Source organism: Dendropsophus ebraccatus, chromosome 7, assembly GCF_027789765.1.
Source record: "Dendropsophus ebraccatus isolate aDenEbr1 chromosome 7, aDenEbr1.pat, whole genome shotgun sequence".
Classification (NCBI taxonomy): domain Eukaryota; kingdom Metazoa; phylum Chordata; class Amphibia; order Anura; family Hylidae; genus Dendropsophus; species Dendropsophus ebraccatus.
In genome coordinates, this window is record NC_091460.1 from 108,478,463 (window position 1) to 108,550,551 (window position 72,089).

At 43.9% G+C, this 72,089-nt stretch overlaps 1 protein-coding gene across 1 annotated transcript; it reads right to left on the reverse strand.

The window, feature by feature from the left end:
* Positions 1-14,248: 14,248 nt before the first annotated feature.
* Positions 14,249-53,521, reverse strand: LOC138796589 (zinc finger MYM-type protein 1-like). The gene is made up of 3 exons (XM_069976198.1): positions 53,443-53,521; positions 21,761-21,903; positions 14,249-17,170 (listed from the first exon to the last, which is right to left on the reverse strand). The coding sequence occupies exons 1-3, from the start codon at positions 53,519-53,521 to the stop codon at positions 14,249-14,251; spliced, it is 3,144 nt and encodes a 1,047-aa protein (XP_069832299.1).
* Positions 53,522-72,089: the final 18,568 nt, after the last annotated feature.

The window sequence follows — 72,089 nt, forward strand, 5'->3', positions numbered from 1 at the left end:
GGCTGTCATTATTATAAAATAACAGATGTTATTGGGCCAGAAACAAACATTAGGGAACATAACTTTAACCTGCAATTATTTTTTAGTATTTGTATGTGACCAATAAGAGCAGTAATGGAATGTACAGTCACACGCTCAATGTACAGAGATATCATGGCCAATTTTCTGTTGGAGGAACCGAAGCAGAGGCCAGGCGTGAGAAGAGGGTTTTTTCATTTGTCACCAAATTCCCTGCCCCTGTGCATTTTTCTTTTCACGAGTACAAATACCCTGATCTTGCAAAAAAAAAACGGATGAAAAACTGATGGAAAAAAAGATGCATTTGTCTGCATCCATTTTGATCCATTTTTCCATTTAATTCTATTATAAAAAAAAGGGATCAAAAAGGATCAGATTTTTTTTTACGTAAACAAAATTGACCTAATTTTTGTGTCCGTTAAAAAAACTGATGTTTTGATCCGTTTTTTTTATAATTGAATTCAATGGAAAAACGGATCCACACACATGCAGGATTGCAAAAGTTGGCCTTAGTTTGCACATACACAGTTTTAGTAAATCTGGGCCACTGTCGTAATAAAGGTTGAGGTTCCAGGAACAAGGTAGTCCCCTCTACAAAGTTTATTCAGGCATGAAGAACATAGTCCACTACATCATATACACTAGGGGGGAAATTTATCAAAGGGTGTAAAATTTAGACTGGTGCAAACTGCCCACAGCAACCAATCACAGCTCAGCTTCCAGCTCTGGTGAAAGGAAAGAGGAGCTGTCATTGGCTGCTGTGGTCAGTTTGAACCAGTCCAAATTTTACACCCTTTGATAAATCTCCCCCTAGGTCTCCTGACCATTCTTAGTCCTTTTCTCTCCTTCAGGAGTTTGATACTTGGTACACAGAGAAAACAGCCATATGTTCAGAAATAGACTACCTGTCTTACATTAGTGCAACCATCTACACTCTTGCTAGGTTTGGCATGTTCATATAAAGAGGACACCTTCCCTTGGGGAAAAAAATGTACTAGTCCCGCCAGGCCAGGGGTTCTATTGGCTAGGCTGGGTAATGTTCAGTGATTAACTCTCCCAGCACCAGTGGCGTAGGTTACCAAAGAGGCAGGGTAGACAGCGGCTATGGGGCCCGTGCCGGAGGGGGGCCCAGGGGGAGAAGGTAAGAGCACGTGTTCTTCTGCTTAACCCCTTATGTACTGCAGTGTGTACATTTCCCAATGTTTACTTACATGCTGCAACATACATAAAAGGGTTAACAATCACAAGACAGAGATCTCTGATTCACTGCACAGATAACCTCTGACCTCTGGCAATAAAGTAGGAAAGGAAAATGTGCAGAGGTCACGGGTTCAGTGCACGAGCAGTAAAGTGAATATCTCATTGTCTTCTGAGCTTTGGGTCACTTACACACTGCAGTGCATAAGGGGTTAAGCAGAAGGTAGTCTGCTCCAGCACCTATGTATTTAACCATTAGGGTTCCTAATGGGCTCTTATAGGTAAAAACAGTAAACTGTCATAGCAAGCAGCCATTGGCTCTCTGTTCTGCCAGTCATTCTTGCGGCGGCAGCCAGGACTCTGCCACAATAGATTTGTTAGGAATATGACTTTGCGCTCCTCGGTCCGTGCCGGGCGGTCGAGGAAGCGCTGAGTTTGTCTGTGTTTTTTTTTTACTCTGTCTGCATTGTGTTGTATTTGCCAGCCACACCCGCTTTTCCTGGCAGACTCCTGGCAGTGCAGGGGTTACTGCTCTGCTTGATCTTCTGAACTTGCTGCTGGGATCAGGGCTGGTCCAATCATCTGCTGGACCCAGTCTCTGATCCAAGATAAAAAGCAGCAAGTTTCTCCCTTCCCTGCTGACTATTAGAGTTCACTCGCCTGCTCAGCTCCCTGTTTAGTTCCTCTGATCTCTGTATTCTGACCTTCTGCATCTGACCTCGACTATTCTCCTGTTTGCTGTTTTTGTACTTCGCCGCTCGACTGTTGCTGACCTGGTTTGTCTGACACCTCTTATTGTGTTTTGTTCGTCTGTCCGTGCTTTGTGTGTCGCACCTATTCAGTGTAGGGACCGACTCCGTGGTTGTCCTGGCCATTTAGGGCCGTCCGTGGCAATTAGGCAGGGTCAATGGGTGGGGTCAGCTCAGGGCTCACTGTCCGTGTCTTGTCAGACTGCCTTTGCCATACTGACCATAACAAGATTTTATTTTTTTGGCCACATCACAGAGCATACAATATATATATATATATATATATATATATATATATATATATATACATAACAAAACGAAGAAAAGGCGGCACTCCAGACTTAGTGAATAAAGTGATTTCGTTTATTCACCCCATGTGCGACGTTTCAATCTACTCAATGAGATCTTTTTCAAGCAATACAATGAACAGGAAGGGGCTGATATTTAACAAAACATGTAGACAGCCCATCAATTAGTGACGTCATCATATATCAAATTATAAACATATAGAGAAATAACATAATGGTGCAATATACAAGTGAAAATGTGGTGCATATGTGCAAATCATCATAATACAATGTGGTAGTTCCCGCCGATCGTTCCATATAATCATCAAACCTTGAAGATAGATATAATATAAAAAAGTCCAGTAATCTATTGGTTAATGGAGGAGGTCGTATCTCACCAGGATATGTATCAAGCAGCTGCTCCGCCACACCGCGCGCTGATCACTTCATCGTTTGTAAACAGAGACAACGCGCATGTGCACGGAGCGCACCAATGAAGGGATCGTAAGAGAGTGTCATGACCGCTGGTCCATCGAAGGAGAGTGCGCAGGCGTGTTATCATATTGGAGCGCGGTGGCGCCATCTTGGAATCTGGACAGGAAGCCCAATCTCCGAATACATCAGATTTCATAGCAGACTCTGTCACGGTTCTCGGCGCACGCGCAGTCTGATGTGCAGATCACGCCATATTAGAAATGGGAAAGTTGCCCAAGTGTATTCAATCTCATATTTCAGGTACCCGGAATGTAGTCAAAGCCACAGATAGGTTATCCAAAATCCCAGGAAGCACCACATGGTGTCCATCTGAAAGATGTTAGACTGGTCGATCCTTTGGCGGTCCGATCCGCCTTATAACAGGGTCTTCCGATGCATATTAACTGTGGCCAAAGACTCCGGAATATCAAGTCCACTGGAAGTGTATTACCTGGAACAATTAGAAATTTACCTGGATCAGCCGTAATGACACTCCAACGTCCACTTTAAAAAATTGAAGGATAAACTATGTAGTGGTGAGAAAACACGACCAGACCCCATTAGCCTGAAAAGAACAAAAAAGAGAAATGGTTAAGATGTGATTGATTCCACATACAGATCGACTGCCACATTGTAACATGTATGAAAAATGATCAATAAAATTATAATAAAAAATATATACAATACATACAAACATCAAATTCCGATACCAATTCAGAAGCCCCACCAGACACTGAGTGGGATTAGGCATGGTCTACATAAAAGCCTTCAGTGAAAAATCAATATTTAATCCTGTAGGTTGTAAAGAATTTAGTCTGGCTATCCACATTGCTTCTCTTCTTTTCAATAATTTCTGTCTGTCACCTCCTCGTCTAGGGGGTCACACTCTGTCCAGGATACAAAATTTCAGCTGGTTCACAGTGTGTCCACAATCCTTAAAATGTCGGTGTACAGGGAATTCAAGTTTTTCTGTGCGAATTGAGGATTTATGGTTGTTTAGTCGAATCCGACATTCTGTGGTTGTTTCACCTACATAAATCAGGGGGCAGGGGCATTGAAGAACATAAACAACAAAATCAGACTTACAGTTTACGTGATATTTGAGTTTATAATGCTTTTGTGTGTTTGGGTGAATATAAGTGTCACCTTTCAACATCAGGGGACAGTTCTCACATTCTAGACAGGGAAAGCTACCAGGTTTAAGTGTAGAAGGTATCTAGTGTTTCTTGATAGGTATCTGCATGGACCAATTTGTCACGGAGGCTGGGGGCTCGTCTGTATGAAAAGAGGGGGGGAGACTGAAAAAGAGAGACATTTGAATGATAATCAGCAATGATCTTCCAATGTTTCCTGATAATGTAAGCGAGACGGGGGCTATGTGCATTAAACGTAGATACAAAGGGGATTCTATCACCAGAACCTACCCTCCTGTTGTCAACACCCTGTGAAGGACATTTAACTTCTGTTATACTTCTCTTAATCAGTTTAGTGGGGTACCCTCTATTCTGAAATTTTTGCCCCATTTCGTCTAACCTCCTATCAAGTGTGTTGGGATCCTCAACTATCCTCTTCACACGTAGGAGCTGACTGCGTGGCAGAGATTCAACCATTTTCCTGGGGTGTAAACTGTCAAACCTCAAGAGATTGTTTCTATCTGTAGGTTTTAAATAAATATCTGTGCACAACCTTCGCCCCTTTCTGAATACCCAGGTGTCAAGAAATTGCACCCCTTCGCTCAAGTAATTCATAGTAAATTTAATGTCTGGATCAGCTTCATTCAGAGAGCAAAAAAATTCCTATATTATATCTATATATATATATATATATCATATTATATCTATCTTCAAGGTTTGATGATTATATGGAACGATCGGCGGGAACTACCACATTGTATTATGATGATTTGCACATATGCACCACATTTTCACTTGTATATTGCACCATTATGTTATTTCTCTATATGTTTATAATTTGATATATGATGACGTCACTAATTGATGGGCTGTCTACATGTTTTGTTAAATATCAGCCCCTATATGTTAGTGGAATAGTAGAACTGTTCCATAGCTGTGCCTGGAATTGTGGGTGTGGGAACATAGCCTTAGCCTTAAAGAGTCACTGTCGTAAAAAATTTTTTTTGCAGAAATCAATAGTCCAGACGATTTTAATAAACTTTGTAATTGGGTTTATTAGGCAAATATGCCATTATCTGCATTTAAAAAGCCTTTTCCCAGGTCCCTCCTCCTCTCCTTCCTGTCATCCACTCCTCAGAATCAGGAAATCGCGACTGTTTTTTTTTATCAGTCGGATCCTGTCTGTTCTATGAAGAGGGGAGGGGGGAGGAGGAAGGAGCGAGATTAGCGGGCAGCTGAGAGTGGAGAACAAAGGATTACACAGCAGGGGAGCTATTCAGAGCCCTAATTAGAGGTCAGAAAGGTCCATGGTTCCTGTCAGAGGAGAGAGCCCGAGATGTGAATGTAAATTAACTCTTTGTTGTCCTGTTCTGGTGCCTCTACTTTCTCTCTCCATAGGAGAACAATGAAGACAGGGGGAGAGCTTCAAACTGCTTTTTCATAATAAAAATTCATTTTTTGGCTAATAAACCCAATTACAAAGTTTCTTAAAATCGCCTGTACTATTGATTTCTGCAAAAAAATTTTTTTTTACGACATTGACACTTGTCTTTTTTGGGCCGTCAAGTCCAAATAACGGCTGCTTTTTCATTATAACTGCTGTTATTGTACAACTGACGGATGTTTTTTGGACTTGAACGGCCAAAAAGAGATGTTGTGGCAACATAGCCCAAGACTGTCTAGTGTAGGTTTGTACCATCTATTAGTTGGCTTAGGCTAGGCTCACAACTATCCGAAGTAAATTTCTGTGGTATACATCAGCTACCTTGGAGAATGGCATGGCAGTGTATACCATAGCATATCCCCAGCAGACACACTAATTGGTATGGGCCAAACGTCAAAAAGTGACTACGTATGGCATATAGGCAAATTAACTTAAATCTAAGTGATTCTGAGATCACTTTTGTGAAACTTATTTTACATTAGTGGTAAATGTGGGGGAAAATTTTCAGCGATTATTTGTGAGAATTCTCTGCTTGTAAAATATCTACTTTATGTTGGCACAATTTGGGGGGAGGGGGGCTTAGAAGTTTAGCAGCAATTTTACATTAAAATTTCCAACAAATTTATTTTTTAAGGGACCATCTAATTTCTACACCCTACTGCACCCATCAGGAATCTATCTAGCAGAGCTGTAATCTTGTTCACCCCAAGGGTATTCTATCAATTTTTTTTCAAGTTAAGACAACAAAAAACAATTTTTTTTTTAAATAATATGTAATTTTTTCTTTCAGAAGGAACAAAGGAGAATAAGCACCCCAAAATTTGATATGCAATTTCTCCTCAGTACTACAGTGCTGAATAAAAGGTCCATAAACTACTGTTTGGGCATACTGCATGGCTGAGAAGGAAAAGAGCACAATATTCTATACAGATTATGCTGGAACAATTTTTGGGCAACAAGTGCATTTTCAATAACCGGGACCAATAGTAGTTCATAAAATTTTAAATAACTGAAGATTATAAGTACAACTCAAAATACTAATTTATAAAGGTTTGTGGAGTATGGTCCAATTATTCTATTCCGATTTCCACCCACTTTTAAATTTTAGCTGAAGATGAGATTTTTAGCTCTTAAAGTGTTACTATAATTTAGATTTTTTAGAACTTTTATTCTAGCTGACTGAAAGTGGGCATGCAAATAGCAAAAAACCAGGACACATGAATATTTTTAGAATAACTCTTTGTTTGTAGGTATTTTCTCTTGCAATGAAACTTCACAAAAATAATGAAAATAACAGATATCACCACAGTGCTCAGGAGTTAGGAGAATCCGATGATTACGCCGTAGCGCTGGTAAGCTCCATTCCTGTCTCTCACTCTTCACAGGACGTAAGATGACGACCACACGTCTTGCTACGTTTCGGGGGTCCGCCCCCTTTTTCAAGCATAATGGAAGTGCACGCTTCACCATATTTATAGCAGTTGCTCATTTGCATATCAAATCACTATAAAAACAATTAAATATAGGTTACAGATCTATAATAATAGAGATGGTTACTATAACATACTTCTATTTTCTCATTTTAGAATACTGTAAACCACCAATATTATCAACGTCATCTTAATAAGATAATTGTAACGCCTGGAGTAGTGGATCCACTGGACCGTCACCAGCGATGGCACTAACCTCACCAGGGAGCGGAGTCTAAGGGGCCGCTGGTTATCACCAGAGCCCGCCGCAAGGCGGGATGGACTTGCTGCGGCAGGCGACCCCCAGGTCGCTACCCCTGGCTTGGTTGCTAGTGACGGCAGGCGAGGCGTGGCAGGAGCAGTAGGCAGGAGATGGTGCTGGCAGAGGTCTGTAGGCGTAACCGCAGGTGACAGGCTGAACACAGGAGCAATGGAGTGACAGCGGAGCAGGAACCAGGAACAAGGACTAGGGACCAGGTAGCGGATAGGTATCAGGAACAAGGACTTGGGACCAGGTAGCGGATAGGAAACAGGAACAACAGGGGGCTGGGCCAAACGCTATGGGAAGCATGTAGAGGCTCCAACACCTGTAGTGGGGCAGGGCTGGAACTTATAGGGGAGTGATTGACATGTGGACCAATTAGGAGCTCACTGCCCCTTTAAATCTGAGACAGCCGGCGCGCGCGCGCCCTAGGAGGCGGGGACGCGCGCGCCGGCTGGCACAGACAGAGACAGGAGCGGAGGAGAGGTGAGGCGCCCCCAGGGGCCGAACTAGCAGCAGCGCCGGGTCCCTGCACAAGGACCCCGGCGGCTGCATGGGGCAGGAGGAGGTCGCGGCGGCGGCCCGGAACACGGGACGCCGCCACGGCCGTGACAATAATGAAAAGATGGTAATGCTAATCTACCCTTATAAGAATACTGCAAAGTTACAGATTTTATTTAACCCTTTCGGGTACAGACTTTCTAGCTGATATATCCAAAATGTTTCTTTTTGTAACAATTTCCTCTTTATGTCACTACTGCTTGCTCCATAGATTTCCTCTAATACAAGCCACCTCAGGTCACACACTTTGTGACCAAACTCATGGAAGTAACGTGCAACAGAGGTTTCACCGTACTTTTTATTTTCTTTCTCAAGACTTTCCTGTGTCTCTTTCTTCAAGATTTTTTGTGCGTAAGTTCTTATAGCAGATTTATGTTCATTGATCCTCACCCTGATCTCACGTGTAGTTTGTCCCACATAAACCCGCCTGCATGGACATCTTAGCATGTAAACTACATTACTCGTCCTACATGTATACATCCCCTTTAGCATGATTCTGTGTCCCTTTAGGGGGTGATATATGCTCTCCCCTTTGATGATTACAATTACAATTCTGACAAGAGAGACATGCAAATGTCCCTTTACGACACGTTCTAAGTTTCATCTGTCTAGATTTTACTGGAGTTTTTATATCAGATTTAACCACCATATTTGCGACGGATCACAGTTAGGTGATGAATTGGTATACATGAAATTGTCCAAAGATCCCACGAATTAATTTGCAAATGAACTGTGTAAAATTGTAACTGAAGCATACGATGGGGGAATCATAGACAAGGAGTTGTGCTCTATATTGGTTAAACAAAATCCCAGAATTCCAGTTCTTTATCTTTTACCGAAGATCCATAAACGCCTTTATCATCCGCCTGGACATCCTATAGTTTCTGGCACTTACTCCTTGTTCTATGCTCCCTCATCGTATGTGGATCAATATCTACAAGAAGTGGTTTCCAAGTTACCTAGATGTCTTAAAGACACTACTGATCTATTGGTACGGTTGGAAGCTCTTGATGTCAGAGACGTGACTTTTGTCGGTTCTCTTGACCTCAAGAGCTTATATACTAACATACCATGTCAAGAAGCTTTAGAAGTGGTACGGGATAGGTTGTGTGAGAACGCTACTCTGAATAATCCCACAATTAGGTTTTTACTGTCTCTCCTTGAGCTAGTACTTACTAAGAATTACTTTCGATTTGGGGAAGATTTTTTTTTCTCCAGACGCAAGGCGTCTCGATGGGGTCTCCGGTAGCCCCCAGCATTGCCAATATTTTTATGGCCACACTGGAAGACAATTGTCTATCAACTCATGAACATAGTGCTCATTTGCATACTTGGCTTAGATTTGTGGACGACGTCCTATTATTTTGGACTGGCACTAAAGAAGAGTTAGAGTCCTTTATTGAGCACCTCAATAATGTTCAAGAGTTGATAGAATTTACAGCAGAGATCCATCCCACTACTGTACGATATTTAGATGTAGAGATCACAGTAAAAGACGGTCAGATTGACACTAAATTGTACAGTAAGGAGATGGATAGGAACAATCTACTGCATAGGACTAGTCATCATGCCCCCATGACCTTTAGGGGGATCCCGAAAGGACAATTAATGCGAGTTAAACGTATTTGTAAAAATGATAAAATTTGTGAGGCACAATGTGCAAAGATGATGGATAAATTCTGTGCTAGAGGATACAAGAAAGAGGAGGTACATAGAGCATGGGAGGATGTGAAAAAAATACCAAAGAGAACTTAATAAAAAGACGAGAGAAAGACAAAAAAGAAAGTCAGATAACATTTCAATCTAAATTTGACAAACATTCCAATATTATTAGAAAGACAATCCTGAGACATTGGGACATGCTAAAGCATGATGAAAAATATGGTAAATTATTCAGTGAGCCCCCAAGGTTTGTATACAGGAAGGGCCAATCCGTCGCAAATATGGTGGTTAAATCTGATATAAAAACTCCAGTAAAATCTAGACAGATGAAACTTAGAACGTGTCGTAAAGGGACATTTGCATGTCTCTCTTGTCAGAATTGTAATGGGATCATCAAAGGGGAGAGCATATATCACCCCCTTAAGGGACACAGAATCATGCTAAAGGGGATGTATACATGTAGGACGAGTAATGTAGTTTACATGCTAAGATGTCCATGCGGGCGGGTTTATGTGGGACAAACTACACGTGAGATCAGGGTGAGGATCAATGAACATAAATCTGCTATAAGAACTTACGCACAAAAAAATCTTGAAGAAAGAGACACAGGAAAGTCTTGAGAAAGAAAATAAAAAGTACGGTGAAACCTCTGTTGCACGTTACTTCCACGAGTTTGGTCACAAAGTGTGTGACCTGAGGTGGCTTGTATTAGAGGAAATCTATGGAGCAAGCAGTAGTGATATAAAGAGGAAATTGTTACAAAAAGAAACATTTTGGATATATCAGCTAGAAAGTCTGTACCCGAAAGGGTTAAATAAAATCTGTAACTTTGCAGTATTCTTATAAGGGTAGATTAGCATTACCATCTTTTCATTATCTTATTAAGATGACGTTGATAATGTTGGTGGTTTACAGTATTCTAAAATGAGAAAATAGAAGTATGTTATAGTAACCATCTCTATTATTATAGATCTGTAACCTATATTTAATTGTTTTTATAGTGATTTGATATGTAAATGAGCAACTGCTATAAATATGGTGAAGCGTGCACTTCCATTATGCTTGAAAAAGGGGGCGGACCCCCGAAACGTAGCAAGACGTGTGGTCGTCATCTTACGTCCTATGAAGAGTGAGAGACAGGAATGGAGCTTACCAGCGCTACGGCGTAATCATCGGATTCTCCTAACTCCTGAGCACTGTGGTGATATCTGTTATTTTCATTATTTTTGAGAAGTTTCATTGCAAGAGAAAATACCTACAAACAAAGAGTTATTCTAAAAATATTCATGCGTCCTGGTTTTTTGCTATTTGGATATCAAGGTGACCCAGTGAGGCGGCTGGGTTCGGGACTGTTCACACACAGTGTTAGGCACATTTGCATTTATTTTTGAAAGTGGGCGTGGCCTCCTCTCTTCTCCCTCTCCCTCCTTATCTCCTCCCTCCACTGAACATACACACTACAACTAACTGAACTGAGATGGGTGATGAGAGGGAGAGGGATGATGAGAGTAATGATGAGAGGGAGAGGGGAGAGGGAGAGGGATGATGAGAGGAAGAGGGATGATGAGAGGAAGAGGGGTGATGAGAGGGAGAGGGATGATGAGAGTAATGATGAGAGGGAGAGGGGAGAGGGAGAGGGATGATGAGAGGAAGAGGGATGATGAGAGGGAGAGGGATGATGAGAGGGGATGATGAGAGTGATGATGAGAGGGAGGGGGATGAAGAGAGGGGATGATGAGAGTGATGATGAGAGAGAGGGGGATGATGAGAGGAAGAGGGATGATGAGAGGGGATGATGAGAAGGAAAGGGGTGATGAGAGGGAGAGGGGATGATGAGAGTGATGATGTGAGGGAGAGGTGATGATAAGAGTGCTGATGAGAGGGAGGGGGATGAAGAGAGGGGATGATGAGAGTGATGATGAGAGAGAGGGGGATGATGAGAGTGATGATGAGAGGGAGGGGGATGAAGAGAGGGGATGATAAGAGTGATGATGAGAGGGAGAGGGATGATGAGAGGGAGGGGGGATTAAGAGAGAGGGGCAGACACATGGGGAGTCAGCATCTGCAATCCGAGGGGGGTGGGGGCGGACAGCAGCCTTTGTGGGGGGGGGGTGGAGGGGATGGGGAAACAGCATCCAGGGGAGGCATGTGGGGGGGCCGGTATCAGCGATCCAAGGCGGGGTGGGGGTGGAGCGGGAGCAACAGCGATTCAGGGCATAATCATGTGGAGCCTGCGGCAGCGATGCGGGGTCACGTAGTTTGGCACCAACTCTGGTGAAGAGATGGCGGCGATCCAAGGGGGGGGCCACAGTACTGAGGGGCAGCGATGACCACACTACCGAGGGGCAGCGAGGAGGACAGCAGTGTCCACCAGAGAGGAGAGTTTTACTGTGCTCCTGTGATTGTTGCTGTCTTGTAAAGGGGGAGGGCTAAAGGGAGCAGGCGGGACTGGGGCGGAGCTATCTGAAAATCCATACAAAACTGCCGCTTAGGCAGAGTACGGATTTCCAGAAAGGTGGAACAGACTTGAACAAGCAACACTCAGGCAAACACAGCTCAGACGGGACATTCAGCTACATGTAATTCACAAATGGTTCATTTTAGCTTATTCATATAAATTGGTAATATTCAAATCATGGCCTAAGCTAACTAAATGTAAATGGGAAAAATATTTTATGTTTATGTAATTCAGTGACTCATTATTTGATTGTATTCTATTATACTAATGTGAAAACATAATTGCGATCAAAAGGTATAATGCTTTTTTCAGCATCTTGGGCTATGATACCTGAGCAGACCATCTTTTCCCTTCATTGTTTCCACCACCTTACCAAATGACTAACAGCAAACAGCAGTGGATGGGCAAATGTCTAAAATTTTTTGTCCCCTCATATATTTACTTTCCATATTTGACATTGGATATCTTTATTACCACTCCTGTTGTGAAATATATTAAAGTGTACCTGTCGTTATAACTTTCAAAATCTAAATCAACAGTAAATGTAATATAAAGCATATTTGCAATTTACTTTCATTATTTTTTTCTCTTAGTTAGCATGGAGAACACGGCACTTCCTGTGTTCTGATTCTTTTTTTTCCCCCAAAGAGGCTAAACACAGGAAGTCCTTTGTTTCCCAGGCCATCTGAGTGCTCACAGAGAAGGCAGTCTGTGATTGATTGACTGTAAGGATTTAGGGACCGGTGAGCCCTGACGCTGGCACCCGCCCCGCTGCCCCTGCCTACTTGCCTCAGAAGCCCTATTCAAGTGCAACACATAACAAAACAAGACAAATACACCTCAGAGATCCAGGTCAATAACGAACGAACAGCGCAGTACAATACGAAATCCAAGGGGGTAGTCAAAAAGTCAAGAGCCAGAAGTCAAATAACCAGAAATACAATGCAGGATATAACGCTAGGTCAAGATACACTAGTAAAATAGTGTGAACTATTGCAGGCAATGAGAATCAGGCAGACAGAAGCTTTAAGGGAGCTGAAACCCTGACCCCCGGTCCTGATTGGGGAAGGGACTTCCAGCTTCCCACTTACTCAAAAGCTGACTGGCAGTGGCCTCTGCCAGTCAGCCATTACCAGAACAGCAAACAGTTGAGACTCTCAGCCGGGAAGTAGTTTGGCCCCAGTGTTCATCACTAGTGACCAGGGCGGCCGTGCGATGCTGCAGTGCAGGGAGCGGCGCAAGGCAGAGCCCTGACATGGACACATTGAGCCATGACCCTCTGTACTAGCCAGGACTTCCTGTGTTTAGTCTCTTTTCAACCAGCACAATACTGAAAATCTGCCTTTGTTTTACAGCATGATTAAAAAAACCTGGAATGTAAATTACAAAATTGATTTATTTCACATGTGCTGTTGATCAGGGGCTGGCTGGCAAGTTTTAGCCTGGGGGGCAGGCGAACAGCAGTGGCCCACGGGTAGCCAGCTAGCGGCCCATTATTCAAGAACTACTCTGGCCCTTACCTATAATTACCCTCCCCGCATCAGTGCATGGAAGGTAGATGGCAACCCGGACCTATACTTCTTCCAGCAGCAATGTTCTGCCAGTTTGATAATGTCTCCAGCCCTTCCAGCCATTTGTTCATAGGGAATTCCCTGGTCACAAATGACAGAAAGGACTGGACATTATCTGAACTGTTGGAAAAGTGCGGCTCGTAGAAGTATGGGAGTGGATGTAGAGGATCTACAGTATCTTCCCCACACTGATGTGGGGAGGGTAATAATAGATAGTTGAAGGACATATAGGTAAAAGCCCTTTACACAAACCAACATGCAGCAGCAAACAAGCACAGTTCACATATTTACAAAAAAAAAAGAAAGTCATTGTTAATCTTACTTAACCCAATTGTTACATATTTTTATTATCAACGATAATTGCAATTTTATTAAATAAATGTAACAAGAAAACAAAGATTGTCTAGGAACATAGTATGAAATAAATTAGTGACCAAAAAAATTCTATCATTTAAGCAAAAGGTAAAATCTTAACATAAAACCTATTCTGGTATTTTAACACTTCTTGCTTACCAACTTATTCCATATGTGTTTCTTTATAGTTTTTAGGTCTTTTGGGCCCATGCACACCTCCGGGAATTCACTCCGTGATCAAGATCCATGCATACAACCTCTGATCAAGGCTCCTATCTCTTGCATTGCATGCTGCAATCACAGCCAGAAATAGGACAGGTCTTATCTGTGGCCATGATCGCACCATGCAATGGAAGAGATAGGAGCCGCGATCAGAGATTGTATGCACGGACCTTGATCACGGAGTGAATTCACAGATGTGTGGATGGGGCCTTAATGTAAATCTATGTTGAGGAAAAAAAAACAAGAAAAACCATGAAATGTCCAAACTTTTGACAAGTACTGAACAACATATTTAAACCTTACTGTATCTTATCAAGGCAGAAAGCATTAGAAAATGTCAATTTTACTTGATCCTGAAATAGAACAAATGAGACAAAAACATACTGCTCACACAGTTAACAAAGATCTCATCAGTGGTGAACTTTCACGAACAATCTCTAGAACATCCTGAAACTGAACAAGTTCCAAAAGATCCCGCTCTACAGACATAATCATAAGCGCTTCAAGCAGTTCTTGTCCCATGGTTACCCGCAGTCTTGTCTTTATAAGTTTTAGTTTGCTAAATGCTCTTTCACATGCAACTTGTGTGAAAGATAGTGTGAGTAAGTACTCATATGTCACAGAAAGAGTCTCATAAGCAGCTGAATAAAGATTGTACTTCAGAAGTAATCTGTGACAACAGAGAAAGCAGTTTTTACATGACTTGCAGGTAGATTTGTCCTCCTCTTTAAGTACACCCCATTCGTCTTCTTCTTCCAAACCATCTCCTTCCGAACTTACATTTGTTCTTTCTGTTTCATCCAAGTGTCCCGTTAGCTTGGGAAACAGATTGGCAAAACTTACAAGTTCACTGATGAGAGCATCTTCATTAACTTTTGCCAGCTCTGAAATCCTTTTCAAACTGCCAGGTTTGACTCTCTTTGGATCAGTTCTAATATCTTCAAAAAAGCGAGGATGCAAAAACTGGGTATCAGCAACCAACTGTTTGTTTTCAGAAAACCTCTCTGTGAGGCTAACCAAAATTTGATCAAAAATAGGTCTGTATACTTCCATGCGAAAACGCTGGATTTCATCACTTGGACGTTCATCAGCGGAAATCTCACCGGCCATTCTTTTTTTTCTGGGAACTCTTCTCGCTGGAATCTCAGTTTCAATCTTTAAGAAGGAAACAATTTCACTCCTTGATATTATATCATTCATTTGTAATGCAAAATGTGTAGCACTTTCTTTAATGTGTTCGAACTCTATTTTCTTCAGCTGATCAATGGCATTCTCAATCATGGTCCAGGCTACCATGTAGTCAAGGCCACTAGTTTGCAAATATTTTGAAACTGGACCAATCACATCAAAAATAGGAAGAAACACGTTTGCTGTTAAAATGGTCTGGAACTCACATAGCTTCTCATAAAGTGATGTTGCCTCAGAAGAGGTTCTCGAATCGCAATTACGCAATTGTGAGATTAGAAATAAAACCTCAACAGCATCCAAATAGAGAGATTGCTTCTCTCCAAACAGCCAATTAAGGGCCTTCTCCTTTGCCCACCATCTTGTTTCACCAATTTTTTGCAGTCTTAAAAGCTTATCTTTTCCCTGCCTTTTTTGAAGCTGTTCTGACCAGATGTGCATGCGTTTATGTGAATCACCAATGAAACTTGCCAAGCGATTTAAAAGACCAAAGAAATTTTTGGCTTCTAGGACATCACAGCAATCAGAGATGCAAAGATTCAGGATATGGCAGTAGCACCAGATATAGATGGAATCAGGCACTATTTTCGCAATCTGTGCTCTTAAACCTACATATGAGCTCCTCATATTGGCTGCACCGTCGAACGATTCACCAGCAATTTTAAGGTAGTCAAGTCCAAGCCTTTTAAAATTGGCCATCAACAGTTCATTAAGCCCTTGACCTGATGCATCTGTAACCGGAAGGACAGAGATGAGCCGTTCCTGGACCTCTTCATTTTTTACGTACCTAAGGACAACTGTGGCTTGATCTACAATACCAGCATCTTGAGTGGAATCAACTTGGATGGTATATCTTTTTTCCCCAATTTCAGAAACTATGCTCTCTTTGATACAACGAACAACTGCCATAACTACTTTATTGATGGTCTTGTATGACAAAAAAGTCACTAGACTTCCACGTCCCACTGCCATTTTCCCCACTTTTCCTCTTTTTTGCAAATGTTTTTTTCTTCGTTCACTTTCTTGGATGCATTTTTCCAGATGATTTTTTAATGGGACATCATAATGGGATAACAGTAAGATTATTTCTAAAAAATTTCCATGGTTAATCTTACTGTTATTAAGATTGTAGAGTGACTCATTGGTTCCATGCGCACGAAAAGGCAGTCCTTGTTTCCCAAGAAGTTTAACCACATCAAAAATTCGTTTCATTACTTCAATATTTTGAAGTATCTCCTTTTTTCGTTTTGAAGCCTGAATCTTATTTATTAATGTTTCAATGTTTTTGTCCTTCTTTGCGATTAGGTACGCATTAGCAGCATCACAATGGCTGTTGGATGATTCGTGTTTTTTTACGGCTTGATGGCAGTGTCTAAAATTTGTACAGCCACTAATAAATGGTGAAACAGCTTTTGAAAAAGCAATACAGATACTGCAAAAAAATGCCTCAATTTTCCGCTCAACTACTTTCAAGGTTAGCCATGAGCGTATAACATGGTCTCCGTTTGGCTTCTTGCGGTAATAGAATTCTGCTTCTTTAAATGGAATGTTGTCACAATCCATGGTAGTTGGTTGATAAGGGTGTTGTTCAACAAATGCTATTTTTTCTGCAATAGAACTTGATGGAGACAACACAAATCGCAGACCACTAGATAATGCATCCACATTCAAGTCATCGCCTTCTTCTACTGTGATGCTGTCTTGCTCAGATACATCCACATTCAAGTCTTCACCTTCTTCTACATGGATACATTCTTGCTCAGATACATCCAAATCCAAGTCACTGCCTTCTTCTAATGTGTTACTTTCTTGCTCAGATACATCCACATCACCACCTTCTTCTACTTGGATACGTTCTTGCTCAGATACATCCACATCCAAGTCATCGCCTTCTTCTACTATAAAACTATCTTGCTCGGAAAGAGTACCAGGTTCCTCTTGGGAAGGGCTGTGTGACTGTCGATGAAAGCTTGACAGAGAACTGCTTTCAGGGAAAACCTCTGTTTCACCAAAGGTAGCTTCCAGATCTGCTTCTGTTTCATGTACCACCTCTGGTGGGTTTGAAAGATCACTCTGAACTGTCAAAAGCTCCTTGGTATTCTTTTTTTGGGCTACATCAGTTGCCTAAAATAAACTTTGTATCAGTACAGCTGTGCATCATCTAGTAGTGTATCTTTAACACTGCACTAAAAGCTAAAGAATTACAGGTAGACTACCACCGGGTGTGACCCTAATAAAAAAGAGGACATTAGGGCTGTGGAGTCGGTAAGCCGCAGCTCCGACTCCAACTCAGACTCCTGAATTTTATCAGGATCGACTCGGACTCCTGCTCCTTCATAAATGGCCGGTCATATACCAGGGGAGTTATTTATCACACTGGCCCAGCAGCTTCTCCCTAATGTCCTACATGATCCTGGGGCGACTTCTGAGGGAATAAAGGAATACTGTATATACAGCAGCTTCTCCTGTGTGTGCAGTGGATGCAGCCAGTCTCCAGCCTCCATGTCCTGAACTACTCACAACTAGACTAGATGGAGCAGGTGGTCTTTTTCCTGATGACAATCTTCTATGTTTCTAACTACTATTCACCATACACACAGAAACACTGCTAACAATGCCAGATACCTGTGATATAGAGGTCAGCCATAGTGATATAGAGAGGGGGGTCACACATAGTGATATAGAAAGGGGGGTCACACATAGTGATATAGAGAGGGGTCACACAATGATATAGAGGTCACACAGTGATATAGAGAGGGGTCACACATAGTGATATAGAGGTCACACAGTGATATAGAGGGGTCACACATAGTGATATAGAGGGGTCCCACATAGTGATATAGAGGGGTCACACATAGTGATATAGAGAGGTCACACACAGTGATATAGAGAGGGGTCACACATAGTGATATAGAGAGGGGTCACACATAGTGATATAGAGAGGGGTCACACATAGTGATATAGAGGTCACACAGTGATATAGAGGGGTCACACATAGTGATATAGAGGGGTCACACATAGTGATATAGAGGGGTCACACATAGTGATATAGAGGGGTCACACATAGTGATATAGAGAGGTCACACACAGTGATATAGAGAGGGGTCACACATAGTGATATAGAGGTCACACAGTGATATAGAGGGGTCACACAGTGATATAGAGGGGGTCACACATAGTGATATAGAGAGGGGTCACACATAGTGATATAGAGAGGGGTCACACATAGTGATATAGAGAGAGGTCACACATAGTGATATAGAGAGGGGTCAGCCATAGTGATATAGAGAGGTCACACATAGTGATATAGAGGGGTCACACATAGTGATATAGAGAGGGGTCAGCCATAGTGATATAGAGAGGTCACACATAGTGATATAGAAGGTCACTGTGGGGGCACGTAATAGCACACACACACACACACACACACAGCTGTAGCCAAAAAAACACTGAATAAAAACACACAATCTTCTCCCAGAGAGAAAACAGCACACTGAGGACAGAGGTAACTGCTACACTACTTATGTCTTCTCCTCCTCCTCTATATTACACAGGATATCTCCATATTACACTGCTGCTCATATACAGTCATCCAGGAAGAGACCAGCACAGATCTCCCCCACACACAATGGACTCTTCCAGGTCAGAGACAATTTTTCCCCGACCACCCTTATGTAATAGGGCCAGTTTCCTATTACTGATATATTCCCCGACCACCCTTATGTAATAGGGCCAGTTTCCTATTACTGATATATTCCCCGACCACCCTTATGTAATAGGGCCAGTGTCCTATTACTGATATATTCCCCGACCCCCCTTATGTAATAGGGCCAGTGTTCTATTAGAATGTTGCTCATAAAATATATTCATAAGAAAAACTTATAAAATTCATGTCAAAAGTCAATTCTACATTTTTTAAAGATTTTTTTAAAGCTGGAGTCAGAGTCGGTACATTTTTTCCGACTCCAGCCAAAACTAGCTCTGATTCTGTCTCCACAGCCCTGATTAGTGAGACGCTGCTTTTTCCAGTTTCAGCAGCTGTTTTATTTAATATTCAAATGAGCTCTTCGGTGTAGTTGTCCGTCACCCGCACATCTCCCTGTGTAATAGGGGAGCTGCGGGTGACCACAGCCCACCCAAGATCTGGCCATATAATGAGTGTACTGAGCACTGATCATTACTAGCAGTCATCGGGTGGTGTAATACCACCTTTACACACTAATGCCCCCTATCAGCAACATCAGCGGTTTATTAGTGTCACACCTAGTGGTGGTCTCACTTTAAAAACCTGCCCCTTCCCTGGAGCGTTGGAGTTGGTTTGCTTAGGATTTATTTTCCTGCGATTTGTTTCACTGGAGAAGTGTAAAGGCCCTATCACACAGGCCAATTAACAGTGGGTAGTAAAGCTGACCGATGATAATCGGCCGGTAAAATAAGGCAAAAGATCAGCCGAGGAGCGAGCAAATGCTCATTTGTTATCTGAGTGCTTGATTCAGACTAGGTAGAAAATCATCTGTCATTGCACGTACATCTCCCTCTGTAATAAAGGAGCTGTGGAAGCGAACAATTTGCATTGTTTCTCCATCCGCTGCCCGCCTGATATCTGAGCATGAAATAGGCACAAAGAGTGCAGATCTCGCTGATCAGTGCTTGAATCAAGTGGGCATTGGCCTGTCTAATAGGACCCTAATGCTTCGAATGAAGGCATGAGCAGGACGACCAATATTAAGAGACAGTAACTGTGGCTTCTAAGGCTGGCTTCACACTACGGTTTTGCAATCCGGTTTTTCATCCTTTTAAAAAAAAAAAAAAAAAAAAAAAAGCGATGAAAAAAACAGATGCATTTGTGTGCATCCGTTGTGATCCGTTTTTCCATTGACTTCCATTGTAAAAAAAAACCGGATCAAAACGGACTTTTGTGCTTGTTAAAAAAATGAATCCTTTTTTTTTCAATGGAAGTCAATGGAAAAACAGATGCACACAAATGCATAATTTTTTTCATCCTTTTTTTTTTTTTTTTTCCAAAAAATAGATGAAAAAAACGGATTGCAAAAATGTAGTGTGAACCCAGCCTAACTTGCCTTCCAGGCCCTACAACCTTGCACACATTAGTATTCACACGTCAAAGAAAACCCATGCATTTTAACAAAGTGAACATTATCATGCAAACATTGGGTGCAGTACATTCACTCTTACAAATATTGTCACATTGCCATAATTAAAAGGGTTTTTCTGAAATTATAAAAAATACAAAAAAATGTTCATGTACATGTCTTAAATACACAATGCTACCTATGCCCAAGGTGTGGCTAAGCAGGCAGGTCTTGTGCTGGCACATTGTCCCAGATGCAGCTACAAGTAGGAAGCAACACAGTAAAATCAGCAAATCTGCAATTGGGTTCACACTATGTATATTTCAGGCTGTATTTGGTCAACCAAAACCAGGAGTGGATTGAAAACACAGAAAGGCTCTGTTCAGATAATTTTGTAATTGAGTGGATGGCCGTCATTTAATGGCAAATATTTGCTGTTATTTTAGAACAACGGCTGTTATATTGAAATAATAGCAGTTATTTACCGTTATATGGCGGCCATCCACTCAATTTCCACATTGTGTGAACAGATCCTTTCTGTGTTTTTAATCCACTCCTGGTTTTGGTTGACCAAATACTGAATGAAATATACATAGTAGGAACCCAGGACACATTCAAATACACACATGCAAAATCCATGGAGGATTCAGTGCTGCAAATCCGCTGCTTGGACCTGTTATGTCTTAAAGCACCCTTAAATTCATTTTAGATTGTTAGAACGTAAAATAGCTACAAGTAAGAGTGAATGCACACAGCCCTTGGACCCACTGTCATTTTTCTCACATGCATTACACTTGCATTTTACATGCTAGCAAAATGCATGTACATGGGACTATCATGGTACTGTCCCTGGAAGAAAGTGGCCATGTTTCTGTATGACTGGATAACCCCTTTACAGGGATAACACCTGGACAGGGATCTCCTGGGGTCCTGAACAAGTCACAGGAATCTTGGAGAGAGATTCCATATCAAGATGTCCTTGGCTCCAGCAGAGCAGAATAAGGCAGGCACCTGGATGCTTGTCATAAATTGCAGTATACTTACTGGGGCGGGGGTCTCCTCATGCCAGGAATACAACTTTAGGTTGCCTTCACATGTAGTGGGTTGGGGTGCATGTTGCCCGCACCAGACTTTTTCCCCCATTGACTTTTATTGAAGAGCAGTAAAACCCACCCACCGGGTTTCTGCGTTTCAATAAAAGTAAATGGGGAAAAGTCTGTCATGGGTCTGGTGCGGGCAACATGCACCCCAACCCACTACATGTGAAGGCAACCTTAATATATTTATCCCTACTAAATGTAAGTAAAATACTCTAACACATAGCAAAAACATTTCCACTCTCTTTTTCAAGTAAAACAAAAGAAAAATGATAGTAGGTCTAAAACCAGCTGAAACTGTGTTAGAATATGTTCACATGTGTAAAATGACATTTTTCAAAGTGAGCCTGACTTAAGCTCCTAAAGAAAATGCTTAATTCTAGCAGAAACACCCCAAAGCAGTAATATCACTTCTTTGATAGGCGTAGTTTCAAGACAGCACATTTTTTGTTGGTAGATTGACATGTGTTTTTTATGAGGTTTTTATTTCCCCATGTGAACATACATCTGAACTTTTTACATACCCCTGTAAAAGACAGTTTCATTTGTTTAGGATCCTTTCCAGCTAACTCAAGCTCTTTGGTTCTTTTTTCTCTTGCTTTCTGCGCACCTCCTTTTATTTTACTTTTTGATTTGCTGCTCTCCATATTTATTATGCTACCATGAGCTATCAATTAGTAAAAAAATACGGATAAATTATATAAGTTGCAGACCAATATCACAATAGAGCTCCAATAAAGCAATATTGCAAAAGCACGGGAATCATGAACATCACTGACCCAGACTTCAAAAAGCATCCAGTGCCAACTGAATTTGCCCCAGGGGCCAATAGTTGCAATATGTCTTTTTTCCCTATGGCCGGTGAGGTGGTGGATGAAAGCAATGATGTCAACTTCCCTGTCACGTCTCAAGCCCCGTCTCAGACCAGGAAGTGGCTGGAAACAAGAGCAGCGTAATGCGGGCCCCAGCATTGGAACCAGAGAGATATATAGACATCGTTGCTTCATCCACCCTTTCCTCGGCCATAGGGAAAAAAAGTCTCCACGTCTGGAATAACCCTTAAAATGTTGAAGTAACATAGTGCTCTGATGTGGGGTTGGGGGTGCCCGATGGGACTTGTGGGTATTAATTAGAGTATTGAGGCCAGCGTTCCCAGCCCTTGTGATTGGCTGTAAAGGCCAGCCCCAATACTTTAATAAAGATGTGCAAGTCCCATGAGGCACCCCCAACCCCACATCAGAGCCATCCCGGGTCATGACATCACACCAAGATGGTCACAGCTTTACAGTGTGTAATGAGAGCTTTCCCAATGGCCCCCAAGATATATTTCTATTGTATTAAAGGGAACCTAAGCTCCAGGTGTGCAGCATGGTACCTTAAAGGGAACCATTCACGCCGATAATCCATCTTAAGATAAGGAAACATGCTGGCACATCACCCAACACGTTTCCTAAACATCCCCCTCTAACCTCCGTGCCCCCCTCCATCAGTCAGTTATCTTACTTTGAAGAATTCCCACGCTGTATGTAAATTTCCGGGAAGTAGTCACGGTGGGCAGAATTAGTCAAGGTGGGCAGAATCAGTCACAGGTCCTGGGCGCCTGTAATGGCTGTAATCACGCCCAGAGGGGCGTGCTTGTAAGGTCTGCCTTCCATCCATGTGACCCAGCGGCTTGCGTTTCATATCGGCGGCACGCTGACGTCATCCGCACGCAGCAACGTCGTCTTCCGGAGTCCGCGCATGCACAGTACGTGGGCGGCGTCTCCCGACGTACTGCGCATGCGCGGACTACAGAAGACATCTGCGCTGCGTGCGGATGACGTCAGCGTGCCGCCAATGTGAAACGCAAGCCGCCGGGTCACATGGATGGAAGGCAGACCTTACAAGCACGCCCCTCTGGGCGTGATTACAGCCATTACAGACGCCCAGGACCTGTGACTGATTCTGCCCACCTTGACTAATTCTGCCCACCGTGACTACTTGTCAGAAATTTACATACAGCGCGGGACTTCTTCAAAGTAAGATTACTGACTGATGGAGGGGGGCACGGAGGTTAGAGGGGGATGTTTAGGAAACGTGCTGGGTGATGTGCCAGCACGTTTCCTTATCTTAAGATGGATTTTCGGCGTGATTGGTTCCCTTTAAGGTGACCATGATACCAGTCCTATAATTATAATTTAAATCGCCTCTATGGTTCTCTTATCCTGTTACAACTATCAGCCCTGAAGGTCCAGCAATAAGTCTCTACAGTGCCAGCTGTTATCAGAAGATTTTCTATTCATATGTACTACAACACCCAGAATATCCTAAGGGCTGCAGACTGTCAGTAAATGCTAGGAATTGTAGTGTTTGCAGCTGTTGTAGTTGGAAGATCCTGGAGGATCCTACTGTACTCTGGATACTTTGTGGGAGATCAGAATACACAGTTCTGTAGGGACTTATTGTGTGGAAGTGACCCCCAGAACAGAACTAATAGGGGATAGAACAAATATACTGATACTGACCAAATCCAGTGCACCAAGTACAATATTGCGAATAATACCTGTGTATAAGAAAGAAATATCACGTCACCGTGACCAGGACCATTCCCACCACATAGTAACTAATACCACCATACCATAACTCAGATCCTGTACACCAAGACCAGTATTACCAATAACACCAGTATATATCACTGTGACCAGGACCATTCCCACCACATAGTAACTAATACCACCATACCATAACTGAGATTATCACAACCTCTTCACCACCATTTCTAAATAACATCCACTGTACAAATACCAGTATCATCCCCATATACTGACCCATTTAGAGGTAGACACCAATGGTACACAGGTTCTGCACATTATGTAAGTGATTACACTGCAGTTACTAATGACTCACAGGTGACGTCTTCTCTGATGACAGTCGCTCACTTTTCGTTTTTCTTCTCCACGTGGCACGGCGATCTTTTCCCAGACACAACTCGTCACCACAGAATCTGCGAGACAAACATTTTAGGGTTCTCGCTCATACAGTATAGACATCCTCTATAGTAGTTAAACCCCCTCTGTGCATCCATATAGTAGATGGGCCCCCTCTGTGAATCCATATAGTAGATGGGCCCCCTCTGTGCATCCATATAGTAGATTTGCCCCCTCTGTGCATCCATATAGTAGATGGGCCCCCTCTGTGAATCCATATAGTAGATGGCCCCCTCTGTGAATCCATATAGTAGATGGGCCCCCTCTGTGAATCCATATAGTAGATGGCCCCCTCTGTGAATCCATATAGTAGATGGCCCCCTCTGTGAATCCATATAGTAGATGGGCCCCCTTTGTGCATCCATATAGTAGATGGGCCCCCTCTGTGAATCCATATAGTAGATGGGCCCCCTCTGTGAATCCATATAGTAGATGGCCCCCTCTGTGAATCCATATAGTAGATGGGCCCCCTTTGTGCATCCATATAGTAGATGGGCCCCCTTTGTGCATCCATATAGTAGATGGGCCCCCTTTGTGCATCCATATAGTAGATGGGCCCCCTCTGTGAATTCATATAGTAGATGGGCCCCCTCTGTGAATTCATATAGTAGATGGGCCCCCTCTGTGAATTCATATAGTAGATGGGCCCCCTCTGTGCATCCATATAGTAGATGGGCCCCCTCTGTGAATCCATATAGTAGATGGGCCCCCTCTGTGAATTCATATAGTAGATGGGCCCCCTCTGTGAATTCATATAGTAGATGGGCCCCCTCTGTGAATTCATATAGTAGATGGGCCCCCTCTGTGAATTCATATAGTAGATGGGCCCCCTCTGTGAATTCATATAGTAGATGGGCCCCCTCTGTGAATTCATATAGTAGATGGGCCCCCTCTGTGAATCCATATAGTAGATGGGCCCCCTTTGTGCATCCATATAGTAGATAGGCCCCCTTTGTGCATCCATATAGTAGATGGGCCCCCTCTGTGAATTTATATAGTAGATGGGCCCCCTCTGTGAATTCATATAGTAGATGGGCCCCCTCTGTGAATTCATATAGTAGATGGGCCCCCTCTGTGAATTCATATAGTAGATGGGCCCCCTCTGTGAATTCATATAGTAGATGGGCCCCCTCTGTGCTCCAACAGAGTTGTTAGTTCTCTGTAGACTGTGCTCCAAAAAAATTAAAAAGGCCCACCATGTGCATCCATATAAAAGTCAGGACCCTCTGTATCCCTCAATAGAGTGTCTGGGTCCCCTATAGACTAGTTAGGCCCCCATATGGGCATTAATAGTAACCCCCTCCATAAATGTTATCCCCCTAGAAGTCCCCACCATTAATAGTAACACCCCCCCCCCCCCATAAATGTTATCCCCCTGGTAAGGTGACTGGCTGGTGGAAAGCCCCCACCACCCATAGTAACTCCCCCATCCCCCCAATAAATGTTATCCCCCTGGAAGGCCCCCCAGATAGTAGGAACACCCCCCCCCCTCCATAAATGTTATTCCCCCTGAGAACTGGGCTGCACATCAATAGCAGCAACAACTCGGCCCATTATCATCCCCCCCCCCCGCCCCCCGCCGCGTGGTTTGCGCCCCCCGCTGATCCTCTCCATTTATGAAGGGGGTGAAAGCTGAAATGCTCATTAAGAAAAAAAAAGGTTCAGTATACTCACCTATTAATCAGCCAGGCTTGCCACACAGCTCCTCTTCTCCCCGCTGCAAGTGTGTGACGTCACCAGCGCGCGGGAGGCCGGAAACAGCGTGCCAGTGATTGACAAGCAGACAGCCAATGGGCTGTCTGCTACGAGTGCGCCTGGGATTCCCACTGGACAACATCCCGCCCCTACTCATCCGGCCTGACGCTGGGCAGTGCCGTGCGGCCACAAGCGCTGGAAGGAGGCTGGGGGCGGTGACTGATGCGGACATCATCCCCCTCCTCCTCCAGGCATGTTGCTGGGCGGAAGGGCCGGCCGCTGCGGCACTGAAGCTTTTACTCTGCAGGCGGCCTCGGAGGGGGGAAACAGAGGCGCAGTGGCAGCCTTCACTCCAGGAACAGGGTAGGCGGCCGCTGCGGCTCTTAACCTGCGTCCGGATCGCGGCCCATTGACAGCGAGGAGGACCGGCCCGGGGGGCACATGCCCCCCTGCCCCCCGGCCCAGCCCGCCCCTGCTGTTGATTTAGATTTTGAAAGTTATAACAACAGGTACATTTTAAGTACATAAATGTTATCAGGTTTTGGATACTTATTTTTAAATAGAATTAACTAGTTTAAAAGTTAGTTTAAAAATTTAAAGTTTTGGGTGTATTTCTCTCTTTAATGGAGCGTTCACACCTACAGGATCTGCAGCTGATTTTCTGCAGCAGATTTCATTTAAATAACTGAACACAGCATCAAATCTGCTGCAGATCTGCTGCAGATCCTGTAGGTGTGAAAGCACCCTAAGTGGAGGTATTTAGGCTGGTTTACACATGTATAAGCACACCAATAGAGGATCGATGTTGCCGGAATCATTCGTGACTGCATGGGAGAGGGGTTTTGGCCGCATTTATCATCACAAATGTGATACACCAGGTAATTTTGCATAAAAAGAGATCAAAAAGTCATAGACCAAAAAAAAAAAAAAGCATTATATATGGCTGCATTCACACTACGTATATTTCAGTCAGTATATGTTTGTTTCAGTCAGTATATTTCAGTCAGTATTGCAACCAAAACCAGGAGTGGATTAAAAACACAGAAAGACTCTGTTCACACAATGTTGAAATTGAGTGGATGGCCGCCATTTAATGGCAAATACTTGCTGTTATATTAAAACAACGGCTGTTATATTGAAATAATGGCCGTTATTTACTGTTATATGGCGGCCATCCACTCAATTTCAAAATTGTGTGAACATAGCCTTTCTGTGTTTTTAATCCACTCCTGGTTTTGGTTGCAATACTGACTGAAATATACTGACTGAAATATACGTAGTGTGAACCCAGTATTGTGGTCCTCATATTACAACCAAAACCAGGAGTGGATTAAAAACACTGTTATATGGCGGCCATCCACTCAATTTCAATATTGTGTGGACAGAGCCTTTCTGTGTTTTTAATCCACTCCTGGTTTTGGTTGCAATATGAGGACCACAATACTGACTGAAATATATGTAGTGTGAACCCAGCCTTCAGAACAGAATAGAGCAATTTGAAGCACATTAATTAAAAAAAAAATAATAATTATGATTTTTTTAAGTAGTCAAATAAACTAAAATTTATATAATTAGGTATTGTAATCGTACTGACTTGAGAACCAAAATTGGTTCTGCATTATGATTACATAGTAGTTTGTGCTGATGTCTGCTATAAAATGTTAATTGCCCTTGAATAATGGTGTTACATAATGTTAGCTACCTCTCCATCTGATTAGCTATTAAAGGAGAAGTCCGGCCAAAATTAATTTTTGATATGTTGTTACTTATGAAAAGTTATACAAATTTCTAATGTACATTAATTATGGGAAATGCACATATACTGCTATTTCCCTTAATTTAGTAGATCAGGAAGTGTTAGAAATATCTCTGAAGAAGTGACGTCACGACCCAGGGTGTAATTCCTATGGAGTGTCCAGCAGGGGGCGCTCTCTATATAGAAGTCTATGGGACTTTATTGTTTCTATGGGTTTCTATGTAATGTAATGTAGTGTACAGTGCTTTATTGAATGAATACATCTATGGAATACTTTGGGGAGCAAGTGTCCTTGCTCCCCAAAGTATTGCATAAATGTATTCATTCAATACATTCAATACACAGTAAGCCCGCCGATCCGCCGCATTTCCGCCGAATTTCCGCCGATCCGCCACACGCTGATCCGCCGCATTCCCGCCGATCCGGACCATATACATTGAACTACAGCTCCCATCATCTGCTTCTAGTATGAACAGGTGATGGGAGTTGTAGTTGGGTAAGGGATATCACATGCCGCCGGGCGCAGGGGGGAGCCGCTCAGTACACAGGAGCGCTCCCCCCTCCTCCTCCTCCTTCCGTGATAACTTCCGCCTATAGCACTGCTGAGTCCCTGCCTGGCCGCCGCTCTCCGCTCACATATACCGGCTCCCGGCATCAGCGCGGACACCAGGATGCATCGGGAGCCGGTATGTATGGGGGGGAGAGCGGAGAGCGGCGGCCAGGCAGGGACTCAGCATTGGTATAGGCGGAAGTTATCACGGAAGGAGGAGGAGGAGGGGGGAGCGCTCCTGTGTACTGAGCGGCTCCCCCCTGCGCCCGGCGGCATGTCATATCCATTACCCAGCTACAGCTCCCATCACCTGTTTATACTATAAGCAGATGATGGGAGCTGTAGTTCAATGTATATGGTCCGGATCGGCGGGAATGCGGCGGATCAGCGTGTGGCGGATCGGCGGAAATTCGGCGGAAATGCGGCGGATCGGTGGGCTTACTGTGTATTGAATGTATTGAATGAATACATTTATGCAATACTTTGGGGAGCAAGGACACTTTCTCCCCAAAGTATTCCATAGATGTATTCATTCAATAAAGCACTGTACACTACATTACATTACATTACATTACATAGAAACCCATAGAAACAATAAAGTCCCATAGACTTCTATATAGAGAGCGCCCCCTGCTGGACACTCCATAGGAATTACACCCTGGGTCGTGACGTCACTTCTTCAGAGATATTTCTAACACTTCCTGATCTACTAAATTAAGGGAAATAGCTCTATATGTGCATTTCCCATAATTAATGTACATTAGAAATTTGTATAACTTTTCATAAGTAACAACATATCAAAAATTAATTTTGGCCGGACTTCTCCTTTAATTGCTTAGCTGCATGCCTTCTTTGCCTTATTATGAACTTCCAAATAATGATGTAAAACATCCGCCAAGTGATGATGTCATAGTTACCTAAAGCTAATTCCCATCTTACATGTTGCTTATTCTCTTGGAACCATATACATTCTGTTATCATCCATAAGATTTGGCTCATACAGAAAAGCATGGATGAGAAGGGACTATTATGGAACTGTTATATAGCCATTCATATGCTATTAGAAATGAGATGAGAAATCACTCTAAAATTTAAATCGCATACAAACAAATTTTTATTAAAACAGGCAAACTATAGTAGCTACAATAGAGGGACTATTACAGAGTAGCTATTTTTTTTAACAACTGTTGCTGTGACATTGTCCCAATTGGAAAATGTTAATCAATCTATTTCCGCCATGGACAGTATTGGATGTTGGTGGATCAGCGGCGTAATATCAGTTTTCTCCCAGGACAGCAGTGGACATTGGTAAATGAGCACCCAGTGAGGTATTAAGATGGACACTGTGCTCACTGTGACTTCCTATAGTGCACACCAGCACCCAGTGACTTGGTATAAGGAACATCAGTCACCCAGTTACTTGGTATACTGGCCAATTGCTTCACTGCTCCCACAGAAAACTACTCTCTCCTCTCTGTCCCTATCTCTCTGTATTTCTCTCCCTGCTCTAACTGCCTGCTGCAACCTGCTCTCCACTATACACAGTCGACTGGCCGCCGCCAGGAAGCCAATCACCTTATATAGAGGGGGGGGGGGGGTTGCTGACATCACAGAGGGGCCTGCAGCTGATTGGACGCCTGCTAGGGATTATGGATAAATCACAAATTCATAAATCGCTATGACGCAAATTTAATGCCAGATTCGCAGTGAATCGGAATTAGTCAGATTTGCTTTGCTCAGCTCTATAGAGTACTATGTTTGAATATCTGTGATAGTACCATAAAGTTACTTGAAAGGGAACTCTGGCAAAATGTGTAATTTACTATTTAAAAATCTCCACTATTCCTGTACTTATGAGCTGCTGTATGTCCTGCAGGAAGCGCTGTATTTTCTTCAGTCTAACACAGTGCTCTCTGTTTCCACTTCTGTCCATGACAGGTACTGTCCAAAGCAGAATTTCTATGAGGATTTGCTATTGCATTGGACAGTTCCTTTCACAGACAGAGGGGTGAGCACTGTGTCAGACTGGAAAGAATACATCACTTCCTGCAGGACATACAGCAGCTGATAAGTACTAGAAGACTTGAGATTTTTAAATAGAAGTAAATTACAAATCTATATAATTTTTTGACACCAGTTGATTTAAAAGAAAAAAAAAACACCTGAGTTCACCTTTAAGTAATATTTTATAAAGACAAGTGATGGATCTTCCCATTAACCCTTTCCTGCAAATGGGCATAAGTGTACATCTATTTTGTCAGTCCCCCCCCCCCCCTTCCCCACAAATAGGTGTACAATTACTCCCATGGGAAGGCACATCCTAGCGGCAGTGCTTGTGCCATCAATAGTAGGAGCTGACTGTAACATGTTGCCGGGCTCACATTACAACTGTTAGAGCTCTCCAATACTGACTGTTAACCCATTGGATGCTGCAGTGAGTGCGACTGCAGCATCTAAAGGAGAAGTCCAGTAAAAAATTTTTACTAAAGTATTGTGTTTCCCACCAAAACTTATACAAATCACCAATATACACTTATTACAGGAAATGCTTATAAAGTGCTTTTTTCCCTGCACTTACTACTGCATCAAGGCTTCACTTCCTGAGTCCCGATTCCCTGCACTGTGTAGGCTGTGGCTGCTGGAGAGGATGATGGCAGAGGGATGCTCAGTGTCCCTCCAGTGCCCTGTGTCCCTCAGTGTCCCCCTGCCATCATCCTCTCCAGCAGCCACAGCCCGCACAGCTCTGGGAGTCGGGTTGTGACATCACTATGTTATCCAGGAAGTGAAGCCTTGATGCAGTAGTAAATGCAGGGAAAAAAGCACTTTATAAGCATTTCCCGCAGAAAGTGTATACAGGGGATTTGTATAATTTTGGGGGGGGGGAATACAACACGTTCATAAAAAATTTTGCTGGTCTTTGGCAGGGGGAGCATACTCTCTTTGTCCTCCACTGGCGTCTCATGAAGTGACCATGTGGTGTCCATGGTAGCCATGGCAACTGGAGGATTGGTACTGCAGTGTATGCAGTGAATCAAGAGATCACAGAGTCCCATAACCAGACAGTAAACATAAAGTAAAAATAAATGTAAAAAACCCCCAACAAATAAAAGTGCATAATTCCTCTTTCCCTTACAAACTAGGTATCCCATAATTGTACTGACCTGCAGAATAAAAATATCAGGTCATTTTTATAACAACGAGAACAATGTAAAAAAAAAAAGCAAAACTCACCAAAATACAGTCTTTTCCAATCCCAAATTTCCTAAAAATGAATTATAAAGTTATCAAAATGTATCCAGAAAGCCCAGGTTTCTCTCCTTAACAACCGTCTGATATGGGGGCCTGATACTGGGAATTATAATATGCTGGGGGTCTGATACTGGAAGATATAATATGCTGGGGGTCTGATACTGGGGTGTATAATATACTGGGGGTCTGATACTGGAGTGTATAATATGCTGGGGGTCTGATACTGGGGTGTATAATATGCTGGGGTCTGATACTGGGGTGTATAATATGCTGGGTGTCTGATACTGGGGTGTATAATATGTTGGGGGTCTGATGCTGGGAGATATAATATGCTGGGGGTCTGATACTGGGGTGTATAATATACTGGGGGTCTGATACTGGGGTGTATAATATACTGGGGTCTGATACTGGGGTGTATAATATGCTGGGGGTCTGATACTGGGGTGTATAATATGCTGGGGTCTGATACTGGGAGATATAATATGCTGGGGGTCTGATACTGGGGTGTATAATATGCTGGGGGTCTAATACTGGGGTGTATAATATGCTGGGGGTCTGATACTGGGGTGCATAGTATGCTGAGGCCTGATACTGGGTCTGTATTATGCAGGGAGACAGATACTAACATCTTATCCTTGAATCTGTATTTTACTGGAATCTGATTTTTAGGGTCTATATTATGCTGGTAACCTATGGTTGGGGTTGTTATTCTGAGGTCTGTATTATGCTGGGGGCCTGATTATGGGGTCTGATTCTGGAAGCCTGAAATCTGATTATGGGGTCTATTTTATGTTGAAAAGTAGGAAATCAAGTTTTTGGGAACTATTTCACCTATAGCAATAAATTTTATGTATTATTTATCTGTTATCAGTCATTGTTACTTTTTTCCCTTAAAATGGATATCGGTGTCAGCTAAAACCAAAGTTTAGACCTTTGATATGTAAAAGAGTTCATTGGTCTTTGAAACACTTGCTCACAAAATTAGTAACACATAAAACAGAGTATGTTTGTATTTGAATGACTTCTGTCCGGTTCGTGTTTAGTGATTTCAGATGTTTATTTATATTGTTGTGAAAACAAACCTGATAGTGAACTTTTCCTTAAAGCGAATGTACCAGCAGGTCAGCAGGTACATTGCTTTAAGATTTTAATATCACTAGACCGGCGCCGGCACGGGGATGCCGGTGCTGCAATCCTTTTTTTGAACCACGGCCCACTTCCCATGCACGGTGCCAGTCTATTCCCAGTCACCAGCTCGGCCTGAAGCACTGGAGGCGTGCTGGCCCGCCCCCAGTGTGACGAAACCCCCTAACAGCTGTTGTTTTGAAATAACAGCCGTTATTTGGGTGTAAAATGATAGCCATCCAAAGTAAGTTAAAAAAAACAGATAATGTGTGGTCATGGCGTAAAGACTTAGGGCCCTATTCCACCGGACGATTATCGTTTGCATAATCGTTCTAGCCCTATTTCACGGAACAATTATCGTTTATAGACTCGCTCCAACGACCGCTCGTTAACGAGCACTTAATGATTTTTTTGAGCGAACGATAACACATAATACGTGTGGGAACGTGAACGATATCTGTAGTGTAACGATTTTTTTGTGGTGGTTACATCGTTACATGGTCGTTTAAAACGTGGGAAAATGTAGGTAGACATTTCAAGAACGACTGAAAGATTTTTTATTCAACGAAAAGATTAGCGAATTATTGTTGAAAGACCAACGATTTTTTTTTCGACATGTTGAAAAAAAATAGTGAACGACTCAATGACGATTTCGCTGTTGTCGTTCGCTCGTTTACAGCTATTCCACAGAATTAATATCGTTAACGAGCGGTCGTTTGAACAATTTTATGGACGATAATTGTTTGAAAAAGTTCAGTGGAATAGGGCCTTTAACGATTAACGATCTCAAACGACCGCTATTGCGAAAGACCTGAAAACGTTCACTCATTTCCATGGAACGATAATCGTTACTTATGATCGTAATTGCGATAGTTTTTTCTTCGCTATTTATTCGCTATTGCAAACGACCGAACGATGTCTTATTCAATGCAAACAATTTGCGAACGTTTTGCGAACGAGCAACGATAAAAATAGGTCCAGGTCTTAGGGCCCTATTCCACCGGACGATTATCGTTTGCATAATCGTTAATGATTAACGATCTCAAACGACCGCTATTGCGAAAGACCTGAAAACGTTCACTCATTTCCATGGAACGATAATCGTTACTTATGATCGTAATTGCGATAGTTTTTTCTTTGCTATTTATTCACTATTGCGTTCGTATCTATTGCGAACGACCGAATGATGTCTTATTCAATGCGAACGATTTGCAAACGTTTTGCGAACGAGCAACGATAAAAATAGGTCCAGGTCTTATAAAGCGATCAACGATTTCTCGTTCGGTCGTTAATCGTTCACTGCATTTCAACCGAACGATTATCGTTTAGATTCGAACGATTTAACGATAATCTGAACGATAATCGTCTGGTGGAATAGGGCCCTTAGGGTACTATTACACGGAATGACAATCGGCCGAATCGGCCCGATTCAGCCGATTATCACTCCGTGTAATAAATACAATGATCAGTCGATGGCAGTAGTGGATTATAATAGGGGCGTTTTGGGCGGCAGCCCGGGGCCCTGAGCTCCTGGGGGGCCCATGACCACCCAAAAAGACTTATACTTTCAGTGGTGTACTGTCTCCTGGCTGCACTTCCACCATGATTTGCAAAAAAATCACAGTTTTTTTTATGGCAATTTTGCACAAATCAGGACATCATGACATTATCTATACTGTACTATGAACGCCAGGCTAGTGCTGCCATAGTTACAGTGGGGTGGGGGGGGCCAGGCTTGGTGAAAAGCCCGGGGGCTATGGTAAAGTTAATCCGCCCCTGGCCGATGGCAACGATCATCGGCTGATCATTGATATAGGTTTGAACCTATAATTGTCGGGCGCCAACCGCGCATCGCTACGTGTAATAGCGGTGCACGGCCGGCGGCTGACGATATACAATACCTATCCAGGCTGCAGCGCTGACCGCAGCCAGTGATTGGCTGAGTGGCCTGTCAGCTGAGACAGGTCGCTCTAAAGCTAGAGCGTGTGGGACCTGGGGAGAAGAAGACCGCAAGAGGAGCCCTGCAGCCTGGATAGGTAATGTGTTAAGTTAAGCAAGGGCTGCAAGGACATCGGTAACAATGTCCATGCAGCCCTTGTTAAACGATAATCGGCCGTGTAATAGGCCCAGTAAACGAGCGCCGATCTAGCAGATTGGCGCTCATTTACAGTTATTATCGGGCCCCCATCAGCCCCTAAATAGTGCCCTTAAAGTGGTACTATCATTTATTTAAACTATTCACTAGTTGTAAGCAGGTAATGATCTGACTCACATAAGACTAGGAGTGGAGCATGCACCTACGCATGACTTGCAATTGCAGCAGGTATCAGGGCTTAAACGCAGTGCAAAATAAACTTTTGACATGTCTGGATGATATGGCAAAGTTTTAAGTCGCAAGGTATCTGCTGCAGATATTGTTATTATTTCCACTGCAGAAACCACCCTGCTATTAGTTATGTGGACAGTCAGTCCAGCATCAGAGAAAAAAATCTAGGTCATGCATTTTGTTTTTTAAAACCAACCTTACTTTTTCTCTTCCTCTATTGTTTGTTGTTTAGTAACACTGCCACCTAGTGGTATCTGTTTATTACAGGTTTAGACACAAGGCAATGATGATTAAGCGGTGCACAAAATCACTAGGAATGATTAGACATACAATTTACTCTGGGTTCACTATTGTACTGTCCCATTCACGTGTATGTTGACAAAATGGGATGCTGATTTTAACCCATTAAGGACCTGGCTGAATTTAGTCTTAAAGGGGTTGTCTGGGCAAAACTGTGCATGCTTAACAAAAACCCAAAAGGTTGAAACACTGCTGTACCAGCTTGGTCATGGTATAATGTTTTGATACTTTAAAGTTTACATTGGACTCCTCTCTACTATGTCTTTATCACATGTTAATTTTTTTAAAAAAATGACAGCTACACTTTAAGTTTCTAGTCGAGCTAAATGGTTACACTCAAGAGATGGTGTAGGTGTTATTAAGTTCAGTTTCCCATTTGTTGTGGTATGAAAGTTTATCTGAGTTAACAAGTAACATGAGAGAATGATAAAAAACGTAGAAATGCTTTGTATAATGGGCTATTCCTAGAGAGACTATTAACCCCTTCCCTACCAAGGACGTAACTGTACGTCCTCTGTCAGATAGGGGTGTTTAGAGCAGGGCCGCTCTGGGAGATTAATGCTGGGTATACAGAAGTACCCCAGGGGACTTCTAATTACTGTGTAAAAAAAAAAAAAAATTTCATTGATAAAAACAACCCCTCCCCTAATAAAAATCACCCTTCTTTTCCCATTTTATAAATAAAAATAAATAAACATATTTGGTATCGCCGCGTGTGTAATCGCTCGAACTATTAAATTATCATATTCCTGATCTTGCACGGTAAATGGCGTAAGCGCAAAAATCCACCAAAGTGCAAAATTGTGCATTTTTGGTCGCATCAAATCCAGAAAAAGCGATCAAAAAAATCGCATATACGCATCATCTGGGCCGATCATGGCCCAAAAATGACACTTCAACCAGCCCCATAGACTAAAGCCTAGAAGGGTTACAAGCATGGTCATAAAGTAATTTAGAATTTAGAGCATTTAGAATTTTAAAAAGGTTTTAATTTTTTAAAAGCCATCAAATAAAATAAAGGTTACACAATTTACATATCGTTGTAATCGTACTGACTTGAGGAACATAGACACCATGTCAGTTTTACCATTTTTTAGTATTTTATTTTCAATTTCACTGCGCAAATATTTTTTTTCCCCGGTTTTGCAGCATATTTTATGGAAAAATTAAGTCTGTCTTTGCAAAGTACAATTAGTGGCGAAAAAAATAAGAGTTCGTGTAGGCCTGTAGGTGGAAAAAAGGTAATACTACAGCCTTTAAAAAACAAGCTCAAAAACAAAAATTGGAATGGTCCTGAAGAGGTTAAACGCTGGTTTGGGTAAGCAGTGGTCTGTTGAGTTCATTGAGATTATAGCATGTCGTATGCAGAGGTAAATATACAAGTCACTTTCGGTATTTGTGAATTTTAATCTAATATTGGAAAATTGTTTAATTTTTTTTCTTTTGTGACTACTCTAGTGACCTAGGAATATTTGGATTTTTTTTTTAATTAAAAAATCCCTGATATAAAGGAAAAATGATGACCACTCCATCTTTACTCCTCCTGGCACCAGTACCATGCCTATTGGGGAATTTAGCTGTAGATGTACCCCTTGCACTTAAGAAGATAAACATAAGTAGACATATAGAGTGGATTTACCAAGACCGACATCTTACATACTGGTCTTAAAGGGGCGGGAAAAAAAATTTGAATTAACTGATGTCAAAAAGTTATATAGGTTTGAAAATTATTTCTATTTAAAAATATCCTGCATTGACTGCCTGACACAGTGCTCTCTGCTGCCACCTCTGTCCATGAATGGAAACTGTCCAAAGCAGCAGCAAATCCCCATAAAAAAATCTGTCCTGCTTTAGACAATTCCTGTCATGGACAGAGGTGGCAGCAGAGAGCACTATGTCAGACTGGAAAGAATACACTACTTCCTACAGGACATACAGCAGCTGATAAGTACTGAAAGACTTGAGATTTTGAAATAGATTTACAAATATGTATAACTTCCTAGCACCAGTTGATTTAAAAGAAAAAATACCCCTTTAACCCCTTAGTGACCGCCGTGCTGCCTTTTCACAGCAGCCACTAATGGGCTTTATTCCGATGCGTACGCCTTTTAACGGCGGACGCATTGGAATAAATTACCGCCCGGTGGCAGCAGCAGTGCGGGGGATCAGTGGTCAGTGTGACCGCTGACCCCCTCCTGTAACTGCCTGAAGCGGAGGATTCTCAGCTCCGGACAGTTTAACCCGTTAAATGCCGCCGTCAAAGCATGACAGCGGCATCTAACGGGTTCCGGAGGGGAGATCGGAGGTCCCCCGACGCCGTTCGGCCCCCCCGACGTCTCCATGGTAACTCCCCGGGCTTACCATGGATAAGCCATCCTGCTGACAGGGGTGGCTGTGCTACTGCCTGTCAGCAGGATGGTCCCATTATACTATACACTGTATTGCAGAAGCAGTGCAGTGTATTGTATAATGTGATCTAAGTCTTACACTAGTGTACAGTAATGTACACTAGTATAAAAAAGTTAAAAAAAGTCCCCCCAGCCCCCCCTCCCCATAATAAAAATGCATTACATTCCCCATACACTATAAAACACCATAAAAGTGATCAAAAACACAAATCCTATACATATTTGGTATCGCTACGTCCATAACGACCCAATCTATAAAACGATATCAATAATTATATCGCACGACACATGCTGTAAAAAAATAAATAAAAAAACAGTACCAGAATAGCTGTATTTTATCAATCTGCTTTAGAAAATACGCCTGTAACCACCCCGGATTACCTGTAACCACCCCGCATTACCTGTAACCACCCCAGATTACCTGTAACCCCTCCGCATTACCTGTAACCACCCCAGATTACCTGTAACCACCCCAGATTATTCATAACCACTCCAGTTTACCTGTAACCGCTCAGATTGCCCGTAACCACCCCAGATAGCCAGTAAACATCCCCAGATTGCCTGTAACCACCCCAGATTGCCACAGGCTACCCATAACCACTACAGATTGCCCGTAACCACCCCAGATTGCCCGTAACCACCCCAGATTGCCCATACCCACCCCAGATTGCCTGTCACTCCTCCCCCAGATTGACCATCACCCCCCAGTTTGCCTGTGACCCCCCCCAGATTGCCTGTCACCAACTCAGATAGCCAGTAAACACCCCCAGATTGTCCGTTACCACCCCATATAGGCAGTAAACACCCCCAGATTGTCCGTTACCACCCCATATAGCCAGTAAACACCCCTAGATAGTCGGTAAACACCCCCAGATTGTCTGTTACCACCCCAGATAGCCAGTAAACACCCCTAGATAGCCAGTAAACACCCCCAGATTGCCCGTAACCAACCCAGATAGCCAGTAAACACCCCCTGATTGCCCATAAACACCCCAGATTGCCACAGACTGCTCGTACCACCCCAAATTGCCCGTCACCACCCCAGATAGCAAGTAAACACTCCCAGGTTGCCCGTCACCACCCCAGATTACCTGTAATCTCATTTAAAAAAAATGTTTTAGAAACTGCGCTATTCTAATAACCGATACTAGCTGCGGTTTTGCACCAGCAAAATGACGCTCCTTGCCTTCTGAGCCCTGCTGCGTGCCCATGCAGTGGTTTATGCCCACATATGAGGTACTGTTGTACTCAGGAGAACATGCTTTACAAATTTTGTGGTGCATTTTCTCTCCTGTTTCTTGTGAAATTGAGAAATTTCAAACTAAACAAACATATTATTGAAAAAATGTATTATTTTTTAATTTTTACTTTCTAATTTTGAATCCTTTCCTCTAATACCTGTGGGGTCAAAATGCTCACTACACCCCAAGATGACTTCTTTGAGGGGTGTCCTTTTCAAAATGGGGTGACTTTTGGGGGTTTCTCTTCTGCGGACACTACAGGGGCTCTGCAAATGCACCCGGCGCTCAGAAACTTCTTCAGAAAAATCTGCACTGCAAATGCTAATTGGCGCTCCTTCCCTTCTGAGCCCGGCTGTGTGCCCATACAGTGGTTTATGCCCACATATGGGGTACCATTGTACTCAGGAGAACCTGCGTTTCAGATTTTGGGGTGCGCTTTCTCTCCCTTTCCTTGTGAAGTTGATAAATTTCAAACTAAACAAACATATTATTGGAAAAATTCTAGTTTTTCATTTTTACTGTCTAGTTTTGAATAATTTCCTCTAATACCTGTGGGGTCAAAATGCTCACTGCACCCCAAGATGACTTCTTTGAGGGGTGCACTTTCCAAAATTAGGTGACTTTTGGGGGGTTTCTCTTCTGTGAACACTACAGGGGCTCTGCAAAAGCACCTGGCGCTCGGAAACTTGTTCAGCAAAATCTGCACTGAAAATGCTAATTGGCGCTCCCTTCCTTCTGAGCCCCGCTGTGTGCCCATACAGTGGTTTATGCCCACATATGGGGTACCTTTCTACTCGGAAGAACCTGCGTTATAGATTTTGGCATGCCTTTTCTCTCCTGTTCCTTGTGTAATTGAGAAATTTCAAACTAAACATACATATTATTGGAACAATTCTAGTTTTTCATTTTTACTGTCTAATTTTGAATACTTTCCTCTAATACCTGTGGGGTCAAAATGCTCACTGCACCCCAAGACGTATTCTTTGAGGGGTTAACATTCCAAAATGGGCTGACTTATGGGGGGGTTTCACTCTGCTGGCAATACAGGGGCACTGCAAACGCACCTGGCACCTGAAAACTTGTACAGCAAAATCTGCACTGAAAATGCTAATTGGCGCTCCTTCCCTTCTGAGCCCCGCTGTGTGCCCATACAGTGGTTTACGCCCCCATATGGGGTACCGTAGTACTCAGGAGGACCTGCGTTACAAATTTTGGGGTGCTTTTTCTCTCCTGTTGCTTGTGAAAATGAGATACTTTAATCTGAACGAACATATTATTTGAAAATTTCTATTTTCCATTTTTTTCCGGCCTAATTGTGAATACTTTCCTCCAGCCCCTGTAGGGTTAAAATGCTCATTATACCCCTAGCTTAATTTCTTAGGGTGGGTAGTTTCCAAAATGGGGTCATTTATGGGGGTTTCAAGTATACAAGCCTCCTAAACACACTTCAAAAAAGAACTGGTCCCTAAGAAAATTAGTTTTGGAAATTTCATGAAAAATTGATAATTTGCTGATACATTTCTAAGCCCCGTAACACCCAAGAAAAGTAAAATATGTTTACGAAATTATGCCAGAATAAAGAGGACATATTGGTAATGTGATCTAGTAACTAATTTATGTGATATGACTTTCTTTTTTTAGAAGCAGACAATTTCAAAGTCTGTAAAGTGCACATTTTTAAAATTTTTCATGATATTTTTATGTTTTTCACAAAAAACACAAAAGATAGTGACCAAATTTTGCCACTAATATAAAGTACCATATGTTACAAAAAAACAATCTCAGAATCGCTAGCATATGTTAAAGCATCACTGAGCTATAGGCGCATAAAGTGAGACAGGTCAGATTTTGAAATAAGCCTGGTCATTAAGGCTCAAATAGGCTTGGTCACTAAGGGGTTAAAGTAACTCCCTGCCAGCATCCACCTTAACATGAACACCAGCATCTGGGTCTGCCTATGCCGCTTCACTGGAATCTATGCAGCTTGATAGGCATAAATGTAAGTAAATTTGAGGCTCATGTGACACCATGACAATTTTCACCAAGCTCCGGCCACTTGGCAAGCTCTGTACAAAGTATCAAATAGAAAATCCTTTTATTTTAAATGTCATCTACATATGAGCCTTTACTTTACTTTATTATACTCTAATAAAACATGAATTTGTGGCCCATATCGCACTTTCTTTTCCAAGTATACCTTGTAATGGGCTTCATCTGTATATTTTGTCTCCTTGGAGCACTTAAGATGTATAATATTAATCTACTTTTTCTCAATGCCTGGGACTTTGTTAGGAGAGAAGAAGTTACTGTACCATATAAATGATGTGTTATACCGTAGCAGCCAAGCTTTATGAAGACGTTGCTTTTCAGAAAAGGTCATGCAATTTCCTCCATGCCGGACTCCGGGGAGCAATTAGTGTGAACAAAATGTACAGAAAACTCAAGAAAAAAAAAATCAGAAAGTGACAATATTTAAGTCATATCAAAACTATTTAACGCCGGTCTCCAAGGGCCATCAAAATGCCAAAATCAGCAATGCACTTATTCATAAGCCCGAATTACATTTTCAGACAATGGGCTATAATAAAATATAATATACAAGAGTCCTTGAGAGGCTAATATCCCATAAAAATCTGGATTTTTAAGGTGAAGATGAAATATGAATTGCAAATCTCAAAGTGCACAATGTAAAAGGGAAGTATGCTTCAATGCATTTTAGGAGCCCGCATTGATTATACCCTGGATGGTCATATTTTCAGTTTTAGAAAAAAATATTAAAACTTAGACACACATAAATTAACATCAGGTATGGAGCATACAGCCAGCTCTGAAATGCCAATATTCATGACACATGTAATATAGAAGGTATAACCCATAGGGACAGTCTCCTCTACACTCATGGTGGCTGCTAGCAGAACTGCTGCCTGCATTAAGTTGCAGAAAGATCCTCTTTATATTATGAAGGGATTCATAGTTTTCTTTTCTACAGAAAGTAGAATTTATTTCTCATTTTACAGTTGTTTTTATGCTCATAGAATTTTATCTTTATTACACAGAATAAATATTGCTTACACCAAGATAGGCAGTCTCTTAAAGGGAAGTCACTTAAAATTTGCATATTTAATATGAACTTCTATGATCGTTGTAAGGCTTACAGAGCATATTGCACGGATCAAAATCATGCAGCTGTATATTTATTGTAAGTTATATCTGTGAAGCCCTTGCTCTATATAGAAAAAAAAAGTAATACTTACCTGTGGATGCTCCCTCAGTGTCCTCCTGCCTTTTCCCCATGTTCCCTGCTCACTGCAGCTGCCGCTGAAGTTTGTGAAGCCATCCCTGAAGTAACAGGTTGCTTAGCCAATCACTGCCCTAGGCAGGACGGTGCTGTGGTTGGTGATTGGCTGAGCAGCCTGGCACTTTCAGAGACAGCTTCAAAAGCTTCAGTGGTGAGCACGGAACATGGGGGAAAGGCAGCAGGACACTGGACAGCATGGACAGGTAAGTATAATCTTTACTATTTTCTTTACAGTTTCATTAGCTGCTGGCCTATTACACGTAGCGATACACGGTTGGCAGCCAATGATTTTTAAAAATGTTTAAAAACAACAACCAGCTAATGATTGACTTGATCATTGGCTTTATTACACAGAACAATAAGTGAAAAACATATTATTGCCTGCAGCAACCAAAGGAGGATGAGCTAAGTATGCCTGCCTGCGTGAGCGTGTGGACCTCCTAGGGCACAGGATGAAAGATGCCTTCACCACAGGCCTCATAATGTGAGCGTGGGTATACACTACGAAATCTGCACAGATAAGTTCCGGCGGATTCCGTCGCTTGTAAACAAGTCCCTATTGCACCTTTTGTAGCAACTTTGTAATGCAAATTTGTTATACCTGGAGTCTGAAGGAAGGAGGGAGGAGGGGGAGACGGAGAGAAAAGCTCACACACAGTTTTTTGTGTCTTCAGCAGAAAGCATCAGCTCAGAACTGGGGGAAGGAGAGTAAATAGATAATAACAAGTATTAAATAAATTGTTAGTCTCGCTATAGGCAGCAACTTATGAAAAGCTATGTTTGAAATTAGGACAGATTTTCCACACAGCCATTTAAAGCAACTCTGTACCCACAATACCCCAAACCACTTGTACCTTTGGATAGCTGCTTTTAATCCAAGATCTGTCCTGCGGTCCATTCGGTAGGTGATGCAGTTTTTGTCCTAAAAAAAATACTTTTAAACTTGCAGCCCATGCTAAATGGGAATATCTGTGCCCTAACTTTGCACAACCCCTCCATCCCTCCTCCCCACCCTCTTCATCATTAGGAATGCTCCAGGCAGATTGCCTCCTATTCCCCACCTGTGGCAGCCCGGCACATGGGCTGCATCGTTAAGGACCTGTGCAATGTTCAGCATGAACAACATGTTTCAGTGGCATTCCTAGTAATGGAGAGGGTAAGGAAGAGGGACGGAGGGGTGGTGCAAAGTAAGGGCACAGATACTCCCGTTGGGCACAGGGCTTCAAGTTTAAGGTTACAAACCCACTTGCCGGATCTGCAGCGAGTCTCCATGCTGCGTTTTTGCAGCGAGACTCGCTGCAGATCCCGGCCCTATACTTTTAATGGCAGACAAACACGCAGCAGGGATGTACATCCCTGCTGCGAGTTTGTCTGCAGCCCACCCCATTAACCCCCCGGCCGCCGGAGCTGATACTTCACCTGATCCCGGCTCCGGCGGTTCCCGATGTCTTCAGCAAGCCGGAGCGGGGACCAGGTGAAGTATATGCTCCAGCCAGCCGCCCGCAGCCCCGGCCGCCCGATCGCACGCCCCCCCGCAGCCCCGGCCGCCCGATCGCACGCCCCCCCGCAGCCCCGGCCGCCCGATCGCACGCCCCCCCGCAGCCCCGATCGCACACACGCCCCCCCGCAGCCCCGATCGCACACACGCCCCCCCGCAGCCCCGATCGCACACACGCCCCCCCGCAGCCCCGGCCGCTCGATCGCCCCCCCCGCAGCCCCGGGGGCGTGCGATCGGGCGGCCGGGGCTGCGGGGGGGCGATCGGGCGGCCGGGGCTGCGGGGGGGCGATCGAGCGGCCGGGGCTGCGGGGGGGGCATGTGTGCGATCGGGGCTGCGGGGGGGCGTGTGTGCGATCGGGGCTGCAGGGGGGGGGGCGTGCGATCGGGCGGCCGGGGCTGCGGGGGGGCGATCGGGCGGCCGGGGCTGCGGGCGGCTGGCTGGAGCATATACCTCACCTGGTCCCCGCTCCGGCTTGCTGAAGACATCGGGAACCGCCGGAGCCGGGATCAGGTGAAGTATCAGCTCCGGCGGCCGGGGGGTTAATGGGGTGGGCTGCAGACAAACTCGCAGCAGGGATGTACATCCCTGCTGCGCGTTTGTCTGCCATTAAAAGTATAGGGCCGGGATCTGCAGTGAGTCTCGCTGCAAAAACGCAGCATGGAGACTCGCTGCAGACCCGCCAAGTGGGTTTGTACCCTAAAAGTATATTTTTAGGACAATAACTACATCACCTGCCGAACAGACCACAGGACAGATCTTGGATTAAAAGCAGCTATCCGAAGGTACAAGTGGTTTGGGGGGGTCAAATTGTGAGTACAAAGTCGCTTTAAAGATTGTCTAGTCAAAGTTTGTCTAGAAAATTGGGGGACCTTAGGTTTCCAAGGATAATACGCAGTTTTAACTAAGAAGTATATACGAGTAAAACATAAATCCACTGCTTCAACCTTGAGCTGTATTCATGTATTGTGAAAAGCTTTATTACGTACACAAGATGAAGCAGACAAAAAATAAACACTTATTTACATATATACAGTTTCCTAGTATGTCCCTGCCTCACAACTAGAATGTGCCCCCCTGGTATGGGCGTCCCCACGCTGCCGTTGTCAGGGGGCTGTCCCTAAGCTGGAGACAAGGAAGGAATGCAAAAATGATTAATACAGATAGTGCTGCAAATATCTTATAGTTCGGTAGGCATTAAGAATACATTGTAGACACAGCCAGCATGGAGATTATCGTGCTGTTACATTTACATATAATCATTGGACAGTGTTGTCCTATAGGGAAACCTGGTAAACGATGCATAAGCCAGAAATCCAGCAAGTACTATTTCATCACCCTATTTCCAACGCGTTTCCCCCTTATTGGAATAGTAAGGTAGGCGGGTTCATTAGGGAATATGGGTGTATGCAAAATGATATTCATGTGATGTCCTCATTGTCATATCTTCATAATAGAGGATAAATTCCTGTCCTGCTGGATGATCTGGGAGAATAGCTCGGTATTAGGCCTCTCTGAATGGTCTCTATAAGATGTCTGGTAAGTATCATCCTTGGTAACAGATAGCGTAGGTGACCTATGATAAAGGTCATAAACCCAAATAGGACGTGTGCAATCCACCATTGGATGAGACCACCAATTTGTATATGGAAGTCCTAAGATATAGAAATCAGTCCCTGGACAGGCGTCCCATGATATGGAGTCTAAGTTTGTACCTAGACAGTGTTATTTAATGTTGGCCAATGTGTATTGTACAGTGATAACACTGAAGTACAGTATTATACAGTGATAACAAAAAAGACGTGGGGTAGCCGGCACTGCGTAAACACTATACGGCAACAAGGATAGCACTATAATGCAGTCTGAACTGCGGCTGAATATAGGCTCGTTGAGATGCACAAAAAGTGCAGCAAAAACGCACACTGTAATAATGTGTAGGAACAGAGTATGCACTCACCACTAATAGCCAAGTAACATCTTTATTGGAGCCGCAGTACACTCAGCATGGAAGGGGAAGGTGGATAGGTGCAGGTGCGTGAACAACGAACGTTTTTGCGCGCAGCCGTGCTTTGTCAGGTATCAACCTGATAAAACGCGGCTGCGCGTGAAAACGTTTGTTGTTCACGCACCTGCTCCTATCCACCTTCCCCCTTCCATGCTGAGTGTACTGCGGCTCCAATAAAGATGTTACTCGGCTACTAGTGGTGAGTGCATACTCAGACTATATAATCAGACAGTGATAACTGCAGGATTTATTTATTTATTTATTTTGGGGGGGGGACCGCGGGTCTAGATCAGATTGGGGTGACTAGTTAGCGACCTAACTTTATATGCAAGGTAATAACCATTGTTACCATGGTTTGTACAGTACCTCTCCTGTCCTCAGTTTGGCTGTGGCTTTTTTTTTAGCTCAGTTTCATTGAAGTGAATGGAGTCAATTTGCAATACCACTCACATCCTGGGAGAACAGGTGTGATGCTGTAACACAGCTCTCTCTCTCTCTCTCTCTCTCTCAGTATATATATATATAGTATACACCTATATATATATATATATATATATATATCTATATCACGCACATTAGTGCACACATGCTTAATTACATTGCAATTCAATTGGGAGCAATCATCAAAAAAAGTGCTAATATTATCAATATAAGTGTATGAATTCATAAGGGTCATTTTCTATATCCCGCTACTGTCATGTAAAAGTTATACATAATGTACCCCTTATGAATTCATACACAAACAGATAATATTAGCACTTTTTATGATAATTGCTTCTAATTTGATTTGCAATATAATTAAGCATGTGTGCACTGAGGTGTGAGATAAATATTGCTGTGTCACACTGTCAAAGTAAATTTCCCTATGTTAAAGGGAAACTGTCAGATGCAATTTATGTTCCAAACTGTGGACACTGTTAGATAGCTGTTAGATCAAGCAGCCACGTGATACCTTTCATATATCTCTTCCTGGTGACAAAGGCAACCTACAGAGTTTTCCTATTTTGCTCTGTACTTTTTACTATAAAATTTTTAAAAGACTGGATGGCAAATGATGGCGTCATTTGCACACCCTAAGGCTATGTTCACACAACGTAAGTTCAGTATTAATCACGGACGTTGTTGCCGATTGTCTTACCTAAATCCCTGCCTTTACTAAAAGGCGAATCTGAGGCTGCCATGGCAATAATCGACTGGGTGTTACCAGTTGGGGGCATGACACTACACATTCTGACACTATCCAACCAGAAATAACTGGACAGTGCCAGATAGCATAGAAGTATAAGAATATATTTTACAGAATTGTTATTCTACGGGGAATACAAGTATTTACTAAAACAGGCAGATCAGGACTGGTAACAGGTTCACTTAAATTTAGCACTGGGCCTCGAAAATACAATTAAAGGGGAAGTTCACAGCATGGCGTGTTCAGGTCTCTGTAAAGTTGGTGATGTCACGTCACCTACTGCAGCGGTGGGACAGACTGGAGCAGCAGGTGTCGGCAGTTTATGTCACCAACTTTACAGAGACTTGAACACGCCATGCTGTAGTAAGTGCAGGGAAAATGCACTGGTGCATTCCCATAATAAGTGTCTATTAGTAATTTTCATAATTTTTGTTGGGCAATAACATATCTTAAAATAATTTTTCCCGAATTTTCCCTTTAATGATACTCTGTGTCCCCCATATATGAATTAATTATACTCTGTGCCCATATTTATTATTATAGATACATTTTGCCCCTAATGCCGCTCTGTATAACATACCTGTCCTGTGCTCACTCCCATGCTGTTCTCACTAGGTGCTGATCTGGTCTTAGTTAGCCAGGCCTAGCACCTAGATATGTATGGAGGCATCATGATTATGCTACCAATGTTTAGAGGTAGTGCCTTGAGCCTTCTGTACACTGCCAGCTACTGGTAATTCAATTATAAATGAGTAGTAATGATAGGCAGGAAGCAGGTATGGGGATCCAGCTTCCCCCAGTTTCCCCCAGGCTTGCCAACCTTTTTAAATAGCTGATTTGGGAAATTCAGAGAGAACCAGCTGAATCCCATCCCTGGTGGTGGGCCCTCAGCACATGTGGCCTGGGGAGCAGACCCCTCCCCCTTTAACCCCCCCCAGTAGCTCTGCTTCTGGTCAAACCACACAATATGGAATACGTCTTCAAAAAGTATAGGTTGTGATATCTATAAATAATTAGGCTGTTATGAGACCTTTTTTGTCGCTGCAATCTATCTCATTTCCTAGTAGGCTATTAAAAAAAAAAGCAGAGAAGAGCTTGATGCTTATTGTATTCATTACTGCAATTTATGCCACTCCATTTGCCATTTTAGAATTTACATTGATAATTAACTAATGATCTGTACAACAGGTCCTGCTTCTACACAATAAATAATACAACCTAAACCCAGGGAAATATTCCATGCTTCATACTGCTGTGTTTTATGGCTAGAACAAAGTGTCCCTTGTTTGCTGTTTTAATTAAAGAAATGAATCATGTCTGCCAGGGGTTAAAAGAGAAGCATCTATCTTCTTGTTTGTCTAGATGTTTGTGAGGTGGTAAAAGATATAGCGATTACTACACAGCTTTTCATAAAACAGACTCCACTGAAGATGACCTTGTACTTTACAATGACACCAACTATTATTATTATCTTGTTTGTCTCAAATAGATGCTGGATAGACTGCACTCAACTTTCCAGTGAATACAAAGAAGAAAAATCAAGGAATAATCTAGTAAGGTAATTTTAGAGAGACTTCATTGACGCCTGGCTTGTATCCATAATCATTTATATAGCTAAAAAAGTAGACAGGAGTGACAGGCTGTCATCTGGTCCTTTTCTTCTATGTTGCTATAGGACCATTAAGGGTGCGTTCACACGTACAGGATCTGCAGCAGATTTGAGGCTGCAGATTTGCTTTGAATCTGCAACTTCACATCTGTGCCATCAAATCTGCTGCAGATCCTGTACGTGTGAACGAACCCTAAGGGTGGGTTCACATGTTCTGTATCTGCAGTGGATTTCATGCTGCGAGCAAAATCTGTGGCGGATAACAAACTGTCATTTTCAATGAGAAGAAATATTTGCAGCGGGATGACAATATGACTATGTAAATGCCAGCCCCTTTAACCCACCGCCGCCCAAAGCATACATTACCTGCTCTGCGCTCCGGCTGCATCTGAGGCTCCCATCGGTCCAGCTCAGCCAATCAGTGCACGGCCCCTTCGCAGTGACTGATTGGCAGAGCGGGACCGACGGGAGCCAGGAGCCTCAGATGCAGCCGGAGCGCGGAGCAGGTAATGTAGGCTCCAGGTGGCGGCAGGTTAAAGTGGCTAGCATTTACATACTAGAAGCGGGATGACAATCCCTCTGCGATTATGTCTTCTTATTGAAAATGAGTTTGGTATCCGCAGCAGATTTCTCTGCGAACTTGCAGCGTGAAATCCGCTGGGGATACAGTATGTGTGAACCCACCCTAAGGGTACAAACCCACACGATGTATACGCAGCAGATACGCAGCAGATTTGATGCTGTGCTCAGTTATTTAGATCTAATCTGCTGCGAATTTGCTGCGTATTTGCTGCGTATCGCAGCAGTAAATACGCTGCGTATACGGTGTGTGGGTTTGTACCCTTAGGGTGCATTCACACGTACAGGATCTGCAGCAGATTTGATGCTGTGTTCAGTTATCTGGGTCAAATCTGCTGCGGATCTGCACCAGAAAATCCGCTGCGATACGGTGTGTGTGAAGCTACCCTAAAAGAATACTTTGGTATCAGAAGATTACTATCACCTCAAGATATAGGCTATGTTCACACAATTTCAAAATGGCAGCCATTTTTATTGGATGTTCCTCATTAAACGAAAAATAGTGGCCATTATTCATATAATAGTGGCCGTTGTTATGAAATAATGGTCGTTAAAGTGTCATTGTCATCATAGAGAGATACCACAAAAAGAATTGCCCAAAAGCACCAGTCACAATAGTGTGAAGCGAATGCCTCTTTCCATAGTAGAATATGAGATGCACATTAGCAGGTCTCCAAACCCAAGCGGAGACCGATGAACATCACAGAAAACCTTGGTCCGACAGCATCCGTTAGTGAAGACATAGTGAATCCTTATACAGGTCAAAATGTTGCCATTGTGTATGATGCTTGAATGAAGATTCACCATTTCTCCTCTACTGAATGCTTTCTGACCAAGTTTTTCTGTAATGTCATAGAGACATGTCCAAAGTTTTGATCGGTCGGGGTGTGAGTTTTTAGACCCTTGCCAATCATCAAAACAAGCAGGGAGAGGACTGCGCCGCTCTGTGTCAGTATAATCAGTCGGGCTCCATAGATTTACATTACGAGCCCGACTGATCAAGTTACACAAAGCCGGAGTGCGGTCTTCTGCTTGCTCATTCTCCCGATCTGAGTGTTCAGACCCAAACCAATCAAAACTTTTGACATGTCTTTATGATATGTCAAAAGTTTTCTATGACACGAGCTGCTCCGGCCGCTTGCTTCATTGTGTGCTATGAGAGTTCTGATACACCCGCATCAGAACACTGCGGACGGAAAGATCATCCGGCCAGTACTGAAGTACCGGCCGGGATGATCTCTGCAAAGACCGTCCGTTCCGTGACCCGACCGGGTCACGGAACGGCCGGTCTCTTACACCGTGTAAACATAGCCTTAAACTGCACTTTTTGTCAGTTCAGACTTTCGAAATGCATGGTCTCAAATAAAAACTGCACAACTGCACCTCCTGTGACAAATTTTTTACCTTATTTCATTCCGATTTCAAGGCATATATGTTATGGATATGTTATTTTTACAGTCAGGAGACACTGAATAGGAGGCCTTTTAATAAGGCTTTAGGAAACCATCAGTGTTAACTGGTCGTAACAATGGAGGAAGGAAAAAAAAAATCATACAGGTTGCAGGCTGCAGCGATGTCCTCCTCCTTCTTTTCCTTCACTGTTCTAAGCCGTCACTCTTGAGCCACAATGCTGGGGGGGAGGTAGCAGCTTCTTGTGGTCTGAAGTATAATGCTGCCTCTGGCCACAAGAGTGATTGACAGGGTTGGGAGCCAATGGTTCTCTGCCCGTTCGATTACGGTGTTGCATTTAACTTATACTATAAGCTCCTGATTAGGAGCGCATACAGTTAAAAGGCCAGCATCAGCATCCAGCGGCACTTGACCGAGTGCTGGCACTGGCTTGGGGTGCCATGTAATGTATCCGGAATTCCAGACAGATTCTGGATGTGCATCCCAAACTATCCAGAATTTTGAATGCCCCATAGGGTTCTATGGGGCATCCGTGCTGGAATTCCAGACAAATATATGCCCTATATTTTCCAGAGCTATTTATTGGCATGGACACCATGCAAGAAAAATCCTGAATGGTATCTGTACCCATTAAAAACTCTATGGATCTGGAAATATTAAATTTATCTGGATTCCTCAACTGGATTAATTTACTGGACGTGTGAAGGGAGGCTTATGTCTGTTGTACAATTGTTGAATTATAGTATAAAGTATTGCATGCAAAATAAATATAGAAAACATTAAAGTTAAAATTTATAAAATTCACAACATTGAGAACATTTAATCAAAGTATTTAAGTGGTTTACCAAGGTCAACAAATCTTCATTCTTATTGAGAAAAAAAGTATGTGAGCCATTATTTCCCCCTTTTAGAATCAAAATGCAAGGAAGAAGAATGTCCGTTATTAAAAGGAACACATAAAGTATCTGCCTTCTTACTTAAACATTTAATTACACTGTATTGATTGTCTCTAGGTGAGCAGCCATTGGACGATCCTATTAGAAAGCATCAGCAGAATTGTGTCCATGTTTATTTAGGCTACTAGAAAAATAATTACTTTCTATGAAAGGAGCTGAACTAATCATGTTCTAAATCCAAGTGGTTATTGCTGAAGCCATAAGCTTTAATCTCTGAGCTGTAGAGACGACATGATCACTGGTTAATGAATGTAAATGAAACTGGAAATCCTATGATTTGTATCATTCAATCTACTTTTATTTTATTTTCAATAACATATTAAGGTATAGGAAAAACATATGTCCACTAGCAGTAAAACTGTCAACCATTATTTCCGGATTTCTTTATGGATTATAACAGGTTTCATACTCAAAAAAAAACAATAAGTAAATAAAGCATGTGAGTCTATGGCTCTTAAAGAGTGAATATTTAGGCTCTGTGCAGAGGTTTTCCTGGTTTCGCATATGGAGAGTCTACCATGTCTTACTAAATATATGACTTCTATATAGAGCCTTATTAGGTTATGTTCCCACATCTTTTTTTGGCCGTTATTTAGACTCAAATGGGCAAAAAAAAGATGATGTGGGAATATAGCCTTACAGTGGTGTGCACATACACTCAAAACAAAAAACTTTTCTAAGAAACCAACAGCTCAAAAAAATTTTAACATGTCATAAAGATATGTCAAAAAGATCAGTGTTCGGACCTTTACCGATTATAATAACGAGCTAGGAGAAGACCGTGGGTGACTTACTAATGTAAATCTATGGAGCCTGACTGTTTTCAATGACACAGAGTCGTTCTCACAATCAGTATGGGAAGGGAGGGAAAGCATATCGCATGCCGGGCTGTATAACTTGGGGTAAAACCAGTAGGAAGAGGTAGATTGTGATCTCGCTGTATAGAGCTCTGGTGGGACCACATCTGGAATACTGTGTCCAGTTCCGGAGACCTCACCTACAAAAGGATTTCGATAAAATAAAACAAGTCCAAAAATGGTGGAGGGTGTCAGGCATAAAATATATTGGGAAAGACTTAAGGATTTGAATCTGTATAGTCTAAAGGAAAGAAGAGAAAGAAAGGACATGATGGAAACCTTTATATATGTTAAATGACTAAATAAGGGTTCGGGAAGTGTTTTTAGAAAGAAAAAAAAAACAAGAGCAAGAGGACACAGTCCTGTAAACAGTATTTGCCAGTTCCCCTTAAAGATTACATGTACTATCTATTTGTACTATCATGCACACATGATATGCACTATGAATTATTTGGTGTTACCTTGGGCCAGTGTGCAGTATACAATTATTATTGTTACCATGGAATAACTCTATAGGGGACATTTACTATGATTGCGCCCCTAACAACTAAAACAAGTTTAATAGATGAGAATATGTTCTGCTCAATGAAACATAGGGCCAGTTTTCCTTATTACCATGATCTTCGATTCAGAAAATATATCACTAATGGGTGATTCTGAACACTAGGGTGTTCTGTTCATCAGTGATGTTTTTGTACTATTTGTACACTAGCTGGCAGTGTGTAATTGTAGGCGTGCGGAGAACTGTTAACTGTAGCTGACGTCCACCCTTAGTTCCTGGGATTGGAGAAAACTCAGACAAAATTCCTGCAACATTTGTTGCCCCCCAAATGCTATTGTGATTTGCTGAGTGGCTAAGGGTCATATTATATTGGGTGATTATCTGCACGATCAGGCCAATTATATCTCCCTGTGTAATAAAGACAACAATCAGTAGAAGAGCCAATCATCAGCTTTTCGTTGTCTATCACCAACTTTAGAAATCTTTGTCTGCCGAGCTATCTTTGGCCACTAAGATTGTACCATCCACCCCTGGTCAAAAGAAGCCAAAAAGCTCCTTTTCGTTATATCAGTATTTGCCAGGAAATCGATATTACAGGAGCAGTTCTACCCCACTCACCCCCATCCCTGCGGCTCTAACAAATCTCAGGCAGGCTGGGGGGTGCGGAAACATAATAACGAAAGTATACTTACCTGTCCCCGTGCCATCGTAGCGCTTCTTTAAAGATATCTGACAGACGCCGGCCACCTGCAGCTCCTTCAGCTGCAACATCACATACTCGGCCGATGGATCACACACTCTGGGATACCGCTGCAGTCCCTGACTGGCTGAGCAGGCAATCCATCAGCCACTCCGTGACATTACAGCTGAAGGGGCCAGGGCTGAGATGTACAGAGAACCAGGCGAAAATTACTTCTGGCAGCAGTGACCCGAGAGCAGCGCTATGGGGCACAGGGACTGGTAAGTATGTATACTTTCTTTATTATTTTCACGCACCCCCTGCCTGTCATTTGTTAGTTTCACAAGACTTTTCCTTTAAGGAATCTGTCAGCTGTTATTCATATTCCAAACTGCTGACACTGTTCGATGCTGTTAGGTCAAGATGACACATGGTACCTTAAATATATTTGTCTGTGCTTCCATAGCATAGAAAATGCTTTTATTCTCTGGTACAAAAAATCAAAGAGGCTTCTCCCTGCTGAAATGACACTTGGACGCTGAATCCCCAGCAGGTTTAGGTATGGGAGGGAGACTTACAAATTAGTGAACATAACATGTACATACATATTACAAATAAGCACAATATATACACACATCATACACAGATATAAAGAAATGCACATTACCTATATGCATACATAGTACTTACACACACATACACACACACACACACACACACACTATGATTCGTTAAGTTAAACCAAAGAGTGCAAAAAAAAACACACAACACATTGTAATCAGGTGTCAAAGGGTCCCAATTTTATTTAAAATTACATGACACTGAAAATGAAAGACCTCCGACTCATGAAGAGTCACCCTCCAGCACCCAGGCGAGGAAAAACCCCCTGTGGGGGAAACCTCGAGGGAGCCATGGCTGGACAGTTGCCCCTCCCCTGGGCTTAGAGGGTAATACCATACTATAAATATAATAAACTGGATGTGAGAGAAATCTGGATGCAATATCTGTCACCTTATTGACTATGGCTAGGCAGATGCATCTCTTCTGCCTCACAGATCCAGGTCCACTTCTCACGAAGGTGGAGACTTGATGAAGGGGTAGTCTAAAGCAGACCATCCCTTTTCCCCTGCTAGAACCTCCAAATTACATAAAGGGTAGGGGGCAGTAATGTAGTCAAGCTCAAGGTCCTCTGGCGCTTCCAAGATGGCACTGATCAGGGTGCGGTGCATTACTTTATGGAACCTTCTTTATGATATAAGTGCTTGTCATCACAGTGCACAGTTGCCATGGTTACTGCAGGCAAACACATCTGAAGCATTAAACAATTAATGACTGGCGATGCGCTTTACTGCAGAGGTCACTAAACACACTTGTGACCAAGCAAACAGCTTATGGTTAGGCCGCACTAAGAACACTAAATAATATGGTTTGAAGCGGCCCATAGCAACCAATCACAGCTCAGCTTTCGTTTCTCAAATTACTCTGGTAAAATAAAAGCTGAACTGTAATTGGTTGCCATGTGCAGTCTAACTTGCCCATAGCAACCAATCAAAGCTCAGCTTTAACATTTTAAATGTTAGGATATGAAAGGTGAGCTGTGATTGGTTGCTATAGGCGAATCAGACTGTGTTTTGTCTCTGGCAGGTTGATATAGCTGCTCAATAGCTATAAGGCTTATGATTATAATAACTGAGGACACATGACATCGAGCTTCCCCATAATGCTTTGCAGTCAGCCCATCCTCCAAACCTCTCAACTTTTTGGAGGGACACTTGTGGTTCACAGACATTTCTATACACTACAATTTCCAGAATTTCCAGTCACTCAGTTTAGAATCCACTAGTATATGGTTATATACGTCGGATTTGTTAACATGAAGGAGACTGCTGACAATATGTAATTGTATGTGGAAAAGGCGGCCAAAGAGTATTATTAATAAAGCTGAAATGAATAGACAAGGCGGGTATCCCTACCTGGATATTTATGATGCGATTTGGTTGGTGAACTCCTAAGTCTCTTAATAAGCTCACCAATTAAAATGCATGTTACAAACGCAAGAGATATACGCATTGTGTGAATACAACCTTCTCCCAGAAACTGCTCCACTCCTGTCTATAGGGTAGCTCTTCCTTAAAGGGGTTGTACACCAAAAAATGTTTTCTTTCAAATCAACTGCTGCCATAAAGTGCCAGAGATTTGTACTTCTATTAAAAAATCTCAAGCCTTCCAGTACTTATCAGCTGCTGTATGCCCAGCAGGAAGTTGTATTATTTCCAGTCTGGAGAGCAGGAGAGGTTTTCTATGGGGATTTGCTGCTGCTCTGGACAGTTCCTGACATGGACAGAGGAGGCAACAGAGAGCACTGTGTCAGACAGGAAAGAAAACACCACTTCCTGCAGGACACACAGCAGCTGATAAGTACTGGAAGATGTAAGATTTTTTTAATAGAAGTGAATTACAAATCTCTGACACTTTATGGCACCAGTTGATTTGAAAGAAAAAAAAAATTTGGTGAACAACCCCTTTAATTATATCCAGTATCCTCCTGCAGCTCCTCCAGCTGCAATATCATGTACCCGGCTGATGGATCGCCCGATCAGCCAATCACTGACTGGGGATGGACACCGCTGTAGTCATTGACTGGCTGAGCAGGCAATCCATCAGCTGAGTATGTGACATTGCTAAAGCAGCTTGGGCCGTGACATACACGAAACTCGGTCGGAAATGACTGAAAATTTGTTCTAGCGGCTGTGGGAGAGAGAGAGGCGCAGGGGCATGGGGACTGGTCAGTATAGTTTCTTTATTATTTTCCCGCACCCCCCGCCTGCCCGTCATTTTTTAGTTTCACTAGACTTCTCCTTGAGGGTACAAACACATTGGGCGTATCAGCAGCGGATTTTCTCGCTGCGAATTCGCAGCGAGATCCGCAGCGGATCCATGCCCTGTACACTCTGTGGGTAAACAAACTTGCAGCGGAATGGACATTCCACTGCGAGTATGTCAGCAGCCCACCCCGTTAACCCCTTGCCGCCGAAGTGTATACTTCACCTGCTCCCCGCTCTGGCTTGCTTTGGGGCTCCCGGCATCTTCACGCACAGTCAATCAGTGGTACAGGAAAGCACCAGGTATAGCTCACATGCTTTCAGATTTTCAACCCCAGGGCCATACCTGCCAGGCTGCAGCCCCTCTCCCTCCTCTCCTCCTGTGTCCCGACTGCCAGCAGCAGCACATAGAGCAGATAGAGGCAGCCTGAGAGGAGAAGGTGGCAGGGGGTCCTAGGGGGGAGGAGAGGGGCTGCGCTATATTTGCACACTACATGCCGCTGCTTGTCACCCCAGTCACTCACTGCCTCTATATACTATGATGAAATCCCAGGTTACTAGATAGAGGCAGTAAGTAATAAAAATAACAACAACATAATAATAATAATATTTATTTGTATAGTGCCAACAGATGAAAGGCATGTGCAGCAGTGTTGGGGGATATGTCATCCTGGAGCTGCTAGACAGGGAGGCCCACCTTCTGTTTAGGGGCCCACTAAAGGTTAGGGCTCACTCGGGGATTCCCCTACTCTCCTGAGGGCCAGTCCAAGCCTGTTTCCAGGTGTGGCAAAGAAACAGTCAAAAAGGACTATCTTCAGAAATTTACCATGTTAACATTTAGTTTCCCATATCTCTCACAATGTCCGAGTACTAGACGATGTCTTTCTCACTATGCTGTTTATGTTTTGTTATTATGAAACGTAGAATTATACTCTTGGTTGATTTACCTATTCTTTGGCAATGTTTGCCACATTCCCTTGCCTAGACCTCCCCTATCAACCCCATGCCTTCCCCTCTCTTTTCCCCTGTCTGTGCAGAGATGGGCCGTTCAGCCACTGACCACGGCACTGTCCCATCTTGGCCCAGCTGAGTAGCCTTTCACTTCAGAGTCGCCTGATAGCAGTGGCTGCAGTGGATGGGGAAAAGCCAGGGCACCGGGAAACGTGGACAGGTAAGTAAATCTTTATTATTTTCAACATATGCAGCAAGACCTGCACGGACATCGCTAACTATATATATATATATATACACTACCGTTCAAAAGTTTGGGGTCACCCAAACAATTTTGTGTTTTCCATGAAAAGTCACACTTATTCACCACCATACGTTGTGAAATGAATAGAAAATAGAGTCAAGACATTGACAAGGTTAGAAATAATGATTTGTATTTGAAATAACATTGTTTTTACATCAAACTTTGCTTTTGTCAAAGAATCCACCTTTTGCAGCAATTACAGCATTGCACACCTTTGGCATTCTAGCTATTAATCTGTTGAGGTAAGCTGGAGAAATTGCACCCCACGCTTCTAGAAGCAGCTCCCACAAGTTGGATTGGTTGGATGGGCACTTCTGGCGTACCATACGGTCAAGCTGCTCCCACAACAGCTCAATGGGGTTCAGATCTGGTGACTGCGCTGGCCACTCCATTACCTATGATAGAATACCAGCTGCCTGCTTCTGCTGTAAATAGTTCTTGCACAATTTGGAGGTGTGTTTAGGGTCATTGTCCTGTTGTAGGATGAAATTGGCTCCAATCAAGCGCTGTCCACTGGGTATGGCATGGCGTTGCAAAATTGAGTGATAGCCTTCCTTATTCAGAATCCCTTTTACCCTGTACAAATCTCCCACCTTACCAGCACCAAAGCAACCCCAGACCATCACATTACCTCCACCATGCTTAACAGATGGCGTCAGGCATTCTTCCAGCATCTTTTCATTTGTTCTGCGTCTCACAAACGTTCTTCTTTGTGATCCAAACACCTCAAACTTGGATTCATCCATCCACAACACTTTTTCCCAGTCTTCCTCTGTCCAATGTCTGTGTTCTTTTGCCCATCTTAATCTTTTTCTTTTATTGGCCAGTCTCAGATATGGCTTTTTCTTTGCCACTCTGCCCTGAAGCCCAAAATCCCGCAGCCGCCTCTTCACTGTAGATGTTGACACTGGTGTTTTGCGGGTACTATTTAATGAAGATGCCAGTTGGGGACCTGTGAGGCGTCTGTTTCTCAAACTAGAGACTCTAATGTGCTTATCTTCTTGCTTAATTGTGCAACGCGGCCTCCCACTTCTTTTTCTACTCTGGTTAGAGCCTGTTTCTGCTGTCCTCTGAAGGGAGTAGTACACACCGTTGTAGGAAATCTTCAATTTCTTAGCAATTTCTCGCATGGAATAGCCTTCATTTCTAAGAACAAGAATAGACTGTCGAGTTTCAGATGAAAGTTCTCTTTTTCTGGCCATTTTAAGCGTTTAATTGACCCCACAAATGTGATGCTCCAGAAACACAATCTGCTCAAAGGAAGGTCAGTTTTGTAGCTTCTGTAATGAACTAGACTCTTTTCAGATGTGTGAACATGATTGCACAAGGGTTTTCTAATCATCAATTAGCCTTCTAAACCAATGAGCAAACACATTGTACCATTAGAACACTGGAGTGATAGTTGCTGGAAATGGGCCTCTATACACCTATGTAGATATTGCACCAAAAACCAGACATTTGCAGCTAGAATAGTCATTTACCACATTAGAAATGTATAGAGTGTATTTGTTTAAAGTTAGGACTAGTTTAAAGTTATCTTCATTGAAAAGTACAGTGCTTTTCCTTAAAAAATAAGGATTGGTTGGATGGGCACTTCTGGCATACCATACGGTCAAGCTGCTCCCACAACAGCTCAATGGGGTTCAGATCTGGTGACTGCGCTGGCCACTCCATTACCGATAGAATACCAGCTGCCTGCTTCTGCTGTAAATAGTTCTTGCACAATTTGGGGGGGGTGTTTAGGGTCATTGTCCTGTTGTAGGATGAAATTGGCTCCAATCAAGCGCTGTCCACTGGGTATGGCATGGCGTTGCAAAATTGAGTGATAGCCTTCCTTATTCAGAATCCTTTTTACCCTGTACAAATCTCCCACCTTACCAGCACCAAAGCAACCACAGACCATCACATTACCTCCACCATGCTTAACAGATGGCGTCAGGCATTCTTCCAGCATCTTTTCATTTGTTCTGCGTCTCACAAATGTTCTTCTTTGTGATCCAAACACCTCAAACTGGGATTCATCCATCCACAACACTTTTTTCCAGTCTTCCTCTGTCCAATGTCTGTGTTCTTTCGCCCATCTTAATCTTTTTCTTTTATTTACCAGTCTCAGATATGGCTTTTTCTTTGCCACTCTGCCCTGAAGCCCAAAATCCTGCAGCCGCCTCTGCACTGTAGATGTTGACACTGGTGTTTTGCGGGTACTATTTAGTGAAGATGCCAGTTGGGGACCTGTGAGGCGTCTGTTTCTCAAACTAGAGACTCTAATGTGCTTATCTTCTTGCTTAATTGTGCAATGCGGCCTCCCACTTCTTTTTCTACTCTGGTTAGAGCCTGTTTCTGCTGTCCTCTGAAGGGAGTAGTACACACCGTTGTAGGAAATCTTCAATTTCTTAGCAATTTCTCGCATGGAATAGCCTTCATTTCTAAGAACAAGAATAGACTGTTGAGTTTCAGATGAAAGTTCTCTTTTTCTGGCCATTTTGAGCGTTTAATTGACCCCACAAATGTGATGCTCCAGAAACACAATCTGCTCAAAGGAAGGTCAGTTTTGTAGCTTCTGTAACGAGCTAGACTCTTTTCAGATGTGTGAACATGATTGCACGAGGGTTTTCTAATCATCAATTAGCCTTCTGAGCCAATGAGCAAACACATTGTACCATTAGAACACTGGAGTGATAGTTGCTGGAAATGGGCCTCTATACACCTACGTAGATATTGCACCAAAAACCAGACATTTGCACCTAGAATAGTCATTTACCACATTAGCAATGTATAGAGGGTATTTTTTTAAAGTTAGGACTAGTTTAAAGTTATCTTCATTGAAAAGTACAGTGCTTCTCCTTATAAAATAAGGACATTTCAATGTGACCCCAAACTTTTGAACGGTAGTGTATATAGCCCTTGCCACGTGGTCATCGAGCCATGTAATAGGCTCTGTAAGCCTGGAAGATCAACGCTCGCTTACATAAAAAATCAGCTAGGAGTCAGGGTCTAGAGAACACCACCTAGCCCAACCATCTTAGTACCTTTAGTACACCCTTCCAAAGGTGCGATCCCAAAGGGGCTTGTATTTATGTCAGTGAATTGGCAAACCTTATCTAACACATTTTATTTCATACTTAATACAGCAACAAGTTGGGTTGAACTGAAATCTTAATTGGAAATCAGCGGTCAAGTAATTGCTATTCTTTTCTCAGTAACAGGATGTGACTGTAAATACAGAAACACAATAACCTACAATTTCTAGTCCACAAGAGTGTTTATTGCCATAGCCTGTGGTGAACTTGCACCATGGAGAAATCAAATGAACTGTTATTCTAAAGGATTACTCTTTGAAAAAAAGCAAACAGTCAAGAAAAGCCAGTAGGGAAACACAGTGATATGTAATTTTACAGAAACACAAGCAGAGAAAATAAATGTTTGCTGGAAAGATACTTGAAGCAATGAATAGCACATTACTAACAACATACCGGCAACATAAAGCGAGCAATCCAAAGATATACTGTGAGGTAATATTGAAAGAAAATATTCTCATGTCCAACACAATTCCTCCTCTTTTCCATTTCAGCTAGTATAGTATGACTTAAAGGGGTACTCTGGTAAAAAAAATAATCTTTTAAATCAACTGGTTTCAGAAAGTTATATAGATGTATAATTTACTATTTAAAAACCTGAAATCTTCCAGTACTTATCAGCTGTTTTGTGCGCTACAGGAAGTATAAATTGGTATATTCTTTTCAGTCTGACACACTGTTCTCTGCTGCCACCTCTGTCCATGTCAGGAACTGTCCAGAGCAGCCACAAATCCCCATAGAAAACCTCTACTGCTTTTAACAGTTCCTGACATGGACAGAGGTGGCAGCAGAGAGCACTTTGTCAGACTGGAAAGAATACACCACTTCCTGCAGGACATACAGCAGCAAGTAGTGGAAGACTGAGAATTTTTAAATAGAACTAAATTACAAATCTATGTAGTTTTTTGAAAATAATTTCGCTGGAGCACCCCTTTAACCCCTTAACGACATCGGGCGTAAACTTACGCCCTCGCGCCCTGGTACTTGGCGCATCAGGGCGTAAATTTACGCCCGATGTTTCCCCGATCGCTGCGTGTTCACACACAGCGGTCGGGGAAGATGGCCTGCTATAAATCATAGCAGGCCATCATAGCTTCACGGCACGGGGGGTGGTTAACACCCCCCGTGCTTACGATCGCCGCTATAGGCTGATCAATTCAGATCAGCCAATAGCGGCGATCGGAACCTTTCCGGGTCATCGGCGACCCGATGACCCGGAAAAAAATGGCGGTCGGTGCTGTCCGAGGACGGCACCGACCGCCATTACTGTAAAAAGTAATGGTGATCGCCGTGCCACCGGCCCGATCGCCGTGAACGGCCGGCCGGTACCGGCCGGCCATTCACGGCGATCGGGCCGGTGGCACGGCGATCAGAGTCCCACAATATAGTAAATACCTGCCCTGGACCCCTCAGCTAGGCAGCCGAGGGGTCCAGAGCAGGTATTTGTACATTACTCACCTGTCCCGGGCTCCTGATCGGCGTCTTCCGGGTTCGCGGCATCCTCGTCTTCGTTCGGGTCTTCGGCTTCTTCCGTGACGTCACGTTCGGCTTCTCTCGGCTATTTTCGGCTCCAGCGTCGGCTCTTTCCGTATTTTGCGCTCTGCTGCCCTCTAGCGGCTGATATGTGTAATACACTTATCAGCAGCTACAGGGATGTTCAGAATTTTTTTTTTTTTTTTTTCAAATTTTTTTTTTTCTATTTTCCGCACCCTATCGCCGCTGAGTGTTGATCAGCATCGCACGAAAGTGCGCTGCTAATCAGCAACTCCTCCTTTTTGGCGTAGGGTGTTTTTTTTCTATATTCTACTGCCACGGTCTGCTTATAAGTGCCGCACATAACTGCGGCATTTATCAGCAACTCCTTTGTTGGCGTAGGTTTTTTTTTTATACTTACTGTAAAAAAACACGTAAAAAACACTACATTACACCACACTACATTGAATAAAGTTTGACACTACACCACTACATACCCCATATACTAATCCCCGTATAAAGATGGCCCCCAGGGTGTTTTCGGCGTCAGAGGGATACGTTATTATTACCTCCGACACCGAAACAGCCAGTGAGGATGAATGGGGGGTCCTTCGTTCCTCCATTCATCCTCATCATCCTCATCCTCCAGTGACGTGTCTGGGGGTAGTGTAGCGTACGCTGCCCCCCAGACACATCTTTTCCGCCAGTACCGTCCCAATAAGAGATGACGGTATGGCGTGAAATTCTACAAACTCTGTGAGCGTACCTTAGGGTACACTTACAGATTTCGGGTACGTGCACACTGCGGAATGGCGAAGGATAACCCTTCATGCATTCCACAGCTGGCACCCGCCGGCGGACTGATGCAGGCATGTGTCTCCACCCGTGTCATAGAATCCATTCTATGCACGGGCGGATTCCATCGTCCATCCAAAGAATGAACACGTTGGACGGAGAGCGGAATCCGCCCGTGCATAGAATGGAGTCTATGACACGTGTGGAGACGCGCGCCTGCATCAGTCCGCCGGCGGGTGCCAGCTGTGGAATGCACGAAGGGTTATCTGTCGCGATTCCGCAGTGTGCACGTACCCTTAGAGTGTATGTAGGAAGGGACACCCGAATCCAGCCCCCAGATGCCCCCCCATCCTCGGAGTTAGTGGGAAGATCGTCCGGGAACTGATCTTCCCACTGCTGGATAAAGGTTACCACCTGTACGGGGATAACTTTTATACCAGCGCCCCCTCCTCTGGTCTCTCGCTGCCCTGTAGCTTGCGGCACGATCCGAACATATCAGAAGTAGTAATAGGGCCCTAATATTTAGCAGCCATGGAGCGGACCCAGCGCTTCTGGATATGAAGGACCCCGTATCGCACCAGGACAACATTTTCCAGGTGACGTCCCCCACACTGGAGAAAGGGAGACCCCAGAAGAAGTGCAGAATGTGGCGTAACAGGGGGATCAGGAAGGACACCATTTTCCAGTGTGACACCTGTCCTGATCACCCCGGCCTCTGCATACTGGATCGCTCCAAGGCGCACCACACGTCACTGGGGTTCTACATTATCTAAATTCTGTCCCTTATTCCTATTTCAGGGGTCACGTTGATCCAGGGATTATTCTGATCGCCATTATGGAGTCGGGAAGGAATTTTTCCCCTGTGATGAGGCTACTGTCGTCTGCCTTACGAGGGTTTTTTTTTGCCTTCCTCTGGATCAACACAGGTTGAATTTGATGGACACCTGTCATTTTCAACCTTATAAACTAATAATTGGCCTAATACCCCCAAATAAATTAGAATTGTCCCTTTTCCCCAGCTAAATAGGTATGGCCGCCATTCCCATTAGAGGATGCCATGTCGCAATTACAAAGCCTCTGTGCGGCCAGGACAGTAGAAACCCCCCACAAGTGACCCCATTCTGGAAACTACACCCCATAAGGAATCTAAGAAGGGGGGCAGCGGGGATATGGCCCCCTGGTGACGGCCACATTTGGGACGTGAAAATGAAAAAAATTGTATTTTTTATTTTCTCGGCACATGTTCTACGTAAGTGCCCGTCACCAGTGGGGTCCATATCCTCACTGCACCCCTTGTTGGATTCCTTATGGGGTGTAGTTTCCAGAATGGGGTCACTTGTCGGGGGTTTCTACTGTCCTGGCAGCACAGGAGCTTTGTAATTGCGACATGGCCTCCATCCTCCATTCCAGCCTCTAAATGGCGCTCTGTCCCTTTGGTGACTTGCCCTGTGCCCATATGGCACATTATGTCCACATGTGGGGTATTTTCGTACTCAGGGGAAATTACCCTACACGTTTTGTGTTCATTTTCTTTTTTAACCCCTTGTGGAAATGGAAAAAAATCAAGGCTAGACCAACATTTAGTGTAATTTTTGTAAAATTTTTACTCTAAATCATTAATCTTGTCATGTTTTTTCATTTTCACAAGGGGTTAAAAGATAAAAAAAACATTTAATGTGTAGAGCAATTTCCCCTGAGTTTGGAAATACCCCACATGTGGACATAAAGCGCCATGCGGGTGCAGGGTAAGCCTCCGAAGGGAAGAAGCGCCATTTGGTTTTTGAAGGCTGGATTTGGATGGAATGGATTTCGAGGGGCCATGTTGCATTCAAAAGGCCCCTGTGTTGCCAAGACAGTTGAAACCCCCCACAAGTGACCCCATTATGGAAACTGCACCCCTCAAGGAATGTAACAAGGGGTGTAGTGAGCATATGGACCCCACGGGTGACGGACACAAATGTGGAACAATGTGGCGTGAAAATGAAGTATTACATTTTTTACACTATAATGTTGGTTTAGCCTTGAATATATCATTTTCACAAGGGGTTAAAAGAGGAGAAAAAAAACTAAATGTGTAGCGCAATTTCCCCCGAGTCCGTAAATACCCCACATGTGGACATAAAGCGCCATGCGGGTGCAGGGCAAGCCTCCGAAGGGAACGAGCACCATTTCGTTTTTGAAGGCTGGATTTGGATGGAATGGATTTTGAGGGGCCATGTTGCATTCAAAAGGCCTCTGTGTTGCCAAGACAGTTGAAACCCCCCACAAGTGACCCCATTATGGAAACTACACCCCTCAGGGAATGTAACAAGGGGTGTAGTGAGCATATTGACCCCACTGGTGACGGGCACAAATGTGGAACAATGTGGCGTGAAAATGAAATATTACATTTTTTACACTATAATGTTGGTTTAGCCTTGAATTTATCATTTTCACAAGGGGTTAAAAGAGAAAAAAACACACAATATGTGTAGAGCAATTTCCCCCGAGTCCGTAAATACCCCACATGTGGACATAAAGCGCCATGTGGGCGCAGAGCAAGCCTCCGAAGGGAAGGAGCGCCATTTGGATTTTGGAGGTTGGATTTGGCTAGAATGGATGATGAACGCCATGTCACATTTACAGAGCCCTCGTGCTGCCAAAACACTGGAAACCCCCCACAAGTGACCCCATTCTGGAAACTGCACCCCTCAAGGAATCTAACAAGGGGTGCAGTGAGGATATGGACCCCTTGATGACGGGCACATTTGTGCCATGAAAGTGAAAAAATGAAATTTTTCCCTTTCACGTCACATTGTTCCACATTTGTGCCCGTCACCAGTGGGGTCCATATGCTCACTGCACCCCTTGTTAGATTCCTTGAGGGGTGTAGTTTCCAGAATGGAATCACTTGTGGGGGGTTTCCAGTGTTTTGGCAGCACGAGGGCTCTGTAAATGCGACATGGCCCTTGAAATCCTTTTCAGTGAAATTCAGCTTCCAAAAGCCAATTGGCACTCCTTCCCTTTGGAGGCTCGTCCTGCGCCCCCTTGGCACTCTATCGCCACATGTGGGGTATTTCTGTACTCGGGAGAAACTGCGCTACACATTTTTTGTCTTTTTTTGCCTCTTATCCCTTTAAGAAAATGAAAAATTGAAGGCTAGAACAACGTTTTAGTGTAAAAAATAAATTTTTCTTTTTTCACGCCATATTGTTGGGAAAATCTGTGAAGCACCTGTGGGGTCCAGATGCTCACCGCACCCCTTGTTACATTCCTTGAGGGGTGTAGTTTTCTAAATGGTGTCCCTTTAGGGGTGTTTTTTAGGTTTTGACACCCCAGAGCCTCTGCCAACCTGAAGTGGTACAGTCAAAAATGACCAAATATAACGGAGGCGTTGAAATTCACTAGGCGCTCCCTTATATCTGAGGCTTGTGGTTGCGTCAAATAGCGCAATAGGGCCACATATGGGGTATTTCTATAAACTGCAGAAACGGGGCAATAATTATTGGGGTGCATTTCTCTGGTAATAGGTTTATAATTATGAAAAATATTGGATTACAATAAAATCTCTGCACAGAAAATTAAAATTTTCAAATTCCTTACACACTTGGCTTTTATTTCTGTGACTCCCCTAAAGGGTTTAAACACTTTCTGGATATGCTTTTGCAGAGTTTGGGGGGTGCAGTTTCTGAAATGGGGTGCTTTGTGGGGCTTTCTAACATACAGGCCCCTCAAATACACTTTAAACCTGAACAGGTCCCTAAAAATATCTGATTTTGAAATTTTACTGAAAATTTGGAAATTTGCTGCTAATGTTTTAAGCTTCCTATCGTCTAAAAAAAATGAAAGATAGTTTAATAAATGCCGCCAACATAAAGTAGACATGTTGCTAATGCTATTTAATATATAATTTATGTGGTATAACCACTTTCTGTATACGCAAAGAAGTTTCAAAGTTGGAAAAATGCATTTTTTCACATTTTTTCACCTTATTTGGGTTTTTTTCATAAAGATTTGTTATGAGTATCGACTCCAATTTACCAGAAATGTAAAGTACAATATGTCACGAGAAAACAATCTCAGAATCAGCCGGATAGGTAAAAGCATCCCGAAGTTATTAATGACTAAAGTGACACTGGTCATATTCATAAAATTTGTCTCTGTCATTAAGGCCATTTCAGGCTCTGTCCTTAAGGGGTTAATAGTTGCCTTATAAAAAATATATAAACATTAAATTATTAAATTAAATTAAATTGTGTTTGACTTTCTCGCTTTTTTCAACTTAAAAGGAAACTCTTACCTGCTGTTATGTTTTCATAGCACTGAGGATGCTAAAAATGAAGGCAATTTTCTTACATCTATCCTCAGGTTCATTTTCATTAGAGGAGAAGTCCAAAATTTTTTATCAAAGTATTGTATTGCCCCCCAAAATATATACAAATCACCAATATAAACTTATTACGGGAAATGCATATAAAGTGCTTTTTTCCTGCACTTACTACTGCATCAAGGCTTCACTTCCTGGACAATATGGTGATGTCACGACCCGACTCCCAGAGCTGTGCGGGCTGTGGCTGCTGGAGAGGATGATGGCAGAGGGATGCTCAGTGTCCCTCCAGTGCCCTGTGTCCCTCAGTGTCCCCCTGCCATCATCCTCTCCAGCAGCCACAGCCTGCACAGCTCTGGGAGTCGGGTCGTGACATCACCATTTTATCCCGGAAGTGAATCCTTGATGCAGTAGTAAGTGCAGGGGAAAAAGCACTTTATAAACATTATTGTATAATTGGTATATTGATGATTTGTAAAACTTTTGAGGGGCAATACAATACTTTAATAAAAATTTTCACCGGACCTCTACCTTAACCTCTTAATGACCACGGGCGTACATTTACGCCCCCACTGCCTGTGCCTTAACGCAGGAGGGCGTATATGTATGCCCTGCTGGGGTCCCAGGCTATGGAGCGGGCTCACAAGCTAAGCTTGCTTCATAGCCAGTGAGGACCAGCTGTTATCTGCAGCAAGGCCCTCACCCTCAATGGCGGTCCTCCGCGATTGCGCGGCCGCCCGCCATTGACCCCTTATAAGCCGCGTTCGCGCCGCAACCGTGCCGCGACTGTGTCACGACCTCATTTAAGTGTAAGTGAACGGAGCATCTCCAGTCACTTAACGATCGGGACCCCCGCAGCGTGTCGTACTGTCTGACTTCCGAAGGTCTACTGCTTACCTCTGTGCAGTGCGATCTTCTGGTAGAGTCTTCCACAGGCCACAGGCAGGCTCTATCAGAAGATCGCAGATAACACTAATCCCTGCTATGCTATGGCATAGCAAGGATCAGTTGTAACGCCTGGAGTAGTGGATCCACTGGACCGTCACCAGCGATGGCACTAACCTCACCAGGGAGCGGAGTCTAAGGGGCCGCTGGTTTTCACCAGAGCCCGCCGCAAGGCGGGATGGACTTGCTGCGGCAGGCGACCCCCAGGTCGCTACCCCTGGCTTGGTTGCTAGTGACGGCAGGCGAGGCGTGGCAGGAGCAGTAGGCAGGAGATGGTGCTGGCAGAGGTCTGTAGGCGTAACCGCAGGTGACAGGCTGAACACAGGAGCAATGGTGAAACAGGGGAACAGGAACCAGGAACAAGGACTAGGGACCAGGTAGCGGATAGGAATCAGGAACAGGGACTAGGGACCAGGTAGCGGATAGGAATCAGGAACAACAGGGAGCTGGGCCAAACGCTATGGGAAGCATGTAGAGGCTCCAACACGAGGGACAGGGCATGCTGGGATTTATAGGGAGTGATTGGGTGCAACTACCAATTAGGGACGGACTGGCCCTTTAAATCTGAGACAGCCGGCGCGCGCGCGCCCTAGGAGGCGGGGACGCGCGCGCCGGCCGGCACAGACGGAGACCGGAGCGGGACGAGGTGAGGCGCCCCCCGGGGCCGAACAGACCGCAGCGCCGGGTCCCTGCACAGGGACCCCGGCAGCTGCGTAAGATAGAGGGCGGTCGTGGCGGCGGCCCGGAGCACGGGACGCCGCCGCGGCCATGACAGTACCCCCCCCCCTTTGGCCTCCCCCTCTTTCTAGCCTGCAGGAACCCCTTGATGAGGTCTTTGTCCAGGATGTTAGCCTCGGGTTCCCAGGACCTTTCCTCAGGACCAAATCCTCTCCAGTCCACCAGGAAGAATCGTCTCCCTCTGACAGTTTTCATGGCCAGAATGTCTTTAACAACGTAGACGTCGTCAGAGACGGCTTGTGGAACAGAGAACGGAGACTTATCGGAGAACCGGTTGAGGACCACTGGTTTCAAGAGGGAGACATGGAAGGCGTTCGGAATCCGCATCGTAGGGGGCAGGCGGAGTTTGTAGGTGACAGGGTTGATGCGTTTTAGCACCGAGAAAGGACCAAGGAATCGAGGACCCAACTTGTAGCTGGAAATCTTGAGTCGAACATATTTGGCCGAGAGCCAGACTTTGTCACCTGGAAGAAAATTCGTGGCAGGTCTCCTCTTCTTATCAGCCTGGTCCTTCATGCGTTCAGAGGCTTTGAGTAAGGACTGTCGAGTTTGCTCCCAGATCGACTGCAGGTCAGATAACAACTCCTCCACGGCTGGGACCCCAGAGGATGGAGAGAGAGGCAGAGGAGGACGAGGGTGATGCCCGTAGACCACATAGAAAGGAGACTTGCCTGTGGAACTCGAGTCCAGATGGTTATAGGAGAATTCCGCCCATGGAAGTAGATCGGACCAGTTGTCTTGGCGGCTGGACACAAAATGACGTAGGTAGTTACCCAGGATCTGATTGACTCTCTCCACTTGCCCGTTGGTCTGGGGATGGTAGGCCGATGAGAAGTCCAGCTTCACTTGGAGCTGCGAGCAGAGGGCACGCCAAATTTTGGAGACAAATTGAGAGCCTCGATCGGACACAATGTGAAGAGGCAGTCCATGCAGGCGGAAGATGTGTCGGAAGAACAACTGAGCCAGACGAGGAGCAGAGGGTAGTCCAGGAAGGGCCATGAAGTGAGCCATTTTGGAGAAGCGGTCCGTCACCACCCAAATGACTGTATTGCCCGCAGATGGGGGTAGGTCCGTGATGAAATCCATCCCAATGTGGTGCCAGGGATGGTCAGGGACTGGCAAGGGCAAAAGTAGGCCGGCAGGTCTTTGACGGGGAGACTTATTCCTGGCACAGACTGCGCAGGAAGCCACAAAGTCCTTGACATCCTGAAGGAGATTGGGCCACCAGTAGTGACGGGAGATCAATTGCCCGGTCTTTTGAGTTCCTGGATGCCCGGCCACCAAAGAGGAATGCCCCCACTTCAAGATACGTTTTCGGAGTGCGGGGCGCACATAGGTCTTACCGGGAGGCAGCCTCTGCAGAGCAGAAGTGGCAACTGGTACTAGGCGATCGGGAGGTATTATATGACGAGGAGATTCCTCTTGCCCCATGACATCGGATGCTCGGGATAATGCATCGGCCTTAATATTCTTCTCGGCTGGACGGAAATGAATGGTATAGTTGAACCGAGAGAAGAAGAGAGACCACCTGGCCTGCCGGGGATTGAGGCGTTGAGCCGATTGGAGGTAGAGGAGGTTCTTGTGGTCCGTGTAGATGTTAACGGGATGTTTAGCCCCCTCTAGGAGATGACGCCACTCCTCCAGTGCCAACTTAATAGCCAGGAGCTCACGGTCCCCAATCGTATAGTTCCTCTCGGCAGGGGAAAAAGTCTTAGAAAAGAACCCGCAGGTTCTGGTCTTGCCTGATCTGTCCCTTTGTGAGAGGACGGCTCCTGCGCCCACAGAAGATGCATCGACTTCAAGCGAAAACGGCCTGGTGACATCCGGACGGACTAGAGCAGGAGCAGAGGCAAAGGCAGACTTTAGGCTATTGAAGGCTTGTTCGGCCTCAGGAGGCCAACGTCTGGGATCCGCCTTCTTCTTGGTGAGAGCCACTATGGGTGCGACCAGGGTCGAGAAGTGAGGGATGAATTGCCGATAATAGTTGGCGAATCCAAGGAAACGTTGGATAGCTGGAAGACCGCTGGGGCATTGCATAGGCCGAATGGCATGACCAGATATTCGTAGTGCCCATCCCTGGTGTTGAAAGCGGTCTTCCATTCGTCTCCTTCACGAATACGGATCAAGTTATACGCTCCCCTGAGATCCAGCTTGGAGAAGATCCTAGCTCCACGAAGGCGATCGAATAGTTCGGGGATTAGCGGAAGAGGATAACGGTTCTTGACAGTCACCTTATTTAAGCCCCGGTAGTCAATGCATAGGCGGAGGGAACCGTCCTTCTTCTGCACGAAGAAAAATCCGGTGCCAGCGGGAGACGTGGATTTACGAATGAAGCCCTTCTGTAAGTTCTCCCGGATGTAGGAAGACATGGCTTCAGTCTCGGGCACAGAGAGGGGATATACTCGACCCCGTGGAGGAGAAGTTCCTGGAAGAAGGTCTATAGGGCAATCTTAGGGCCGATGAGGTGGTAGGGAGTCCGCCTCCTTAGCCGAGAAGACATCAACAAAGTTTTGGTAATCCTCCGGTAGTCCAGACAGAGGCTTTGCGTAAGCAGGTGACCTCGTAGAACATTTGGGTTGAGGAGACCTCAGGCACCTATTAGGACAGTCCTGGCCCCAACTGAGAACCTCCCCAGTTCTCCAGTCAAGCTTAGTGGTATGTAATTGCAGCCAAGGAAGACCCAGCAGGATATTAGAAGAGGAATGGCGCAAGACGTAGAAGGAGATCCTCTCCCGATGTCATGCGCCTACCTGGAGGATTAGGGGTACAGTCTGGCAGTGTACCGCTTCGTTAAGAATCTCGCCCGTGACCGAAGAGATAGACCGGGATTGGGCTAGCTGGATCACGGGTAGCCGCCATCTTTGGACCAAGGAAGCAGAAATGAAACTGCCAGCAGCGCCACAATCGATGAGGGCAGTGGTCTGACGAACTTGCCCAGAGGGTGTCTGGATGGAGACTGGCATAGTCAACCTTGGGATCAACCTTGGAGAGGTGGCATTCACACCTAGGGAGGCCTCTCCCACCGGACCTAGGTGCGAGCATTTCCCGGACGCTGAGGACGTTGGGGACATCTCTGCCGATAGTGATCAGCGCCACCGCAATAGAGGCAGAGATTCAGGTTCAGTCGACGAGTCCTCTCATCAGTTGTCAGGCGAGCACGTTCCACCTGCATAGGAACCTCTGGAGACGACTGGGACATGGGAGCAACGGGATTCTGGAACACCGGTGCCAGCCGAGGATGGCGAAGGG

Coding starts and splice junctions, on each gene's coding strand:
- LOC138796589 (XM_069976198.1), bottom strand. CDS start 53,521: ATGTTGCAGCTGAAGGAGCTGCAGGTGGCCGGCGTCTGTCAGATATCT. Junction 21,904..53,442: donor CTACGATGGCACGGGGACAG/GTAAGTATACTT, acceptor ACTAATTGATAG/CTCATGGTAGCATAATAAAT. Junction 17,171..21,760: donor TGAAACTGTCTTTTACAGGG/GTATGTAAAAAG, acceptor AGTTTATTTTAG/GCAACTGATGTAGCCCAAAA.